Genomic DNA, 65,040 nt, shown 5'->3' on the forward strand with positions numbered 1-65,040 from the left:
AAATAATTTATTAATAAAACTTTATAACAAAGGTACATATTAATGAACCCAGAGAGGGAGTTGTTAATAGAATGGAACTAATTAAGGAATATATTTTTGTAAATGAATTGTCGGGGATATTTTTTTACCGTATATATATATATATATATATATATATATATATATATATATATATATATATATATATATATATATATATATATATATATTAGTTTTGTTGCAGGAGTCCATTAAATACTTTTTAATAAAATTTTGATGTTCACAATAATGATGATGCACACTTGTGGCAATGTTTGCAATTATTTTTGGCGCACTTAAGCCATTTGCACTTATGTCAGACAGTGCAACTGCATCGCACTTATACCAGTTGGCACTTGTGCCGATTTCTGCAAATTCTTATGGCGCACTTATGCTAGTTTGCAGTAATGATAGGTTTTGCAACTGCTTCAGATTTAGACCAGTTCGCACTTATTAAGCGTACCCATAAACAAATAACAGACAATGTCTGAGACATTGTTAAATAAACTTTGCAATGGTTTCAAAGTATTTGTTGAAAAGTAAACTATAAAATCTGATTGAAAGAGCAAACCTATTGGCAACACTTAAAAATAAAAATAAAATTCAACTTTAAACCAAATACTATGGCAAAATCTTTTATCTTGACTTTTAGTGATTAATTAGAGGCTGTGAGTTGCAGTAATGAAACTAAATAATAGTCATTTTTAACAATAGACACCAGCGGGAAGGTAAGTCAAGCTGTCCATCAACTTAAAAACATCACAACAATAACAACACAATGATTACTTCCAATAATACCACATAGCACCAGATATTTGACTTCCTCGTATAAATCTTGGATAAGCATCATAAAGATTTTGGATAAGTAAAAGTACAGAGAATTCGAGTGGATAGTTTCTGGGGATCTTAAATTATTTTCTATGATACTTGGACAGCAAGGTGGTTACACAAAATTTCCTTATTTTTTGTGTGAATATGATAGCCGTGATAAAGCTAAACATTGGAACCAGAAAGTGTGGCCAAAAAGAACATTGAATGTTGGAGAGAAAAACGTGCACTTTGAATTTTTGGTTGATCCTAAAAAGGTTCTTCTACCACCGCTCCATATCAAACTTGGCATGATGAAGCAGTTTGTGAAGATAGTAAGACATTAAAACACCTTTCAAGCAAATTTCCTGGTATGTCTGAAGCAAAGCTGAAGGAGAGAGTTTTTGTTGGTTCATTTGTAAGTTATTCGAGAGTTATTGTTGGTCAGTACATTCATTGGCTAATGGAAGATAACAACTTCAAAAACATGACGAACTATATTGAGAGGTCAGCATGGAATTCTTTTAAAGATGTAGTTACGAAGTTTACAGGGAATCAGAAGGACTTGGACTTTAAAAATATAGTAGAAAATATGTTGTGCAATTTAAAAAAATTTGGGATGCTCAATGAGTATAAAACTCCATTTTTTGAACTCCTATTTGGATTATATCCTGGAAAATCTTGGTGCAGTAAGTGAAGAGCAAGCTGGGAGGTTTCACCATGATATCAAAGAAATGGAGAGAAGGTATCAAGGTCTATTTGATACAAATATGATGGGCAACTACTAATGGATGCTGCATAAGAAAAATGTAAAGTCCCACAAGAGAAAAAGCACTTAACAAAGCTTCGAAACTAAAAAAAAAACAGATTTTATAAAGATTTATAGTTGTATATAATGTAAATAAAATATTTTATGACTTAAAATTAATTAAATTTGTATAATTTTATGATTTTTGCCGACCTGTGTAATCAAGAGTTCACTCATTCAAAAGTTAAATTTGCGCAATTACTATATTATTTCATTATATTACCTAATTTTTACTTTTGTTACTAATATTACTCAAAACAGTTAATTCCTAATTGTTATAAAAGTATGTACACAGGTGGGATTAACGATTATCTAAAATATTACATATCTGGCTATATCTAGATATTCGATGGCTATATATGTTGCATATCCGGTTATACTATGATTCCTGATACCGGATTATCCGGATATCATATCCGGTACACCCCTAATAAATAGCTACCACAAAAACAGCTATAGTTCCATTAATGCTTTCTAAAATGATAAATCCTCATTACAGAGGACATAAAGTGTTGCAAAATAAGGTTTTAAAGAGTTAAAAATGTATACAAAAAAGGAGAAGTCACCACTTATAAAAACTACAAATCAAATTACCTGCTTTGTTTGATACTGCAGTTGCTGATGTAGCAATCGTTGTTGGGGTTGTTGAATAACATTGTGTAGTTTTAAGTAAACAACATACATTGAAGATATTATAACTTCCGTTTTAGAAATCAGTTTGTAGTTTTCAATTCATAGATCTTTATGGTTTCCAATATTTTTAACATAATGCAATGTTGAATATTGGGAATAATAAAGATATAACAAACTTTAAGCCTTGTACTTCGTAATGATAAAAATGCAACTTTTATCTATGCCAGGCTAATTTGTAACTAAATTAAAGAAAATAGTTGATTTTACAAATCTTTACAACATTGATAAAACTAATAGTTACACATTACTTATTTCCATGAGGTATATTATCATGAGTTTTCCAATAAATAAAAACTAACAAGAAATCTCCAACATAAACTTCACGTTGATTGACTTTATGAAAAGGTATAAAATCAAAAACAACTAAATTAGCTGCACAGTTAAGAAATCACTTTACACAACAAACTTAAAAACTGTAATTCTTATAAGCGATACCATAATGTAACTGGATAGAGTGTGTCAAAGCACTTTACAAATTTAAAACTGAATGCAACAAACCATGAATGGAATGAGCTAAATCTTATCGAAAATAGGCTTATGAGAAGTTTAAATAAAAGTGAAAAATTATGTGCATATCACAAGTTCATCAATGGTATCGGGTGGAAACCGTCTAAAAAGTGTGGGCATCCTAATCAAAACAAACAAAAGCACCAACTACACGCTCAGTTCCCGTAACCTTGTTAACAACAGTATTTAAAATGTATAAAATAAATCTTCCCATTGGCACTGTTATGTGTCATTCTCATTTAAACAAAGTGCGAAATTACAACAAAGGCACTCCTAATCTACCAGAACATAACCAAGATTTTGATGATTTTGATCAGGACTATATCCCAGAAGAGATTGTTATTCATGAGAATTTTTTAAACCCAAGTAGTGAATCTAATGTGAAACTATCTAAATATTTGGATGTAAGCCCAGTACGATTTCAAATAAATAAAACATCAGTAGGTATGCTTAGTGAAGATACTAAGAAATACCTAAAGCAAAAACATCAACATATATACACTATTGTATATGTGTGTACTATACATAGTCTATGTACATAGACTATGTATAGTATACACATATACAATAGTGTATACTGTCATAGTATATACAGTATACACTATTGTATATACAGTACTGTACTGCAGTATATATATATATATATATATATATATATATATATATATATATATATATATATATATATATATATATATATATATATATATATATATATATATATATATATATATATATATATATATATATATATACAAATGAGTGTACACTCATATATATAAATAAAATATATATAAATACAATAGTATTGATAACACCAGTAATAATAAGGTAATCTGTGACGATTACTGTGACAGTACTGTATTGCAGTACACTCGAGTGTACTGCAATACAGTACTGTCACAGTAATCGTCACAGCTTACCTAATTATTACTGGTGTTGTCAATACTATAATTATTTTTTATTATTATTATTATATTGGGCTCACCTACAACCATATATAACATCAAGAGGAATACAACAAATCTGGGAACCTTCCTTTACTTTTTTATTGTTATGTTCAACTTTTTCTTTTGAATCAATTTTAACGGGGTGAAAATTTAGTCTACAATATTCATTAACAGACTTTTCTGCTTCATCAAAATCTTTATAATTCTTTATGAAAATATCCTCCATTTTTTAATCGTTTTAACTCTTATTAAAACTCTTAACCCTTCTTTCTACAAAAACTTTATTCTAAAATAAACTCGTTGTTTTAAGCATGCGCACTTAGCAAAATGAAAGTAAATTTTCAAAAATATTCTAAAAATAGATTTTCACTGTACCTATCAAAAAACGCATCCTTAGGTACAGTGAATTTTCACTGTACTTATAATTAACGAAACAGAATGGTTTCTGTTGGTGGAAGTTACTCGTAATAAACAAAATAGAGCGTGTGGTCACCATATATACATATAAATATACATATTTATATGTATATATAGTGTTAATACAATTTATTATTTTTAATTGGTATTTAGAATTAAATAAATTTGGTTAATAAGTTTGCTCATTTGTTTTTATAATTTTTTAAAAGGTACTTATTTTTATGTCTGCATTTTTAGAAATAAGTTCAGTTTTTTTTATTTAGTAAATTTTCTTGATCTAAATAAGTAATAATTTCAAACTTTTTTGTTAACAAAACATACATTTTTGAGATATGTTATTATAGGTAGGCGCAGTTTTTAGAATAGACCAGTTTAATTTAAAGTTAATATTTTTTCCTTTTAGTTGCCAAATATATTTTGACAGCATAGTCTCTTTTGAGAACTTTTTATGATTTTTTTTATTTTTTAATGTACTTGATGGAACTTCCTGGTCAGAGAAATCAATTACTATTTTACAATGCTTACTATATAACTAAAAAAAAAAATTATTTACAAGTATATTTTATAATTATATAGAAATGTGATTTATTTTACTATAGGAGGATGGATCCTGCTTAAATACAACACATTGAAATTTGACTGATAGCATGTTTAATTTGTATAGTAAAGATAAATAAAACTGGAGAAAATAAAGAAAAAGAAAATGTTTATTTGACAAGAATGAAAATATTGCGAGAAAGAAAAAGATCTAGATTGAAAATAAATAAATTAATAAAATCAGCAGTAGTCTTTAGTAGACTGTTGACACAATGAATTTAACTGATTTGTTTGGAAGAAATAGAAATCGATTTATTAAATTCTTTTGTAGTAAAATTGTTACTATTCGAAATACATTATAAATCAATGACAACAAATGCATGGTCATTAGTTGAATTAACAAGTAATTTACATAAATTTATTAAAAGCAGCTAAATAAGTTTAAATATTATGGCAATTGTGGAATGTTTATATACATCAAAATGAATTGGAAAAACCTTTGAGATTGGTTTTAAAAAACATCTTTTGTGATATTATTGGAGTAATAGTTTATATTCTAGTAATAAAGTTTTGTTAAATAGGATATGATTTGTATTGATTATCATTATTTAATTTATCATAATTTTTTAACAAATCAATTGACTGGATGATTATTGTTAAAACAAAATAATTTATTTTGTTTTAACAATAATCATCAAGTCAATTGATTTGTTAATTTTTTGTTTGTTTAGATATTATCTAGATTATCTAGATATTGTTTAGATATTATATATATATATATATATATATATATATATATATATATATATATATATATATATATATATATATATATATATATATATATATATATATATATATAATAGAAAATAGAAAGTGCTCAATATTCCTAAAGAACAAGAAAATAGAAAGACTTCTTGACGATTCTGAAAAAAGAGAAACTGGCAGCAAGTATATATGTATGTATGTATATATATACATACATATATACTTGCTGCCAGTTTCTCATTTTTCAGAATCGTCAAGAAGTCTTTCTATTTTCTTGTTCTTTAGGAATATTGAGCACTTTCTATTTTCTATGTTCTGTTTTGAACATTGAGCACTAATTTAGTAAAATACACTAACACAATTTACATCCAATTTAAAAAATCTATTGCAAATAATAAGTATTCAAGATTTGAATAATAAATAATGTGGTTTATTATAAATCATTATATTATATACTAATTCATAACATGTTATGAACTCATGATATATGCTCAAAAAATTAGAAAACTTTCTTGTCGGACTTTTTTAGTTACCGCTCTATTGTAAACGTTTAGAAAAGTCCCGCGGGATCTAAACGGCACAATTTTACGTCACCCTCAGATAAACGAAACAAACCCGAAATTTACGGAGACTGGCCTTAAACCACATGAGTGTTTGGTTTTTATTTACATTTGACTCTAATACGTTTGGCTTTTAAAATAAATGTAAATCTTAAAATGTATTTTAATAATAATAAATAAATAAACTTTTGGTGTAATAACAATTACAGTTATTATACTATTTTTCCAAAAGAAATACAACTAGGCATATAACATGAAAACTTCAAAGAAATCTCGTGCTGAAATTCAGAAAGCGTTTCATGTTCAGAGAATGTAACATTTGTTTTAAGTCTCGTGTTCAATTTCAAGCAAAAGGATTGCTAAAAGATGAAAGTATTATAGTTTGGTTCCAGTGGGAAAAAGAGAAACAGGAATATGAAAAGATGAGAGAAAAGAAAACAACAAGTGTTATCAGGAAAAGTGTGAAGCGTGGAACACTTAAAGATCTTAAATTAAAATTCTGTGAATCAATTCGAAACGAGCTATGCAAGCATGTTTTTATAATAAGACACCAGTTCAGAATGTACAAACAATTAAAAGAAACAGTAAATGTGAACGAAGCTGTTATACATATAGATTTTTCTGAGAACTATGTGTGCAAGAATTTTGCTGCAATTCAATCTTCACATTTTGGAGCAAGTAACAAGCAAGCTATATTGCATACAGGAGTAATTTATAAAATGGATGGACATCAGTCATTTACAACTATATCCGACTCTTTGAGGCACGATCCTCCTTCTATATGGGCACATCTGGAACCCGTGCTAATTGAACTCAAGATAGATAACCCAAAAATTACAGATCTTCATTTTTTTTCTGATGGACCAACCACACAATATAGGAATAAGCAAAACTTCTTCTTATTCTCTACATTGATATACGAATTAAAATTTAATTTAGCCAGTTGGAATTTTTTTGAAAGCGGGCATGGCAAGGGAGCACCAGATGCGATAGGAGGATCTGTGAAACGTCAGGCAGATCAATTGCTTAATATGGGTTGTGACCTTCCAGATGCAGAAAGTTTATATAATTTTCTTAACAATGGACATTCATTAATAAAGTTTTACTATATTGAGGGATCCAAAATTATTTCTTTTGACTCAAAATGTTCCAAAACATTAAAGGCTATTACAGGCACTATGAAATTGCATCAGCTGCACACAGACAGAAAATTTAATGTTTCGTATCGAGATTTAAGTTGCTTCTGTAAGAGGGCTACAGTTTGCACATGCTACAATTTAAAGCGATATATGTTTTCCAAAAACACTAGCACGGTAAAAAAGTATTTGTGTATTTTATTATTTTGCTTATTTATTTGCTTCTATAATAATTAAATTTATTTTAAGTACTTCCGTGAATTTCTTTTTAATATTTCAGAATTTTAACAGTGATGAAAGCATTACTTCGGCCGATGCAATGGATGTCAATGATGACCAATTTCAACATTTAAGCAACAATATCATTGATCTGGTTAATTTCGATGAAAATTTGAATATCTTGTTGATTGAAGCAAATGATGTTGTGAGCGACCACGACTTTCTTCACATTAATGATGTATGGTAATGATCCAGTAACGGAGCGAACAGTATTTGTACAATTTAAATCCAAAAAAGATTTTTGTCGAGTTAGTTTCTTTTTTTAAAGACGCTTTACCTTTTTTAAAAAGACAATGTACTGAATTTATTTGTATACTAAGATTTTCCCTTTAATTTAAAATGTAACTTACACTGTTTTGCTTTTAAATAATAAATAATTAGCAAATGTCAGTAACGGAGCAGACATTGTAACATTAATTAAATTTTTTATGTCATTAAATTTGGCTAATATACTTAACATGTAGGCTGTAGTTATAGTACCTAGTATATTTCATTACAAAAATAGAATTTGTTACAAAAATAATAATAATTCACAGATGTAGTTACATTTAAGTTACGGTAACGAAGTGGAAAAAATTATTGGGCCTCATTACTTGATGATATCCAAAAACAGTTAAAAAGCAGATTCGTGCAAAACCAAATCTATTTTGTACATCCCTAATGATAAAATTTACCATACTTGTTAAAATTTTATAGATAGTCCAAACTTTATTTTCATGCAACATTAGTTGCGACAAAACCGTCTTATGAGAAATTGACTCATATTCCGACTTCTACCGGTCAAATTTGTTTCACAAATTCTTCCTCAGTAAACCCATTATAACTATGCATTTACTGAAGCTTATGGTTGTAAAAGACAAAAAAATTAATCAAGAATAGCTCACAAATCTGAAAAAGGTTGATTTTAGCTATGAACTTTGCTTAATAAAAATTTAACTGTGTTTAAACTTTGACGTCTAAAACTTGGTTTTTGCTAAAAGGCTATGTATGGTTTACTAGAATGGATTAAGTGAAACAAATTTTCTTTGTTATGTTGAAATTGCTATGATATAGTTTAAAGGTCGAATAAGAGCTTTCCAGTGTTCTTTTCACCCTACTCTCAGATTATGCCTCCCACTTTAAGGCTTAAGTCAAAGAGTATTTCTTATTTTTGTCGGAAATATCGAACTTGCCTCGCTTTTTTTTCTTCTTGAATTTGTTGTTGTTTTTATTTCGCGAACGACCAAGTTATAAATTTTCTTATTTTCGATACCTGAATCGCATTTTGTCTAAAGGTATTATAACTAAAAGCATCTTAAAGTTCACAAAAAACTATTGATTTCAGAAGTTGGAAAGAAATACAAAGTATGTATTTGAAATGAGCATTTTTGATGAAACATTTTAAAACAGTCAGTCATGTAAAACTACTTTAACTTATAATGATCTTGTTATTTTTATTATTATTGTTGTTACTAATAGTAACAACATATGATAATAAAAATAATAAGACCATACCTTTCGTTGCATATTCTTGAGCCTTCTACAAGTGATGTACAACCTTATTTTTAACCTTTTATAGATATATCAAAAGAAGTAATCTTATATTCCTATCTAATATCTCATTACTGCATAAATAATGAGTCTTCATGAGGAATATTTAAAGTATTTATGTAGAAAGTGTGGCTGCATGATAAAACAGGATAGTCACTATTAATTAAAATCTGTTGTTATCTTTAAACAAGCAACTCTTAGTTTTTACAAGCTGGATATAACCTCAGACAATCAAAAAGTTCATCCTGAATATTTATGCAAATCATGTTATATGGTCTTATGCAGGTTAGATATAAAATCAAAAAAAGGCTTTAAATTGAGAGGAGTGATAAATTCTTCACTTTTTCTGAACACACAGAAACCTGTTATGTATGTAACACACTCACAAGAGTTGGAAGAAAAAAAAAGTACATGTGATAAGTATTCATCAACAGTTAAAAGCATTTGCATCAAAACATGGTTTTGACTATAAAAATAATCAAATAACAAAAATTATTTTGTAATAGTTAAAATCAATAGTTATCGCCAATCAAATGGCATGTGGAGACTAATTATTTTAAATCGTAAAGTGCAATTATTCATTAATATTATCAAATCTCTTCCAGATCTACTAAATCTTCAATCTGCTAATATTATATTTTCCAACATTTTATGCATAAACATCTGTAAAGGTAATAATGACTTCCGCTATCTTTTTTTCTAATCAGAAGTAAATTTTCTGATTTTCAAAATTTCTGAAGCACATCAAATAAGGATGTTGGAATAATTGAAACAAAAGAAGACAATACAGTTGAAAACTTTAAAGTTATTAGACATAAAGAATATTCATTATTATATTCAGAAGTCTGTTGTGATTTTAGTACCATATACCGTACCAACTTTCGTGTAATGGAATGCAGGTTAAAGAGTAAAGAAAGTCAATCATTTATTACCTTCAACTGGCCTCTTTTTTATCTGTGTAAATTTTCTTACACCAGTATATGAAATAAATGTAATAAAGACAATTTGCATTCTTCTATATGGAAGTTCAATAGTAGATTACAAAACTTACAGTTTTGAATAATTTCTAAAATCAAAAATAAGAATTATTACAATATTTTCATAATCTTAAAATATTTGCAAATATAAAATAGCACCAGTTTAGACATTAAATTCCACAACATGCGAGTATAAACACACTTTTAGTACCAATGTAACATTTCTTTTCATGCTTTTTAAAATTCGATTCTATAAGATATTTATTGTGACACTTCGGACAGGTAAATTTAGTTATTAACCGTTCTTCTGTTTTTTCCAGCTTTTTTTGTTTCTTCTTCTGCAATCGACTCAATAGAAACTGCTGATAAAGGGTCTGTGTAACGTTTCATTTCCGTATCGTTATCGTTATCGTTATCATACCGATATGATATCGGAAAAAAAAGTATTATCGGAATGATTACAATTTTATAAAAATTTTAACCGGTATTGTAGTTAGTTTAAATCTCGGTATATATCGGAACTCTCGTCACTCCGATGAAAAAAAATCCACCTTCCAGTTGTGCCTCATGTAATAGAAAAACTGAGCCTTTCAATAAAAATATTCCGTATTAAGGATACAAGGATGAAGTCTTGATAAAATTTTTATAATGATTTGATTTACTTTACTGATTTTTTCGAAACCAGAGTTTAGATCTCCGTTTTTTTGTGTAATTGTACTTTTAATCGTTTCATGCTAATCACACAATGGAATCGCACAATTGAAAATATAAAGAAAGATTATTGAAATTAATGTGATAGGATTTTATCGTTGAACTGAATTCAATGTTATGAATAAATATTTTCCTGTTGTCATAAGTTATTCAGAAAAAAAATCTTTTTACCAAAAGTTCAAAGTTAAGAGCAACTACGAAAAGTAACAGCTTTCCATGACTGGATACTTCATTTGGTTACATGTTTTAGCAGGTAATTAAGTACAAATTATAATTTATATGTCATAAGGTCAAAAGTGTTATCATTTTCTGACTTTTTTTAATTAAGTTAATACGGGGTTTAAGCTAATTTAAAATTTTTTACTTACCAATAATTTTTGTCTTCTTCTAAAACTTTATTTGTACTAATATTTGTTTTGAAGTTTTGATATAACTTCATTTGCATCCTGTGAAACCCTTCGATTGATCATTGTTTAAATGCACAAACCAATCAACTTTCATTATAAAGTTTTTTATTATAAAGTTTTTCATTATAAAGTTATTTACGTAGAATTGTTTTACAACAACGGAGTGTACTTAGCGCTTACATATATATATATATATATATATATATATATATATATATATATATATATATATATATATATATATATATATATATATATATATATATATATTAGGGCTTGCAAAGTAAACGCGTTAAAGCGCTAATAATTTAACGCAAGTTAAAAAAATTAACGCAGATGAAATTTTTTAACTCATAAATTTTCATAAAACCCTAACCCTAACCCTGACGATTAGATTAGATCATAAATTATTTTGGCGATGCTAATTTTGGTTAGCATCAAAAAATAATTTTTGAGCAATAAAGAAATTTTTATACCACTTTCTTATTTCTAATCAATGTTTACTCATTGATGATGCCATTTTGTATTATTTGTCTCAATTATGTCTCTCTTACCTTATAATTTTTGTTTTCGAAATTGTTTTGATCGCGTTGTTGTCTTGTTAATAAATTTATTAAATTTCCAAAATTTTAATATCTTATCCTGATGAACTTTATTTGTTAATAATTTAAATTATGGGTTCAAACGGCAATCAATCTATCCTCAACGGAGCCTTTATTTTTAAAGACGAATCAAAAAAATTGGTTATCTGTAAATATTGTTCCAAAGAATTTGCATATCACCGAAGTCTTACAACGCTTCAGTATCATTTGAACAGTAAACACGTGTTCTTCGCAACTACTAGTAAAAATCAAAACAAGATCGTGAGTTCCTCAAAACAACTTACAATTGAGGACAGTATTAAATCACAAAATGGCGTAAATAAACAAATTTCTGCAGATAAATCAAAGGAAATTACGGAAGCCATTGTTTGCTGGGTTGCCAGTAGCTGTCGACCACTCAACAGATCCAGGTTTGTTACAGATCCAGGTTTGACGAATGTCATTCGAACAGCAACGTCCGACTACAGTTACAATCTTCCCTGTCAAAACACAATTAAAATTAAAATGCAAACACTCTATGAAGATGAGAAGAAAAAAAAATAGACCTCGTAAACATGGCTACTAGTATAGCAATTACCTGTGATCATTGGTCTTCAATGGGTAATGTCAGTTACCTTGGTTTAACATGTCATTTGATAGATAACAACTGGATGTTGAACTCATTTGCCTTAGGTGTTCATCAAACATTGGACCGACACACCAGTGACAATGTTTCAACCCACATCAGAAATATTGCAGATGAATGGGGATTATTTGAAAAAATATTTTCTATTGGTACTGATAACGGTAGAAACATTGTAAAGGCTGTATCAAGTTTTCCCTTCAAACATCTTCAATGTTTCGCACATACCGTTCAGCTAATTATAAAATCTGCCATTGAAGAGACTGCATTTGACATAACACTAGCTAAATGTCACAGAATTGTTGGACATTTTAAACATAGTCCAGCAAATAATATGGAATTACATGAAAATCAGATTGACCTCGACCTGCCACAAGAAAATCTAATTCAGCATGTTGTTACAAGGTGGAATAGCATGTATGATATGCTGAGACGTATGTTGAAACATAAAAAAGCCATCACAGTAACACTTGATGAGCAAAACCATTACTTACAGACTTTGACAGAAAGAGAGTGGGAAAAAATGGAGAAAATTGCTGATGTTTTGCAACCATGCAAAGTGGCTTCAGAATTGTTAGGTGGTAATAAATACGTATCTAGTTCGGTGGTTTTACCAATTATATGCCACTTATCACGTGAAATGGTTATTCAAGATGATGATCCTCGTTACATCGCGCTATTTAAAGAAAAATTTGTAAATGAAATGGAGCGCAGATTTAATGATTTTTCAAATGATAGTTGGTTGCAAATCTCGTCAGCATTGGATTCAAGATTTAAAAATTTATCGTTTATAGCTTCAAATGAAAGATCAAATGTCTGGCAGAGATTATCGAAGCTTCTTGAATCTGTTCCAGACCTCAGACCAGTATCAATAGAACAAGAACCAAAAGAGGTGAGCATTTTGTAGTAATAAATTTGATATTGTTTTTTTATTGAATTATTCTAATGACATAATAATAGATTCAAAATTGCATTTATTAAAATAATCGTTTTAATGATAGATAAAACTCTATGAGTACTATAATATTAATTGAAATAGTTAGATAATATCTATATGCTTTATTTATGGTAATATTTGAATAATTATTTTGCAACAGCCATCAGCAAAAAATTTTAAAATGGCATTCAATCTACCAGATCTGGATGAAGTTGATTCCCCAAGTGAAGATGAAGTGAGTCGATATTGAAAAGAACCCTGCGCCAAAATGGATTCAGATCCTCTTCAGTGGTGGAAGCTACATCAAGGTTCATATCCTCGATTAGCAACAATCGCAAAGAAATATTTGTCAGTTCCAGCGACTACAGTTCCATGCGAAAGACTGTTTTCAACCGCTGGATTCATTGCAGACAAGCACAGATCATCTCTGCTGCCAGATTCATTGAACATGTTATTATGTTTAAAAGACTGGCTTTAAGAAATTTTTTGTTTCAAGTTTTTAAAATATTTTATTTTTATTGGTTGTATTAGAAACAATATAAACTATAATTAGAACTTTTTTATGATGTTTTATCATTTGCATGCAAATAGATCAAATGATTTAAAAAACTTTTCCTGTTTGTTTCCTTTATTTATTTAAATTATAATGTTCGATTAATCGCGCGATTAATTATGATCAAAAAATTTAATCGTGCGATTAATTGCGATTAAAAATTTTAATCGCATGCAAGCCCTAATATATATATATATATATATATATATATATATATATATATATATATATATATATATATATATATATACATATATATATGTTGTTTCTTTCAGTTTTAATTTATTCCAATAAATTGTTCTCTTCCCTGTCAATTCCAAACAAATAACAAGAATCTTCTTTGACGTTTTCAATTTTGGGTCTCAATCTATTTCCTGTCCTGGACCCTCAAAAAACAATCAGGTCGTACACAAAAGGCCAAATTTAAACTTCCTACTGTTTTCCCTTAAAGTATAATGGAGTCTGATATTTCTGATTCATGCGGACATTACGTCGCATGAATCTTTTTGTTGTTATTTCATGGTTCGTGAAAGCATCAGTGCATGTTTGACAAGGGCTGCGTTCAGAAACCTATAGCCATAAGTTAAACCGGTTGACGGAAAAACCGTTTAGAAACAGCACAGTTCCGAGCGAAAATAATTAGGTCAGCGTGAACCAGTTAGCTAAGTTGGCGTTTCTGAACGCGCCCACACAGTGTTGTTGGAGGACGGGATGCATCGCAGTACATACGGTACATCGGTTTTTAGTTGCAAGCTTCAACAATGGTGTATATTGTTTATTTTTTGTTTATTGACATTGATCGCATTTCGTCAGACTGCTGCCCAACTGTCATAGATCAATACGTAGGCGAATGACATACGGACAGTATTCTCGAGAATGACCGCGACGAGACGCCACCGTCGCGCATATGCCAACAGTCGTCGGCCACCTTCTGACGCTGCCGCCACCTCCTTCCATGGTCGCTAGGTGGCGCGCACCTGTCGCCGAGTGAATGAATCGGTTCGGTGGCTCAGGGCGAGCGGTGCATGCGACAGACTCGCGTCGTCCAAAGATCAGCACCAGTGGCGACGTAGTGCGACTGAAAATTGCACCTCGGCGTGTGTGCGTGTGAGTGAGTGCGTTTTCGTCGGTGCCCGCAGTTCGTGGGGACTGTAGTGACGGACGGACGGAGTGCTGCTGCCTCACAATACAGACGAGACACGAGTTGTTGAAACTAATAATGGTAACGGTATCGTATGTAGTGACTGTGTGTACGACGTGATGATGGGAGTCACGGGTTAATTTTTACGTTAACTTTGGCAGGTGATCGAGTTTGTTTCCTCCGTCGAATTATCAGTCAAATCTTCTCCGTTGCCGCTGGCGTCGTTGTGTTCGTAATTATAGGAAGGAAGGAGCATAGGCTTTATCTGATCTGTCTTGCTGAATGGATAACATTTGTCAGGCGGTGTTGAACGCCAACTAATTGCGGTGCGATCACAACGGCGACATCACAGTATACAAACACGGCTGGATGGACTCGTTCGATTGATAATGCAATAATGCATTATCATGGCATTATAAACGTAGAGGTCGATCATAATTAAGAGTCAATATAAAAAAACCGATATAAAAAAACATGTTTGAACTGCATCTTTATCACTCGATTTTGCCCATGCGTGTACTGGGATTCGAACTCATACACCTTCGACTTCCTTATACAAAATGTATAAAGCAAAGCACCCTACAATGTGAGCTATCGCAACTCATATCAGCAACGCGACGCTAAGCAGTATACTATCGGTTTCTGCCAGGTTAGTAAGATGACTGCATTTTGACAGTGCAGGGTAATTATTTTTCTACTTTATAGTTAAAACCAAACTGGAAGTTCGAAGTGACAAGTATATTGGCTCGAAAGCTGGACCGCCCCAACGCTTTTAGGCGCTACCGTTTGTGTGCAGTTTTAGCTTTCGCTGCGTCGCAAGGCGCGTCACCCCTGTTCTAGCTGTAAACTAAGCGCTGCGCTGCCGGTTTTGGAAAATCGCACAAAGTTTACAGAAATAACGGGCAGAAATAACATATTATTTTATACTATGACTCACTTAATCAATGTAAACTAAAAAATAGCGACATGGGCATTCCTTGAACATTTAAAGCCACTAAATCTTCAATCACAGCATGTCCGGCAGGACAATTTATGCAGTACAGTTAAGGATCGACGGGTTGGCTTTCAGTGCTAAACATAGCAACTTTGACCCCCTGTGGAATCTAAACTATTTAACCGATCGCCATGAAAAGTTACATGGGTGAATACGTCGATCAGATGAGTAACTATGCCAACTTTGGTTGTGATCGGCTCAGGGGTTAATGACTGGTAAGGCCTAGGCCTATACGGTTTTTTGGCTTGAAATTGTCTATTTGGCCCAAAATTGACCCATTTTTGAGCCCTCACGGCCCCACGAGTTTTTACTGGTTGATGTGACCCCCAAAATGCACCTTCTCGGGTGAAACAACGTTGTTGGAACCATTAAGCGCGATCGTAGGTGGTCTGGTGTGACCTGTAGCCGTGTCAAAGAAAAAAAAAAAAAATGGACATTTACAGAAAAAGTCCATGACTTTACCACCCCCCAGCTTGGACCCTTGTTAACGGATTCCAACTAATTTTTGTTTTTGAGCCCCTTTTGGGACCTAGACTATGGGTGCATAATATGATTGAAATCGGTCAACTGGTTTGGGATAATTGAATTTCCATTAAATTATCGTCATAAAAGTTACCTTTATTTCATCAATGCAGTTGTCATCAGTTATCGTTTTGCGTTCTGTATTTTTTTATGTCATCAGTTATCGTTTTAACGTTCCAATATTTAACAGGAATAACGCTGAACTCCGTCTAGTGGCCGAATGGTTACGGTCGCGCACTTCTGGCTACATGATTTACATACACCACGAGGCAGAGGGCCTTGGTTCGATCCTTGGGCAAACATGGGTAACCAGGAACAGAGCATGCGTAAGAACATAAGGCAGTGACGGGTTGTTAACAGCAATGACCAAATCCAACGAATGAAAATGACTTCATGTACTTAACAGTTCATAAGCGACACGAAACATCAAAATCAAAATCTTGCTGCAAATACTGTTGAAATAATGAAAATTAGCCTAATCAATAAAATGCAAGTGAGGTGACATATCAGGCTACATATTGGACGTTGGGTGTTGCTAACACTAACCTTGAATTTGCATGAAAAATATACTAATTATATATTTATTTTATCGTTTCGGAGGCTAATTTTCTAAATCTATTGAGTATTAGAAATATGGTTATTTAATGGTTTAACATAAAACATACTATAGCAAACAAAGCCTGGTTTTAGTTTTTTTACTCTGCAATAATAATCAATGTAAAAATGCTGCATGTGTGTAAAATGCAATATTACACTTCTTTCATAACTGTCCTATAGGTTTATTAAGTGAATATACTAGTATTGACTATTGTATCTTTGGTTAGGCTGTGCCTTCTGCTAATTTACATATGCACCATCATATTAAGTTGTCTGCACAGTTAAAAAAAAGGTAAGTTGTGATATATGTTTGATGCCAAACAACTTCGCATGTGTTTGACCATGTGTATGACCTGCTAAGTGTTTTTTTACGCCGATAGATGCTGTACGTTCTGGGACATCCGATAAATATAACTTCTGCTGAGGACGCTATTCGAAATGTAATTACAGAGCTAAAGGAATCCGTGCTTCAGAAAAATGCTATTAAAACAACAAAGGCTTTACTTTTGTTCCACCAGCTGGAGTACGCTCAGACAAAAGACAGTCACACGCCTCCAATTATTCTTGCCATCAAAGACGGCTGGTTCGAGGCGGCAGAAATGCTCATCAGTGCTGGTCTTGATGTCAATGCCGTGGATACAGAGGAATTAAGCTGCTCGGCTTTGCACTTCGCGATGGGTCGCCAGTGCCCACTTGGCCTCGTAAGCCTGCTGCTGGATAAGGGTGTTGATCCCAATCTACGAACTTTGTCAGGTAATCCACCTTTACACTACCTCTGCTGTAGCCAGTCGGACAAATACGATCTGCTCATCAGAAAAGCGGACCCGAATGCAGTAAAGGTGGCTGACGGCATCGGCTACACAGCACTACATTACACAGTCACTGAGGTATCGATTATTGACACTGATGCTGAGTATGAATCCGTCATTTATATAATTAATGACATGATTGAACGTGGTGCTGATATCAACGCAAAGAACAGACGTGGAGAAACGCCGCTGATGCTTGCCATGAGTAACAGCCGTTACCTCCCGAAGTTTGTCGATTTCTTGTTGCGTAGCAGAGCATGTGCACTGCAACGAGATCTATTTGGCAGAAACATTCTCTTCTATTACGCCATATACGGGGACGAGGCAAATTTCAAAACGCTGGAGATTCTGATAAGCACCGGCTGCAATTTGTCGGACAAGGATGACGCGGGCGATACTGTTTTTCACTACATGATCAAGTTTTACAATTCGTCAATCTTCGAACGACTACTGCATTGCGTCACCTTCGACATTGGTGCATGCCTCAACTTTCTGGGTCAGTCGCCGCTGCACGTTCTCTGCTTCACCGGTCCCGCGGTATGTCAAGGACCGTTGGACATTATCGAGAGGCGTTTGAAATGGTTTCAGCTGCTGCTGGATCGCGGATGCAGTCTCACCGAACCGGACAAACGAGGTTTCACTCCGCTTCATGGCGTCGCTGCTTTCGATGAAAGTTGCGACCTGCTTTTGAACCTTCTGACAATGCCCATAGACGTGAACGCTCAGGACAACAATGGTGTTACACCCCTCCATCTGTCGACGGCAAACTTAATGGTACCCCAGCTCGCAGAAACATTGCTGGGAAGCTCAAGGTGTGATGTAAATAAGCGTGACATTCACGGATCTACTGCTCTACACTTCGCAGTTTGGCATGGCAACTGCACTGCTGTGAAAGCTTTACTTTGTCATGGGATCAACTATGAAATAAAAGACAAACTGCAGTTGTCTGCCTATGACCTCGCGATCTTCCTTGGGAAAGAACAGGTAGCTCGGCTGATCAAAGACTTCTCCGAAAGCAATCTTTCTGCTGACTTTGAATGTTCGGAATTATTTGATGCTGAGGAGGAACTCTATGAAAATCCTGTTGACATTGATTCGCTACTTTATCAGCATGACTTCGATCGAAATCCAGACGATATTGTTGACATGATGAAGCCATTAAGAGATGACGGTATTGGTAGATGGTTGGAATTGTTGCACGGATCGTCGAAAGTGCCAGAATTTTTGATGTTGAAACTTGTTCGCAAATTGAAAATGTCTTCACCGTATCCCAGTGTGATGTTTCTGAACGAATTGAATATGTTGAACAAATCGATGAACGAGTTTATTAGGAACATAGGAGAGAAACTCGGCGAAATAAATCCGGTGTTCAAAAACATAACCATTTTATCGGGCAGTGTCAGTGAGGGAACTAAAGTTTATCCACCAAATGAATTTGATTATATATTCCTTTTGACAGAGTTCAGCAAAATAGTCAAAGTCATAGAGACAGATAATGAAACACCCTCCGGCTGTGCAAAACTGGGAATTGCGGACGATCAAGCGATGAAAAACTTCGCGGATTTCACTAACAGCAAAAACTTATTTCAGCCACGATATATCTTGCACAAATTTAAACAATCACTTTTGAAAGCCATTAGCCAAATAGACAACCTACAGTTTGAATCACTCTATTTCATGGAATATGCGGACAATTTCAGGCCGGAGCTTCATTTTTACTACATTGGAAAAACAGTCAAAGGACTGAAAATATCTGTCGACGTTATTCCTGCTGTACAGATAACCAATTGGCTCCCAAAAACCACGAAGCCCGTAATTCACGTGCACCATATTAATGCAGACATATCAAATGATTGCTTGTTCGTTATTGGACCCGAAGGACCACCAAACGTTCCTGATGTTTACTTTAGAATTTCGTTTTCCTTCGCAGAGACACGGGTCATCAATTTGCTGCCCCCCAGTGTGTTGTTGGGCTACAAAATATCAAAACTTATATCGTCACTTAAACCCGAACTATTCGATTATATGACGAACTCCCTTTCATCGCAAACGATGATATCTAGTTATCTGTTGAAAAACAGTCTTCTGTTTGCTTTCGAAGAAGATTTAAGAGATGGTGTGTCAACATTGTCAGAAGAAGACCACAGCGCCAGTTTGACATGCAATGCAAAGCTATTTTCTCAAGGTATTCAATGGGCTATTAAAACATACCGGAAGTTGGAAGAATTTCTTAAGAATGGCTCAGTCCCGTGCTATTTCCTGCCAGAATATAATGCAAACTGCAGGACACCGCTTGTCACAGTAGGCCAAACTGATCAAGCACTGCCAAGTGCTCGGATATGTGTCGGTATGCTGGAAGTTCTTCATCAGCGAAGGGCTGATTTGATTAATAATGTGGACATTATGGCAATAATTAACAATATGAGTTCGTTGTAATCCCACCAATACGTCATGTTCGTGATCATAAGCGAAGCATTCCTGGTTTACGCTTTAACAGTTGATTTCATAATTTATCCGTATTAAATACTACAATTAAAGTTCATATTAAAATGCTTTAAGTATAGCATAAATTGTATTTATGACTGAGTACGTTTATTTATTTATTTATTTATTAAAATTAACCATATATAGTATTAAAATAGTAAGTAATAAAAATACATAAATAAAGCAGATACATGTATAGGGGGACAAAGGGCAAAAGCCTCTTACAGGATGTTCCCCAAAATAGAAATACATTTGTTGCAATTAATACAATGAAGTGAACAATATTAAGTTACTGAAAGTTTAAAAATTGTGGAAAATCAACAGCTCTGATAGAACGTTTTGAAGCAGGAAGAGAAGGAGATAGATGCAGGTTGACAGGTCGATAGTTCCAACCATCGACATTGCGGTAGAACGTAGGCCTCGATGTGAGGAATTTGTTCGGACGCCTTTAAAGGTTTCTGTATTTATGGAGAAGTAGGGCCTAGAATATAAATTAGGATTTATGGTGCATGACAAATTTTGGTACATTGAGTTTTAGGGAACAAGTCTAGCTGTTTAACCCTGTAACGCACACCTGGGGTCCATTGGACCCCAGGGGTGATAAAAGCGTCTATATCTTGGCCGTAGTTTGTTTCTTGAAAGTAAAATTTTTCTAATTCCTTGACTACCCACCCCTCTACAAGTTTTGAGAAGTTGGATGGTTTTCTACTTCCGGTTTTTTTATAAAATATGAAAGAACACACTGACGTCATATTAAGTACACCTGGGGTCCATTGGACCCCAACGACAAACAACAGTTCTATGACAAATAGCAACAAAATTCCAAAGCCAAACCATATGTTTTCGGGGTCGGTCACTTCAAAGGAAACCAGTACTATATCGACCGACACGGGAAACAAGATGGCGGCCACTGTAAACCGGAAGTACCGATATTTCAGGTTCTATGATAGATAGGAACGCGGTTCCAACGGCTAAACCAATGTAAAACATGGCATTATGAGCGATTGTTGCCAAGAGGAGATCAGTTTATCTTTATGCTACTGTCTAAATTAAAAGCACAATTTGATACATGTGTAATAGAACATGAGATATCGTTACTTCCGGTTTACAGTGGCCGCCATCTTTTTTCCGGTGTTGGTTGATGTCGGCAGTTGTCGATGACTGGTCCATCTAGTTGGCCAACCCCGAAAACATGGGTTTAGTTGTTGGAACCGCTTTCCTATCTATCATAGCACCTGGGATATCGGTACTTCCGGTTTACAGTGGCCGCCATTTTTTTTCCGGTGTCAGACTATGTCGGTTGATCTAGTACTGGTTTCCTTTAAAGTGGCCGACCCCGAAAACTATCTATCATAGAACTGTTGTTAGTCGTTGGGGTCCAATGGACCCCAGGTGTGCTGAATGCGTTGCTTTTGAAGGTGTGCGTCACAGGGTTAAGCGACTGTGTGTGTTGAATAAATTGTTAACATTAGGAGCAGTCGCCATGCTGCCCACGCAACATAATCCTTTGTTCACTGATATGTTACTATGGTTGTGTATGGCCTATTTCTCGGTTCAATGGATGGATAATTAGAAAATTTATATAGTTCAGTCGTTTACAACTGGGTTACTGTCGAAGGCCAGATCTAAGTTAGCCTATCACATCAGCAAACCAATAACCCTATAGCCTATGCCTATATACTGTTAGCCAATGATGATAGTTCAATAGGGACCTTATACACCTATACGCTATCTGTATACTTCTTGTCTTCGTGACTTATTAAAAGGCAGTGAACGGAACTATAGCTGGTCGGCTGACTCTTGACAACAACTCACCAAGAGAGTGACAGGCGTCGTGAGTTAGATAATCATAACTATGGTGCTCGACGCAAATAGGGCCTAATTATGGCGGAATCGGAAAGAGCGACCAGATTCCCTATTAACTGTCAACTGTAATTTGTTTGCTATCTTTCGCCGTTTTTAATTTATTGAAATTTGAAAATTCTGTTTAAGCATGGAAATTGCCTATAGGCTACTTCGATGGAAATTTTGGGGTATTTTGGCATTTTGGTTTCAAAAACTGATGCAGGTCATCCAGACCCTCAAAAGTAACTTTATTGTGGTAGATAACGTCGTTTGAGCCATCAACGGTGAAAATCGGTCACTACATTAGACCTGATGGGCGCGTGCCTATAAGAAAATTGTACTAGGCCTAAAGCACGGAAACGATAATGTCACAATCGATTGGCGATGGTACTCAACCGTGTTGGTGATATCGCCAACTATAGTCAAATGGGTCCACTTTCAGTTTGATGGTGTTTTTAATTTCGGGGTATACCCCTGGTTCAAAATGGGGTTGCCCCATTGAAAGTCCACGACATTACCATGCACAATGCCGAGCTGCCATGTGGTGCTTTATATATACCTACACGCGAAATATTCAAGTGCCAAAACGAGCTCTGGAGCCGCCATTATTATGGCTCTATACAGCTCTAATGCAGCTCTAGAGCCAGAAAAATTATGGCTGTAGAGCTCGTTTTAGCACTTAACTTTTTGTTGTACGGATACCTGTGGATAATTTTTTAAAAAATTATTAAAACCCCTTTGCTAACAACGCCGAGAGCATGAGTAGGGTTACGTAAGGCTTTAATCTAAAATTCATCGTCGGCCAAGTTACCATTTTTTGTTATTCTCGTAGTGCGTATATATAAAGATGTTTCTGATGCATGCATGCTGCGCAGAAAGGTTTTTTTTCAAACGTCTTCTTGTCTGTCGCAATATGGCGATACGCCAAATCGATGATAGTAATGCAAGTTCATCACAATGACCTGTTTTCACCGAATATTGAAGAATATTTAATCACTGTACTTTTTTTCCCGGCCGCGACGAAGAAACAAGTTTAAACAACAAGCTGCGCGCCCGACACTCGACGCCGCCGGTTAGGCCAGCTTAGCCTTTTAAGAAGTCGGTATTTAATTAACTGGAAAATGACTCAGTAAAACAGAGACAGTCGAACGTGTCTTTCCAAGCAGTTATAGGCACGGTGAAATTTTGCCAAAATTTGAGGCAGTTTACACAGGCCTATTATTTTAATTTAATTTAGCTAAGTCAAGTTAATTTATGATAATAATGTAACCAAATAGCCTACAATATTAAGAAGTTTCTAGGCCACAAAAGTGAGAAAAAGAAATAGAACGACTTAGGCTTGTCTGATTTTTTTCATCGTGTTTTTTTCTGTGCTGTAATATAATTGTATTGCTCTGGTGCGTATAATGTTACTCATAAAATATTAAGAACGTCGGGAAGAACACTTAAGTGAATTGACCTGTTTTATCTGTGTGATCGATGTTTTAACGTCATCAAGCGTCTTTAAAATGAAAAGTTTAAACAACAGGTAGCCCGCTAATTCAATGAAAAACCTTTGAAAAGCAGTCTTCTTCCAGTGGTTGTTCTTTTTATACATCAGGCAATTGGACTTGCATCGAAATGTTGATTGACACACCTATTACATCAATTGACTAATGAGATTATCGCATACTAATGATGCGTCATCACGTGCCTTCTGCTCAGACCTATTGTTCACTGTCTGTTTCTCATTATCAAACCGAATCGACCAGGTTCGACTGGCGGTATTATTCGCGGGCCGTCCAACTCGATCGGACCGAATTTAAATAGTGATTAAAAGTGGACGCGTAGTTTCTGGTGTATGTGTAAACAATGCATGGCAGACGATTTTGATTTTATGTTGAAAATCGATGTTGTATTTACATGGCCTCACGATTATTTTTATTGTTAATTTGTTTTTTCCCAAAGTTTAAAGGAAAATAAAAGCATTTTAATTAGAGCCTTAATAGTTTGATGATGAATATGTTTCAATTGGGCGACTGGTGGCAGTGGCAGTGGAGCTCCAACCACTTTATAGCAATCGTTTACATTTATTTTGTTTACTAATAGTCGGACAGATTGGTGTCACGTGACGAGACCGGGCTGAACAGTCGGTATACAGCGGTTGAAAAATTGGATGAAGTTATTTTCGCTGGCATCAGCCTGCTTTAGCCTGTTAGTATTCTCTAATGCAGGAGCTGTGGGGCTTGCCCTCGGATGTTTCATATATTTCTTGCGCATCGTTTTATTGCGATTTGTCGATTCAGTGTGGTATCAGTGATTTAGTAGGCTATATCATAAACGTGATCGCAAAGTAGAAAAACTTGTCTACTTTGTCTGTGCGCAAATAAATATTATTGCTGACGTTTTAGTTTTATGTAGCCTTATATAGTATGCATAGTATACAGACGCATTAAAACCAATTGTTACGATCGTAGGCTACATTTAGTTTCACGATATTGTAATATACTTGTTGGCATATCAGACTCCTGCAAAGACCGCAGACTATAAATACACAATGCATCGTGAAGTAAAGATCCCAACAACCATGTCAAAACAAAATAATATACTAGAATATTATAGGGCCTGTAAGCGGAAGTATTTTGTTTATACTCCACGCTTTTTTATGTAAGATTTTACCATTTCCGGGCGATCTATAAATAGAATTCTATGCGTAAACAACTGAATTAAGTTGCAATAAATTAATGCAGTATTTCTTATGATTATTAGGTATTGCATGTAAGGTTAATATTATTGGTGCATTCTTATGCGATATGTTTCCTTTCTTAACTATAACCTATTATTTTAGTTTGACATATGTGCAATGTATACGTATACGGAGCTGCCGCCCGTTCGGTACTAAAAATAGCTTGGAGTTACTACACCGGAAATAAACGCTGACAGGCCCTATTAGCCGCACTGCATGTGTTACTTTCTCTAGACCCAACCACGTTCCATGCATTTTAAATGGAACATGGTCGGGTCTAGTGTTCTCATATTTGGTCAAAGTTCAGCTGCTGTGATGCATGATGGTTATAGATAAAGGCGGCCATTTCATTCACACAGGCCCGTCGAGAGCCGAAACGGGGCCCGGGGCAACAGTCATAGTGGGGCCCTCCCTTCCTCCCTTCCCCTCCCTTCCCCTCCCCTCACTTCATTCCCCTCCCGTCCCTCCTTCTCCTCCCCTCCTCTCCCTCCCCTTCCGTCCCTCCCCTCCTGTCCCCTCCCCTCCCATCTGTCCCATCCCTCCCCCTCCCCTCCCTTCCTTTCCCATCCCTCCTCTCCCCTCTTGGCGAGCGCCAGCGAGCCTAAAAAAATTTTTTGGGACTAAAGATGCTTGTAGGTGAGCTTTAGTGTATTTTAGACGACAAAATCAATACCGTTTTACCCCAGGTTTTATGCCTGACAACTTTGAAATTTTTTATTTAACACACAAAAATCAACTTTGAAATTTTGTATTTAACACACAAAATCAACAATATCAAACGAGAAGTTAATATGGATGATTGACATTTTTTATAATATGATTACGTCATGGGCTATAGGGACCGTGGAGAGGCAAACATGTAATATCTGTAACGAGAAAGTACAAATCGATAGATGCGCAACAGTCATAGTGGGGCCCCACTGTGATCTTTTGTCAGTTATTCAAACAATAGAAATGCAGGTTGTTGGGTTCATACAAAACCCTCTTATTTATTTCAACCTAAAAATTAACTGACTAGACAAAGACAGCTGAAATAAAGGAAAGATCTGAAAGTGTGAATTGAAAGATAATTCGGCCTAAGCTATCTATTAACCTTCAGTTAACAAAAAATGTTACCCGGACTAGATTCTTGCAGGAATTGACCTGAGTAAACTTGATACTATATACTCTATACAGTTATATAACTACTGCCTTATAGCTATACTATAGGCTATAGTGGCTAGTGACCAGAAGGGTTCGCGGTCCGTGTAATCTTGTACGGGTACCGTATGTTAAAGGTAATATGATAACCTAATGGAAAGTTATGGTTTAGTATGCCTACTGAAAAAATTACGGTTAAAAATTACAGAAAAATTTAAGCGGAAGTCATTGTATTTTCTAAATAAGTATGCCTATATTTGAACAAATGTGTCCTAATCATATCGTAATTACCTATTAAAATACATAAAATAATAGTATAATAAAGTTTTCTGAAAATAATAATGAGAGGAATTAAAAATGAAATGGTGCAAAAATAACATGATGATAAAAAACTGGATGAAAACGCCAAAACGACTGACTTGCGTAATATTGTCATAAAACAAATGCAATAAAAATTTGTACAGGGGCCCCCATACGCCCCTATAAGGCCCAAGTTGTCAAGTTCGTATTAGCGCCATCCATTATGCCATATGCGCTGTCAATAATTTACCTCATTATTAAACCAGCTAATCTATATAGTTTTGACTCCATATATGACCTAAGCCAACTTGCCTGCACTGGTTATTATTAACTCTGCAAGAATTTCTACAGCCAGTCAAAGGTTGGACAATTTTAAAGCAGTTTTAGTTAAAAAACTACAACTGCTTCAAAATTGTCCAACAAAATTGTCAACTCTTTCAAAACTTTTTTCAAAGTTCTTTTATGTTATTGGCATCATGACTAAGAAAAACGTAAAATTTATAATTTTCTTTAAGTTTAGAAGGTTACTGATTATATTTAAATGTTGTTTAATTGTTTTTAAAAACTAAATTTTTCGACATCTTCGGAAGTTGCACATACAGAATGCCTTAACATCAATAATAGTTTACTATACTTTTAGTATATTTTCAAACGCAATAAAGTGCAAAACTTTAAAAACCTTCACCAATAACCATTTATTTGTTATTTATCTCGGTAATAAATGCACGCTATGGAACGTGCACAAGGAAATGCTATACATGTGAACTTCTGGTTTTGAAGAAATATATTCTTTGTTAAAGTATATTAAACATAACTAAGTCAACTCTATGTAAAAATGAACAGTCGATTCACTTAATAGGAAATCATGAACAAAACTTTTCGAACTCAGAGAGCCTACGGAAGAATGAATGAATCTAATTGTTAAAAGATGACAAAATAAGTCGTGGTTAACTTGTTAATTTGAGGGTTAATTAAGAATTTTAAAATACTTAACATATAGGATTAATAAACTAATATATAAAACCAAATACTTTAAGGTGAGACATTCTTAATTGTATCTGAGATACAATTAAGGGGTCTCACCTCAAAGTATTTGGTTTTTTATTATTAGGATTGTTTCATCCCGTAAAAGAACTTGACTGCTTAAATCTAAGCAAACAAAAATGAAATTTTATAGAAAGCAAACTTTTTAATTAAATTAAATTGTGCCTATTCACAGTTCACTCTTTACTAAAAAAAATCCACCTTCCAGTTGTGCCTCATGTAATAGAAAAACTGAGCCTTTCAACAATAGTATTCGGTATTAAGGATACAAGGATGAAGTCTTGATAAAAACATTTATAATGATTTGATTCATTTTACTAATTTTTTCAAAGCTAGAGTTTAGATCTCCGTTATTTTGTGTAATTGTACTTTTAATCGTTTCATGCTAATCACACAATGGAATCGCACAATTGAAAATATAAAGAAAGATTATTGAAATTAATGTGATAGGATTTTATCGCTGAACTGAATTCAATGTTATGAATGAATATTTTCCTGTTGTCATAAGTTATTCAGAAAGAAAATCTTTGTACCAAAAGTTCGAAGTTAAGAGCAACTACGAAAAGTAACAGCTTTCCATGACTGGATACGTCTTTTGGTTGCTTGTTTTAGCAGGTAATTAAGTACAAATTATAATTTATATGTCATAAGGTCAAAAGTATTATCATTTTCTGACTTTTTTTAATTAAGTTAATACGGGGTTTAAGCTAATTTAAAATTTTTTACTTACCAATAATTCTCGTCTTCTTCTAAAACTTTATTTGTACTAATATTTGTTTTGAAGTTTTGATATAACTTCATTTGCATCCTGTGAAACCCTTCGATTGATCATTGTTTAAATGCACACACTGATCAACTTTCATTATAAAGTTATTTACGTAGAATTTTTTTACAACAAGGGAGTGTACTTAGCGCTTACATATATATATATATATATATATATATATATATATATATATATATATATATATATATATATATATATATATATATATGTAAGCGCTATATATATATATATATATATATATATATATATATATATATATATATATATATATATATATATGTAAGCGCTATATATATATATATATATATATATATATATATATATATATATATATATATATATATATATATATATATATATATGTATATATATATATATATATATATATGTTGTTTCTTTAAGTTTTAATTTATTCCAATAAATTGTTCTCTTCCTTGTCAATTCCAAACAAATAACAAGAATCTTCTTTGACGTTTTCAATTTTGGGTCTTAATCTATTTCCTGTCCTGGACCCTCAAAAAACTATTAGGTCGTGCACCAAAGGTCAAATTTATTTAAGTATAAAATACATTTTTTTCAAACTATTTGTAAAACACTGCCTGTGTATCAAGCAGTAAAATAGATAGAGGGGCTTATTGTTATTCATTCATATTATGTTTATTCAAAACTTTAAATAAAATTTTAAAAAAATGCAAACTCTGGGAACTTAAGAACGCAAGGCTCACCAAGACTTTTCTTCAAAAATTTTGAAATGTAGTCAGTGATCTTTGATCAGTGATCTTTCGAAAGCTAAAGTTGTTGGAAATGTTCTATATGAGCAAATTATTTCTAGACAGCATTTTTGTTCTATACCTGATTGCACCCATGGAGTTTCATCAGTTAATCGGTGTTGTAAACCATCTGTTTAAAACACTTCAAGGTATCTGACCGCAAGCAGATTGTTAGTCCGTTCAGTTTAACATTCAGCAAAGTCCATAAAAAGATTTGAAGGTAATGACTGCAGAAAGCTTCTCAACATGCTGATACACTTCAGCTTCTTGCAGAAAACAGTATAACTTTCCAGATCTTTGAAGTCATAAACACTATGAGAAAGTTCAATACAGTTTTTAAAGCATGCTTTAGCACAAAGCTGGATGCGTGATTTGCTAAAAAAATTTATAAATTCCAAAGATCATATTTAGCAATATCAAATGTAAGTGTCACTCCTAAAGTATATGCAAGGTTCCATCACATCGAAAACTTTATTTATCGCAAGAAATCTCGTCTAAGTGTTTATAGTGAACCGGCTGTGGTAACTGCATACCAAGACTTTAACCACCACATGTAGAGGTACAATAGAATTCTAAGCCATTCAGAATATGGGAACAGACTGTCTTGTTAACTGCTACAGTAACCATCTTTAAGAATTGTCATTGTGATTTTGAGAAGGATTTATTCCATAGAGTTTTTGATCTATATTTCTTATTTTATAAACCACATAATGGATTGTAATAAGTATATAAGTGGTAATAAATTAGAGTAAAAAATTTCTTTTTCCTCTAAATTGAAGTTTAGTCTTGTTAAGGTGGTCGTCTAGTAAAAAAATAAAAAATACAATTTGTTGGAAAGTTAATTTTATTTTTCAACATAAAGAAGTTATATTTGTATTTCGAAAAAAAAAAAATTAAAAATAAAAAATTATTTACGTTTTTTAATGCTGAATCAGCAAAAAAAAATGCTTAAAATATTATCTTCTTAAAAAAAAGCGTTCTATCAGTACATTCGTTTTGCATGAAGTTTGGTTTGCATGCAGGATATATATAAAATTAGTATGTGAACCAGTAAAAACTTACAATTTTTTTTAGATCAATAATGGCAGCTCAACGTATTTGGGGAAATTAAAAAAGGGGTAAAATTCAACAAAAACCATCCCATATTTTCTAAAATACTCAAAGAATAATTCAGATTCTGGTTCACATACTAACTTATATACAAATGAACAAACCCTGAAAATTTTTGTGTTTTAAGTCAATATCAATAAATCCTTTTCTTATAGCTCTTAACTTTTTTCTTTTGTTCTTTACAGTAATCGTCGATTTTTTTTGTATATTTTTTACTCTTTTACTATCAAATACTAAAGCACGATTAATAAAATATTTCCCTGGTACTAAATGAAGATTCTTTAAGACATTAGCTGGAGCTAAAAATCCGTCATTAAAGCTTACTACTGATGAAAATGAACCCATTTCTAGTTCATTTTTTGAAACAAAAGTGTTTTTTGGGCATTTCCGCCAGAGAATCTGATTAAATGCTTCGTCAGCATTTTGATTCGTGCATTCTAAGCATCGCGACAAAAGCTCATTGCTACTCAAATCAATAAAATCGTTAGGGTAAGTAATTTTTGAGGTGCAATCTGGGGCCAATGCTATAAACAATTCGAAGTTTTTTTCGAGAAAAAAAATCTTTCGTAAAAACGAAATTTTTCACGTACGAAAAAAAGTTCGTAATCTCGAAGAATTTATCGCTGTTTGTATTTTTTTCGCCCATTGCTATAAAGCATAAAACGCATACGTCACTAAAATTCACGAACTTTTTTTATCCGCAATATATTGTGGTAATATAATAGTAATTTTTATTGTAAATTTTATTTAGTAGGCCTACTTAATAAATTTTATTAGTCATTAAGTATGCTGTGCTGTCTATTCTATTTATATGAATATTTTTACATTCTAGTATTTGGTGTTTAAAAAAATTGTTTAAAATTAAAGTAGAAACATGGATTTAATTTTTTCGGATGAAGACTTACATTTCGAAGTTGATGAAAATGAGCTTCGCCACCGATTGCCTCGAGAGGTTGGTGTTTAAAACATTACTTAAAATTAATAAATTTTGATGTTTTTTTTTAATGATTTTTTATCGAACAAAATCAGAAATCATACTAAATATGCGCAGAAATTATATTTTTGTTTTGTTTTTCAATTTCATTTTAGTTTAATGGTCGCTTTTTTAACGAAGATGTTTCTGACAACGTTTTTCGAGAACAGTATCGAGTACCAAGAGCTGTATTAGATTTTTTAGAAACTAGGCTTAAAGATGATTTGCAACATTATACTAAGCGAAATAAAAGCATTTCAGTACGTTTCCAGATAATGGTATTTCTTCATTTTATTGGCACAAATGTTTTTTTTCATGTTCTCAGAGACTGTCATGGAATCTCTACCAACACAATTTATCGTATTATACACAGTGTAGGAGAAGCTATTTTCAATGTTAGTGTATTAAGTTAATAAAACTATTGAAAGTTTTACAATGTCATATAAAGTTGCTTATTATTTTTATTTTAGTGTGAAAATTAAAAACTAAGTTTAGTAAAGAGAAAAATTGTTATCTTATAAGATTAGATTCGACAAGAGATCATAAAATGGCCGAATGATTGCTCCACTCTTCCACAAAAGTTTATGGAAATCGGAGGTTTTCCGTGCGTATGTGGTGTTCTGGATGGGTCTCATATACTCCTTTCTAACCCTCCTCAAGCAGATGAAGATTCTCTAATCAATCGCCATCATGTCCATAGCATAAATGCAATGGCAGTATGTGGACCCGACACGTCCATATTTTATGCATCGACCAACAGTCCAGGAAGGTGGCATGATGCACATGTAAGCCTGTCACTAAGTTATATTTTACAACTGTTAGTTCACTAATGCTGGGTATTCAACTAGTACGTGACATTCTTCGGTATGTTCATATTGAACATACTATTTGAACTATTATGATTGCTAATTAAAATGTAACTTAGACTAACTAATATAATGTATTATAATGTAACTTACAGTAAATTTAAATATTGTGATTTTACTACTATTAGGTTCTAAGAAATTGTAACCTATGGAACAAGTTTGAAATTGGAGAGCTTCCATTTAATGGAGCTGTAATTTTGGCTGACTCTGCGTACCCATGTCGAGAATGGTTAATTCCACCTTTTCCTGGTGATCCAGACGGAGCTCAAAAACGTTTCAACAAAGCACAGAGAAAAACTAGAAACATAATTGAGCGATGTTTTGGCATTGTCAAAAACAGGTTTTATGCTTTGAAAACTGGAATTCGTTTGCATAAGGTCGAAGATGCCTCTAAGCTTATCATGTGTGGATTTGTTATCCATAACTTGTGTATTCAACATGGAGACAACGGTAATGACTTTGAAGAACGCGAAGAAGAACAAGCTGATGAAAATCTAGCTCAAGAAAATCAGAATGATGGAGCTTTGAATAGACGATTACAGCTACTTAACTACTTTACTTAAAAGTATTGTTTAAAAATTCATATACAATTTGCTCTAGAGCATAGGATCTATCAAAATAGTTTGGACATGGATCATAGATTTGTGCCTAAATTAGTTGAATTAAAATTGGAAAAAAATTCACACAATGACTTTTTAATAAATGCAAGAAATTTTTATAAAATATTAGACCATAAAAATATATGTTTATATCTGTTTTTATATAGTATGTGTATTTTGTTTTTTTATAGAACACGCTTAAAAAAAAATTAGGAGATTTGTTAGCTTTTGTTGTTAGGAGCAATTCTTATTAAGAGTATTTTAAAAAGGTAAAAAATGCTTAATAGCATAAAATTAAGATATGATCGTATTAATATTAAACTAGATTACAAAATAAATTTAAAATATGAAAGATATTGTTTTGTTTAAATTTTAAAATCAACCACTAGCCAATGCAATACCTTATATATAGTTATATATAGTTGTGATGCTTGTATCTATTTCACATCGCAACAGCATTGGTCTTAATGTTTGTGTGAAGTTTTACAGAACTTATTACTGTAAGGTAATGGTGATAAAAAAAAATGAAATAACAAGAACAATTTCAGGTTGAAGTTATATTTTTATTGTTACTAAAAAATGTAATTGGTCATGGCTTTACAGTTAAATACCTTCAAGGTGAATGTTTAAATATAGTTATACAAATTTTTCCAAATTTAACATAAAATTATGATGTAGCTCTTCTCTTAATGCTCAAGAATTTCCTCCTAAAACAAAAAAAAATTGTTAATGATAAAGTTATACTAAATACAAGCTACAAGTTATACTAAATACAAAAAATTTGTTAATGATAAAGTCATACTAAATATTATTACAAATTAATTTTAAAATACCGTTTCTGTATTTACAAAATGTTGCTGGTTTGAAGGTTGCAATTTCTCATTCATTAGCTTTGTTGCTGTTGTGTAATATATTGTTAAAGCCTTTTCTTTTCGAATTTGCTGTTGTCTGAGAGCAACGTCCAATTTCAGAAGTTTTACTCTTAATTCTTGTTCTTTTTTTAATCTTTCTTTTTCTAACCGTAAAACACTTACTTTCAATTTTTTAAAACTTCCATCTACCAGGAGACTTTCTCTAGCTTGTTTTCTTTTTAATTTTTTTAATGCCCCCCTTGATGGTTTATTTTGAATTGAATCTAAAATTTAATTCTAGGTGTCAAAACAAGATCAGTTAACTAAAATAATAAGAAAGGTGGTTTAGATTCCTTTAAAAATAAGAAGTTTTTAATGGTTTTGGAAATACTAGTTGTGTAAAAATTAAGCACAAATTGATGTTGTCTGTTATATAATTATAAGTCTAAAACCTACAATTAACTAAATTAAACAACTGAGATTTAAAAAAAATTAATTTATAAATTGCATTACCTTGAAGTATCTGACAACTGTCACTAACAAAAGTGGTATTGTCTAAATTAGGGGAGGACATACAATCAAATCTTGCATCTAATATAAACAATCAATTAACTCTATAAACTATAGAAATATATATATATATATATATATATATATATATATATATATATATATATATATATATATATATATATATATATATATATATATATATATATATATATGTGTGTGTGTATTTTATAACACAACTAGTCTTAACCAACAAAGAAAAATATACCAGACATAGACGAAATAAAAGAAGCTGTATCAGAAGATTGTTTCAAAGTAAAGTTTACTTCTTTACTTGATGAAGAAAGGGTGGCAGTGGGAGTGGAAAGTTGGTTGGGAGTGGATGACAATGCATCATCTGTTGTACAAAAAGAGATATTAAAATCAGGAACATCGATTCCAGATACATTTATTGACTTCCTGTCAATAATGTCTAAAACAACATTATCTAATTCTGTTAGTTGTCTCCCTGCAGCACCTTAAAAAAAAAAAATTATATATATATATTTGTATATATAATATATATATACAAAAATATTTAATTATATATATATATATATATATATATATATATATATATATATATATATATATATATATATATATATATATATATATATATATACATATACACACACAGACATATATAAATATATATATATATAACAAAACTATACCTGTTTTTAGACTCTTAGCAAAATTTTGCATTGTAGCTCTTTGCAAATAATCCCACTCTCTACTATGTAGCTGATTGATATCTTCAATTTTTGCCCCTAAACTATTTAAATGTGACATTATGTCTTCCCAAATTCTATTTCTATGCCTCATAGTAATAGATGGACCTAAAAGTAGATGAAATAAATAATCAATATATAGTATAATATAGTCTTATATAGTAAAATACTAAATATTCTATAATAATATATTATTTTATAATAGGAATCATACCTAAAAAAGCTTACCTATATATACATATATATATATATATATATATATATATATATATATATATATATATATATATATATATATATATATATATATATATATATATATATATATATATAAAATATAATGCAATTATACATATTTTTATTTAAATAGTTTGCTAATTAAAACATACCAAGCTTCCCAAGAAGAACCTCTTTGTTTTCTCTAATCTTTATTGCTAGTATCATTTTAAGTTCTTTAGACAGCATTTTATTTTGTTGTGTATTTGTGTATTATTTTTTTGTGTATTTGTGTATTATATGGCATATTTGTTGACTATTTATACTTTTCTTTAGTCAAACATTATGAAAAATTTGTTTAACCAAAATTACTATCGAAAACCTAACAAGGAAAAACAACAAGGAACTGAATAATCGATTAAATGCAGATTTTAAGTAATTAGTTTATTATGGAGTTACCAAAATCCTTTTCAGTTTTATCTATAAAATATCTACATAAAAACACAAACAAAGAATGTTCAATGATTTTGAAACGCTAACGTTGTTCCAGCAATGGCCGCCAAAAATCACGAAGAAAATATCTAAAATTGAGATCAAAAATCTATCTGAAGTTTTTTTTCGAAAAAACGCATTTTTTATCTGAAAAGGCGATTCCCTTGTTCGTTTATAGCATTGGATTTAAAAACGAAGTTTTTATCTTAAAAACGGAATTTTTTGAATGTTTATAGCAATGGACTTTTTTTTTCTTCGCTTTTTACGGTAAAAACTTCGTGTTTTACGGAAAAAACTTCGTTTTTTATGTTTATAGCATTGGCCCCAGGACAAATACCGTTTTTAATATTGATTTTTTATATAAGGAAAAAATGGGTTGTTTTTTTCATCCTCGAGACTTTTTTTGTCCAGAAACTCTATTTTTCTATTAGTATGTTGGTTCCCACTAAATTTTCTTTTTAATTTCTTTCTTTGTTTATTATTTTTATTAGCCATCTAAAAAAAGTTCATTAACCCCTTCGTACACAATGTGTACAAACGTACACACTTCATCATGTTTATTTTTTACTATAAAGCTTAAGCAAAATAATAATTGAAACACGATGCATACATTAGTGCACACCAGTCCTACCTTCGTGTAGTTTGTCTTCTTTAAGTAAGATTTCTGTATCTAGATATTTCAACATGGCGTTGCAAGGCAAAAAAATACTTCGTGGTAAGTTTTTTCTTTATTATAGTTTGAGAATTATAAATTATCTCAAGTCAAATTTTGTATCAGATGTATTTAATAATATGTTTATAATTGCATACACATAAGTTAAAAATATAACAGGTGACTATTCTTTGCTGAAAAATTTTTTTTATAATACTGTGTACATTTGTACACACTGTGTGTTAATTGCAATGAGAAGAGAGAATAGTAAAACTAGTAAGGTGAAACTCAACATTGAATTTCTTTTTGTGTGATTGTCGTGAGTTAATAATTGCATGTGTGTATATATATTTCTTTAAATCTCAGATACAAAATGTGTTTTGTTTAATAGTTTAGCTGTTCATTTAACACCAAAAGGTTGTATTAGAATCATTAAAAATGAAATATTTTATTTATTTAAGTCTACCTACTGAAGCTAATGCCCCTGCCTTTGTGTTTGTATAATCAAACATTTGTTTTAAGCCTGTCATTTTTATTTTGTTACTAAGTTTTATCAAATTGATTTTATAATCAAAGATAAATAAGTATAATATGTTAAATATATTTTCAGATAATCCACGAAGGCGGTTTACAGTTGAAGATATGTTGCAGCATCTTGATGACTCGGAATTTGAATTATCAGATTCTGATGACTCAGGGGATGAGACCTTTAACCCTTCTGCTGCTGATATGCTGACTGATAAAATTGAGGATCAAATTGAAAAACCAGATGAAGATGATCAGCCTGGCACATCTGTGAACAGTGAGAACAAAAGAGAAAAAAAGACTCAGATCAAGTGGCAGTCTCTTCGAGGTGCATTTGAAAGCAGCTCAGAATGGCTGGACAATTTGAACTTGGGAGATGGCTTACTTTCGCCATCCTCATATTTTTTTAATTACTTTAAACCATAAATATTTGAAACATTTGCTGAACAAACAAATATTTATCATCTACGCCAAACTGGTAAAACTCTAAATACTACAACAGCTGAAATTCAGAAATTTTTTGGTATCACAATAGTAATGGCAAACTTAGGTTTTCCCAGAATAAGGATGTACTGGTAAAGAGCAACTAGAGTAAATGCAGTGGCAGATGTAATGCCTATAAACCGGTATTTACAGCTGCGAAACAGCATTCATATCAATGCCGATCCTAATCCAGAACAAGGAACAAATAAATTCTGGAAAGTTCAGCCTCTGATAAACACAGCACGTTCTCGCTGTCTCAAGATACCAAGAGAAGAGTACAACTCTGTGGATGAGCAGATGATCCCTTTCACTGGTAGAATACCTGCTAAACAGTACATCAAAGGAAAGTCGAATCCAGTAGGGGTAAAAAACTTTGTTGTCTGTGGCACCTCTGGTAGGGCAGTTGGTTTGGAACTATATCAGGGTGCAGGTACAGGCATATCAGAAGAGTACAAACACCTGGGACTTGATGCTTCTATTGTCCTAAGATTGTCAGAAACTATTCCAAAACATAAAAACTACAAGCTCTGTTTTGATAATTACTTTACTGGCATGATCCTAATTAGACAGCTAAAAATGTTAGGGATTCAGTTCCTAGGTGTTGTTAAATCCAACAGATTAATGGGGTGTCCGTTAAAATCTGAAAAAGAAATGAAGAAGGGTGGACGTGGATTAAGCGACTGCAAAGTCTCATGAAATTATTCGTTGGTAAAAAACTGAAAAACATTTTGTTCTTTTTCTGTATTGATTTGGTAATGTTGTGAGGTAACTACATGACATAAATATTTTTATATCTTTAAAAGAAAGGTTAAAAAATGAATTATTAATTTGTTTCAGCTTTTTGAGTTTTTTTGTAAGGATTTCTTTTGATATAATATTGTCTACAAAAACCTTTACAGCAAGATTGATACACGCTGTGTACAAATGTACACATGCCCTATTTTGAATAATTGATGAAATATTTTAACAAAACTTTATATACCCCATAAGGAGGCCTAGTACATTATTTTTATTTCAAAAAAAAATTTTTTAAACACATTCCATGTGCCCGTGTACGAAGGGGTTAATAAAATGTCACATAAAGGTTTTAGATAAAACTAAACACACCATGCTTTACTAACAAAACAAATAGTTTGGTTAGATGTTAATATTGAAGTTCCGTATATTTTAAGGCTCAGTTTACACTATAACAGAGCTTAAGTTTCTGCTTTCTTAAGAAAGTTTTTATTATAAATTTTGGTTAATAATTTTGGCCCCAAACAACCAAAAACATTGTTGCTAAGGGCGTTGCTGAGGGAAAAATTTTACGCATGTCTTTAAAATAAGTAAATTTTAAAAAAATTTAATTAAAAAATATGTGAAAAAGTATATATTTTCAGAAAGAGCACAAATTTCTCTTTTAAACCAAAAACAAAAGTTTGTTTTTTTAATATTTTTTTGCGAGACGACCACCTTAAAATTAAATATTTATAATGTGGTTGGTATAAATGTTCAAAAATTACAAATTGAACAACCATTTTTTTAAATTATTTTTGTAAATTTGAAGTTTAATTTTTATTTTTTCATAATTATCAAGAAAATGATTATCATTTATTGTTTTTTTCTTCTTAATATGGTTTAATCACTTGTTTCCTTTTGACTGAAGAAGACATAAAATATGAATCATAGGCAACTTGTCATTTGTTAGGCTGTAATTTAGTCTTTTCTTAATGTTAAACATACAATGCTCTGGTATACCTATTTGAGAAGATTTGTTTTTTTGTTTTTTTTTGCCATTTGGTTTGTGAACCTTTATTCTACATGTTGAGAAATTTTCTATAAAATAATAATGAAATTTTCTATAAAATAAAAATAAAATTTTTCTATAAAATAAAAAAAATTTGATATGCTTATGAGTCCTTTGAAAAGCAAAAATAAAAAACAAAAAGTCATTTTTTTCCGTCGGATATTTTAACTAGATTTTACAATTGAATCGATGTAAACAAAAACGTTCTAAGTCATAAAAACTACTTAATGACTTAGAACTAGTGAACGGAAACTTTCGGCTTCGGCCGAAGCCGAAACCGAAATTTCTGCGACAGCAATTTTTTACTTTTCCTGTTTCGGCCGAAATTTCGGTTCAAACCACAACCGAAATGAACCGAAACTTTTATAAGATTTTTTTTATAGTCTAGATAACTTTTTTTTAATTTAGAGTGGGATCATGACGATTTCCTAATTTTAATCGTTTGTTAGTAAATCAATTTTTAACTATAACAATTGTAGAAATTTTAATTGAAGTCACGTTACATAATTGATTCAAGTTACTATTCTCAAATCATTCTTTAAATAAGTTAACATTTAAGTTAAGTAACCAAAATCAATAATTTAATCAAAGTTTCTCAGTGCTAAATTTTACAATGGAAAATAATCGAAAGAAAAGCTATTTGTGGAATCATTTTACCGTAACAGCCAGTGATTCCAAATACGCAACTTGCAATATCTGGAATTTGAAAATATCTCGTGGATCCCACAATCCAAAACTTCAATCACTTAGCGGACTTTCATCACATTTAAGAAGTCGGCATCCACAGCTTACTCTAAAAAATCTCCTAACTGAAAAAGCAATACTCACAACTACCGACAATCCTGAAAATATACCAACTTCAGATCAGCTTGAGCCTCTTACAATTAAAAAAAGAACAATACCTTTATTTGACATCAGATCAAAACGCCAGAGGACTGAAATGCTGCAATTTACAATGCCTGGCTGGGTTGACAATATCTCAAAAATTGATTCAAATTCCGAAGAAGGTCTTAAGTTTCATAGATCTATATTTGAAATGATTATCCTCGACTTACAGCCTTGGTCAATTGTGAATAATCCGGGATTTTTACGCCATCATGCACTTTTTACACCACACTTTGACATTGGAAGTGAGAAATACTACCGAAGCATGCTCAATCCAGCCTATGAAAAGATTAAGCTTGCAACGAAAGTTATGCTTAACGAAAAAAATGCTGAAACTATCTCCATCTCTCTGGACGCTTGGTCATCCTTTCATCATAAGTACTTGGGCATGATGGCACACTTCATTTCAGACAAATGGGAGCGGATCAAATTCTGCCTGTCATGTTCCAAGTTTGATGAAAAACATACTGCTTCAAACATTTTTCAAAGACTTGAGAATGTTGTGAAAGAGTGGGAGCTAAAGGACAAGATCACATTCTGCTTAAGAGACAATGCTGCAAATATAAAAGCAGCTTTCAAAGAACCACAGTGTGTTTACAAGTCTGCTGGGTGTCTAAATCATTCACTTCAACTAGTGATTAAAAAAGAACTTTTTTCACTCCAGAGTGCTGTAAACTTGATAGAAAAATGTCGAAAGCTTTGCACTCATGCTTCTTTTTCAAATTCCTTCTTTGCTGAGCTTTACAAACAACAAGAGGTTCAAATGAACAATTTTGACAGGCTCGGACTCAAAAATGATGTCCCAACACGCTGGAATTCAACATATTACATGCTTGAAAGAATTCTGTACTTGAAATCAGCAATTGCTACCACGCTGCTAATCCGTCCTTCCAGCGGCATTGAGTTCACTGTACAGGATTGGAACCTGTGTGAAAAGCTGGTACACATTTTAGCGATTTTCGAAGAAGCCACCAAATTGCTCTCTGGAAAGGATGCTTGCATCAGTGCATGTATTCCAATTGTGACAACTATCCTGAAATCATTCGAAGTTCCCTCTGATGACGAAGAAGTGATTGGCATGAAAAATGCTTTAAAGAAAGCAATGGAGGCACGTTTTTTTGATTTAGAAACCATTGATCATTTTGCAATAGCAACACTTCTTGATCCCAGATACAAGCACCACTTCTTTAGATCCCAGCCTTTCAAGCTGCAAAAAAACAAGTTCTTTTGGAATTAGGCAGTTCCATTTTGAGCCAAAATGAAACTACTCCTGTGATGAAAACTAAGTCTATTGAGAACACTGGGTTTTCTTCAATGATGCAAAATATAATTGCACAGTCACAAAATACAAGGTCCAAAAATCCAACTTCCAAATTAGCAAAGGAAGTTTTAAACGACTACTTAGAAAGCCCAACATCTTCATGCTGTTTAGAGTTTTGGAAAGAGTATGAAGAAAAAACAACATTAAAAGCAAAGTTTGGTTTGGCAAAAATGGCAAAGAGATTCCTTACACCTCCACCAACATCTACCGAAGTTGAAAGGTTGTTTTCAACTGCAAAAGTCTGTTTCTTTCAAATGAAAGAAACAGACTTTTGCCAGAAAACATGGAAAAAATTTTATTCTGTAGAGAAAATATTTCAATTGTTAACTTTAATTATTAAAATGTCTTGACATATTCTACTTTTTTTTTTTGACATATTATAGTTTTTATCAAATTATGTTACATGGTGATTGCTTAGATATACGTAAAATAGTTTTTTTGCTTTAATTTGGTGATCATAAAAGGTTTAGGGATTTTTAACTTTTTTTTTCAAATTTCGGCTGTTTCGGTTTCGGCTTCGGCCGAAATTTCAATTTCGGCTTCGGCTACGGCTTTACTGAACTGAAATTTCGGTACTTTCGGTTTCGGCTCAAATTTCGGTTTCGGTCGATCACTACTTAGAACGCTTTTGTTTACATCGATTCAATTTATACATGGGCGCCGCACAGTGGGCCAGTAGGTGGACAAAATGGGAAAAATTTTAGTTGTCTAATCTTGAAAACCTATTTAATTTTAGTATCTACATATATTAGGAGAAATCTATTGATAATTTATTTATATTAAATCCCTTAGTTACCAGGACTCTAAGCATTTGAATATTGAGATAAAAAAAAAAAAAAAAAATTATAAATAAGTAATTAACGGTGACATCAACGTTGTGTTATATTTCAATTACATCTACGTTTTTGAAACGAAAAAATAGTACATGTTATTCTAGAGTATTTAGAGATAAGAAAAACCAATTTGTGAAATAAATTTGTCATAGCATGTTATCTCAGTTATACTTTGAAAATCACAGATTAAAAAAAAAAATTTCTTAAGAAACTTATTTTTTGCCGCACAATAACTAATAATTACCACAATTTGCCATGTGTTGTCTTATATTTATTTGAGCTATATGATGCTTCAATCGAGTTTTAATTGATTGCTCGTCCCCTTAAATCCCCGTTCAGATTTTATGTATGTCTTAACTTGGTTGCTATGGTACTAAATTTTGCATAGCAACAACTCATTTTTACATTAACGTTGTTTTAACAGTATTTTACTTGCGCTAAATACACAATATTGGGGGTTTGTATTAAAATGAGATTCACAATTCTTATGAGGTTAACTTTTTTTGGTTAATATGGATACCTTACTTTGCATAACATAGCAACAACATATTTTCGGTAGTTGTTAGTAATTTAATTACTAACACTGACAGTAATTTAATTACTTTTAATTTTAATTACTAACACTTGTAGTAACTTAATTACTAACAAGTATTAGTAGTCCAGGCGGCATATATATTATAACATTTTACTTTTAGATACAAAATACTTGTTACAATAATTATTTAGATATGGTTTTGTTAAACTTAGACATTCATAATTTTCTCCAAAAAAACAATCTTAGTATTTCAAAACAAAATATTACTGAAGATATATTAAAATTTATTCAGCCAAAATTTGATGATTTTAAAGACGTTGATTTTAGACATGCTGTTCAACGATTTGTTTACTTGTATAAAAAAAAGTGGAAATCTGCAAACTATACTGTGAAAAATTTTGAAAAGAAGTTTGTGAACTGGCTTAATGAATATTTAATTGTCAGAAAAAAAGACAATGAACCAACTGCAAGTAGACGTGGTCGAAAACCAGTTGCATTTGATAATAGTTCTAATAAAACTAAAAAACGGCGTGTATCTTGTTTAATTGAATCTCATTCATCCAATGAATTATTTTTTGCTGCTAATAAAAAATTTAGAGATGAATCTGTTGTTATTGCTGCCAAGAATGTTTTAAATATATCAAATACAGATAAAGCAACTAAATATTCAGCAGACGAAGCACTGGCTTTAATAATTGATGCAAGTCTGACAAAAGCTTCCTATCAATTGATTAGAAGCGAAGCCTTGGAGAAAGAATATAACATCTACCCCGCTTACAATGATGTCAGAGATGCAAAATTGAAATGTTATCCTGCAAACATAACAGTGGAGGACTATTCAGCTTCAGTTCCTTTAAAAGATTTAATGACTCATACTTTGCAAAGAATCTGTGCAGTTCAGGAACCTGTGCTAAGGCACTTGATATTGAACGACAAAGCAATAAAAACAATGACACTAACGTGTAAGGCTGGTTTTGATGGTGCTACTGGCCAAAGCATTTATAAACAAGTTTTATCAGAACCCGACATTAACAGAGATTTAAAGCGTGAAGAATCATTATTTATTACTTGTCTTGTCCCATTGGATTTGACTGGATTTAACAACAGCAACGAAAAGGTGCCTATTTGGAGAAATCAAAAGTCGTCCTCCACAGCCTATTCTAGACCCATAAGATTTGCATACAAAATGTAATCCAAGGAATCTGAGATTGAAGAAGATCAGTACATTAAAAGTGAGATAGAAAGCTTGGGTATGATTTTATTAGAGGTTTGCGGATCTTCTATTGAAGTGAATTGTATTATTGAACTTACAATGATTGATGGGAAGGTTCAAACAATATTATCTGAAAAAAATAACTCATACCAATGCTGTTCAGTGTGTGGTGTCTCTCCAAAAAATATGAATAGTCTTGATATCCTTAATATAGATTATACTAACAGAGAGTTCAAATATGGTCTTTCCAGTCTTCATGCATGGATTCGATTTTTTGAGATGTTATTGCACATTGCATATAAAAAAGAAACAAGAAAGTGGCAAGCAAGATCTAAAGAACACAAAGAAAAGGCATCTGTAGCTAAACAAAAGATTCAGACTGATTTTATGAACAAAATGGGACTTGTTGTTGATTTCCCTAAAAGTGGTGGTTCTGGAACAAGTAATGATGGCAATACCTCAAGGCGTGCTTTTGCAGCATATGAACAAACAGCTGAAATTCTAGGTATTGACCAAAACCTTATATTCAGATTTTACATTATCTTGGTAACGCTCTCTTCAGGATATGAAATAGACTGCTTAAAGTTCAAGGATTATTGTTTTGACACTTTTAGACTATATGTGTCCCTTTATCCATGGTATTACATGGCTCAATCAGTTCACAAAGTATTGATACATGGACATGACATAATTAAAAGCCTTACATTACCCATCGGACTTATGTCAGAGGAAGCTCAAGAGGCTAGAAATAAAGACTTTAAATCTTATCGCGAAAATTTCAGCCGAAAAACATCCAGAAAAGCAACAAATACTGATCTTATCAATAGACTCCTAGTTTCCAGTGATCCTGTTATTTCATCATTGCGTAAATCAACATCACACCAAACAAATCATAAAGCATTTCCTTCAGATGTTTTACAATTACTTAAACAATCTTCAAACGATATTATTGTTTTATAATTTTTTGATGTAATTTAAAATTGATAACGTTTTCTTGCACTATTTTTTGCTTTTATTATTCCTAAAACATTATTTACCTAAATACTCAATTTTTATTCAATATAGGTGGGTCAAAAATCCGATAAGATATTCAAATATCAATTTACCACTTTGTAACTAAGGAAAGTATCCGATAACTAAGCAATATAAGTATCCATAACAACTAAATTTAAAAAATTATCACTTTTGTAAGAAGTGTGATCTCATATTGGTACTCATGCCAAATTTAGTGAATATAGCACTTATAAAATATATGCAGATAACAAAAGTAGGTTGTTGCTAAGCAAAATAAAGGTATCCATAGCAACGAAATAAAAAAATATTACCTTCATAAAAAGCGCAGACATCATATTAGTACTCATACTAATTTTAGTGAATATAGCTCTAATATTAAATTAGTTATGAATTTTGTCCAGTTAAAGTGCATTCTGGCCCACTGTGCGCCGGCAGAATATTTTCAAGGAGGGGGGGGGGGGCAAAATAAAATTCAACAGTGATATTTCAAAAACTACATAAATGCATCAATTAGTCAAGTCATTTTATTAGACCAGTGACAACTGAAAATTAAAAAAAATGTAAAAATAAAAACACAAGAACTAAATCATTGTTATTCAGTAAATAGAAATTGTAGTCGTCTGCGTTCACTGCCAAACTTATTTACAATTTGTTCCATAAACTTTGTTCCATTCAGATTTTCTGGAGCGTATTTTTTCATGATGCACGCTCAGCATGCAAAGCCCAAACAAACGCTCATTGGACATGGTTGATCGTAGCCAAGTCTTCACGCGCCGCAATGTACTAAATGATCTTTCTACAGTACATGTTGTTGTTGGCAGTGTTATTAAAATGAGCAAAGCTTCACGAACTGCAGCGTAGAAAATAGTCCTTGGTAGTAAATCTGTGAATTTGTTTATTGTGTTTTTTGAAAAGATTGAATGGCCCAAAAATCAAACCAAATTACACAATCGAGTTTAAAGTTATCAATTTTGTATACTTCATTGGCAGTTGACATTTTCTCAATGAATTTTTCACGAGTTAAAGTTCTTATCTTTGCAGGATGAAGTAAACAAAGGTTAAATTGAGCAATTTTATCTTCTGGGAACCGCCTTTGAAGCGAATCGATTAATGAATCGAGATAAGGGATATACATAGCCTGGTGAAAGTATTCCTCTACATTTGTATCTGTTACTCCACAATTGTTTCGGTATAACTGCCTTGAACATTGCCTTGGTGGTGTTAGTTGAACGTTCAACTTTCCAGACAACTGATCACTCTGAATGTTCAACTTTCCAGGATCACTCTCTTGTAGACATCTGCACTGAAATGTATATCTGCCTTGTTACGGTGTAAATTTATAACCAAGAGCAATTTGTGAATGTGCCTCTTTACTTGGGAAGGTCTAGTTGAATGGCTTGAAGTACTTGAGTACAGGGTTCCAGGAGAGCTGAGTAAAATGAAGTGATAATTAGTCCAAACAAAAAAGTTGTTGAGTTGGATGCTAACAACAACTGATGTGTCGATTGACTTGTGTTTTTTGTTTGCTTCGTTAGATAAAACATCCAACTGGGTAAATATTTGATCAAAATTATCACAAAACACTTGTATGCTCTTATACTTTGCAGTCCATCAAGTCTCGCAGAGAAGAGGAACGTTGGGTATCATTGACCTTCTCTTAGGACTTTCACGGAAAAATGCAATAATTGACTTGATAGTACCAACTGTACTGCGAATTTGCGGAAGTGCACTCAGATCATTTACACTCAAGTTCAGTCTGTGATGATCTAAATTGAGACCTAATGATAAACACTTGCTTAATATGGCGCTGGAAATTAAAGCAGCAGACATGTCGTTCAGTGGAACAAATCCAAGGAATTCTTCCTGAATCATTTGCTCTTCCCTGAAATATCGGCTGTTTCATCAGCTAATACTGAGAACCCAATGGAGTTATTTGAAGCTGACACAATATCATTTACCAGAATCTGTTCAGATACTTTGATCAATTCTTTTTTGGTTTGATGTGATTTATATTTTGTATTCTTTGCAGCAGTATCAAGGTGATTTTTTATAATCTTATCACCAGCCTCAATTTAAAAGTTCAATAGCTGATGCATATTTTCTTTACTTCCTTCCTTCCCTCGCAGAGCCAAATCATTTGTTCCACACAACAAAATTGTTGAAAGGATAGAAAAGAGCTTCTTCAATAATGCGTTTTATAGAATCATCAAGCTGACATACAATTTCCTTGTTTGGATTTCTTCTCACTGCCATGAAGCTTTCAGCATCTTGTTGAGAACACATATGCCATGACGATGACATGTGATTTCGAGCACAAGGCTGTAGTAATAAATGCACCTTGAAAACCTCGATGTATTTTTTGTCGGAAAAGAATGCAATATATACAAACAGCACCTTTTAGTTTTGAAGAGTACGCCAACCAAGGAGCATATTGAACCAACCATGCATGTCTAAACCGTCGCTTTCCAGCTTCATGTTCTGGCACATCTTTTTTGAAAACACAAGTTTCATGGGGCTTGAATGGTTCGGTTAGTATATGATACTTGAGATCATCATTTATTCTAGCTGTTGCCTGAATATAAAGTCCAACATCGAAAACTGAGTTATCGTTATCATTTTTACATTCTGATGATTTATCTGCAATCATAACTTGACGTTTTCTGCATGTTTCCGTTTCATGCATCAACATCTTGTTGCTGTTTTTCATCACAATGGCTTTCACTTGGTGCCACTACTGGTCGAGGAAGAGTAATGTGTTCCTGTGATTTTTTTGAATCATCTGTAGTTGCAACACATTTAAAATTGAAGTAATCCAAAATATTACTACTTTGTTGTTTTTTAGATATTTTTTTCAGTATTCTGAAGAAAAAAAATATCGTAAAAACCTAAATTTAAAATAGTCCACAAAATTAAATAAATTGAAGAAACTTTTTTTCAAAAATTTTTTCAAAAAGATTTTACATCCATGTTTGTTTACAATTAGTTAAAAAACTAATGTGAAGTAAACACCTAATAATGCTAAATTATATAATAATATAATGATTAGTTAAAAAACATTAAATGATTTATTAAATATAAATTAGACATATTTCAAAAAAAATTAAATATTTATAATTAAATATATATAATTATACATTTAGCTAGCAAAAAACAAAACAAAAAATAAAATACAGCAGGTTAATGCAAGTTAATCAAATTAAATATAATTAAATAACTATAATAAATTAAATATAATAAAACAAATTAAAAAACTATAATAATCAACATTTAGCTAGCAAAAAACACAAGGTAATAGTATTATTAAAATGAATATAACACAATAAATTGGAAAAAAATAAATAAAAATACAATACAAACAAGAAACATTTTGCCAACAAACAAAAAAACAACAGCATAAAAAAGTAAATAAAACTGACACATTAAAAAATAATTTAAATAATTTGATCACTGTATCCTATCTTTCTTTGTTAGTTCGAAGTTTATTTGTTTGCGTAAGAACTTTGTTATTGTAATTCGATTTCTTTTTTTTTATTATTTTTATTATTTCCTTTATTTTCCTTTTTTTTCTTCCTCTCTTCTTTTTGGCTTCTATACTTCTCCTTTATCTATTGTTTTTTTCTATTAACTCCTTTTTTATTTTTCTATGATCTATTTCTATCATATTTTTTTTTAAACTTTCATTCAAGCATCTTTTTTTTAAAATATAAAATATGCCTTTACAAAAAAGCTTCCGTCATTGTGGAAGTCATTGCATTTGATAGTAATATTTCATTTAAACTGTAGTCATTTACTTTACGGTGAGTAAACTAGGTGGGCAGACGATCCCATGGCTCAGAATCAGGTCAAGTTTTTTGTTTGCCGTAATTTGCGTATCAACACAAAATTTAATGCAATTGAATAAAAATGGCCGTCCGTTCATGCTTATTACACTTACAATAACCAAAGTTGTAAACAAAAACAAGTAATAATTTGTTTGTTTACCTTAATCAATCTTACAATAATAAATAAAAATTGTATAGATTTAAATAAATATATTTATAAATATTTAACTTATTTTTCATAGTTAACAAAGTGTTTTAGATAGGATAGTTTACAAAGTGTCTTATTTTGATAGCATTCCGCTAGCTTTGACGTTTTTTAAAAGTAGTTTGACTAATTTTTTGAACGTAGCCGTTCAAGCACCCATGTAAGTTCATAATTAAGTTTTTATTGAATTTTTTAATAAATTTGATTAAAATAAAAAGATATTATTTTGCTGACTAGTATCACCAAAATGTTATGTTTTGCAAAATTTTATACAAATATTTAGATTATTTTTATAATTATATAACTATATTATTTGTGTAAACATTTCAAAGTAGTGTAAAATAGACTTTTCTTTGTTTATATAAATTAGGAAAACGAGGTAGATACCTATCACCAGTAAATATAAACTTAATGTTGGATGAAGTAGTACTAACTGACTTTTATAAAATCTTATTTTTGTCAAAGTTAATTTAAGTAAATATTTTATACCGTCAGTAGTAATATTTGGTTTTTTTCAAGCAACTTTGAGACGCATTTTAAACAATATTCTTTCAGTTACAGGTTTTTGGTATATTTTGATTTGTTATGTTACTTTAATATTATAGTGTAAACTGTTTTGTTAGTCAATATACAATAGACAGAAGCATAAATATAATGTAAAATCTAAGATTTCGAATAGGTCTTAATAATAGCCACTTGTTTGAGCCATGGCTCCTATTTGTAACCGATGTGGATATTATTAGGACAATTTAATTTATTCTGTATACAGACTATATTATAAACTATGTTATAGTTTATATATAAACTATGTGTATATATACACAATGTATATATGTATAGACTATATGTATGTATATAGACTATATTATAAACTATATTATAGTTTATACACAATAAATTAAACTATTATCCCAATATTACCTATAATTTTATTTACTTTACTGCGTATAATTACTAAGTATAATTAGTTTTTACTTTACAGTGTTTATTATAAGAGTTTATTATGTTTGTAATGTTTGTAATTACGTAATTTCATTAGTTTCATTATTTTCAATTTTATAGTATATATATTTATAGTAATATTTAGAATAATAACAGTTTATAACCACAATTTATAAACAAACAATAACATAAATGGTTTTAAATTTTTTTACAATTTCAAACATAATTATGTTCCTTTTTTTTTTAGTTTTCTTTGTCATGATTTGATTAGTTTGCTTTCTGTTGAGTTGAGATTTATGTGTTCTTCACTTAACTTGTGTCCCATTGTCAACCCCACTGCATCTCTCTCTATTCCAAGATCCCAGTCATACAAGCTGATTATTTGATCCCAAACAAGCTGCTGACCATCAATCTGAAACAAACAAAAAAGTGTTACATATATCTGTAAACCAGATACCTACGATCATAGTTACAATACTAATGTATATGTATGTGTTAAAATAAAGCATGTGATAATATTCTTCACAAAAAATATATACATACCATAAGATTTCTACTTAAAGAGGTTCCATGTGAATTTTCGAGGTTGTTTCTAGTGGTTTTCATTAAATGAGGTACATCACAAATGAAAAATAGCTTTCGGTCTAAAGAATAAAAACATGAAGTCTCAAAAATATTTTAAAAGATGACTTTTTTGAACAATTTAATGTTGTGCCTCATTTTACTGGTGCTTATTGAAAACTAACATCTTTAAAGTCATAACTGCCCATGAATTCAGTGTAACTATATTTTTAAAATTTTTTATAATTGTAATGCAATATACAATTATTTATACATACCAGGACAAAACTCATTCCAAGTCCAGTAAATTACACCATCTTTGGTATTTTCTTCAGAATTCCAAGCATGGAGACGCATAAAACTTCTATTTGGAGATGCACCATCAGCTACAATTGCCATCATCTTTAGACCAATAGACTCTAATTGCCTTACACCATCCCATATGGTAAAGTACAGTTGGCTGCTTGAAAGACCCCCAGCAGAAGCAAAATGGCCAAATACATATTTTAGAGAAGATGTGATGCCCCTCACCATTAACACAGTTACATATGATGCCAATGGTATGGCTGTTGGATCTTCCAAGTTGCTGTTTTCTTTATTTTCTGCATGTTTATTTTCAAACTTCAAGAGCAGCTCATTAATTGACCCAGTTTCTGAAAAACCAACCAACTTTCCAGTTGATGAGCTAAAAGCAAGACCACTTTTTATTTTCATTTCATCAACAATTATTGAAACATATCTTTGGTGCTCTTTTATATTTGGTAAATCAATTTTTCTAGTCAAGTTGTATATCACATCTTTGTTAAAACCACAGCCTGGGTCAGTGAAGTTGATATATTTCTGAACAGTATTTTTACAAGGTAGATTTAAAAATGGTGTTGAACAAATATGACGATAGGCACTTGGAGATTTCAAATATAAACTGATGCACCACCTTATAATTAAAGGATGTTACTTCATAGACCTTCTGTCTTTAAGTCCAGCCTGGATTTTTTGTTGCTGCCACAACAGTGCTTGAGGTGAGTCCTCAGTAAATGGGTTTTCTTCTCCATATTTTTCATATGTTTCCTCAATAATTGTCTGTTCCTCCTCTTGAAGAACAACGCCTTCTTCTATTATAGATTTTTCAAGTTTCTTTTGCATTCGTTGTTGTTTTGCAAGATTTTCTTTTCTTTCATTCTCTAAAAGTTTAATTTTTGTTAATAGTTCTGATTTAGAAAAGTAGCGGTCATTCTTTTTACTATTAGATGTAATAGATGATTGACTTTCCTTACTCTTTAACCTGGATTCCATTACACGCAAGTTAGTACGGTAGATGGTACAAGAATTACAACAGACTTCTGAGCATATTAATGAACAATTTTTATGTCTAATAATTTTAAAGTTTTCAACTGTATTGCCTTCTTCCGTCTCAATTGTTCCAACATCCTCATTTGATGTACTTTGAAAATTTTTAAAATCAGAAAATTTATCTCTGATTAAATAGTGGAAGTCATTATTACCTTTACAGATATTTATACATGAAATAATGGAGAATATAATATTAGCAGATTGAAGATTTAGTTGATCTGGAAGAGATTTAATAATACTATTTGATAATGGCACTTCACGTTTTAAAACTAATAATCTCCACATACCATTTGATTCTAGTGACAAAGTTTTGTTAACAGCTTGGCGATAACTATTGATTTCAACTTTTACAAAATAATTTTTGTTATTTTTATTATAACCGTCAAAACCATGTTTTGATGCAATTGCTTTTAACTGTTGATGTATATTTTTCACATTTACTTTTTATTTATAACAACTCTTGTGAGTGTGTCACATACATAACAAGTTTCTGTGTGTTCAGAAAAAGTGAAGAATTTATCGCTCCTTTCAACTTCAGAGCCTTTTTTGAATTTTAAATCTAACCTGTATAAAACCATATAACATGTTTTGCATAAGTATTCAGGATGTACTTTTTGATCGTCTGAAGTTATATCCAGCTTGTAAAAACTCAGAATTGCTTGTTTATAGATAATAACAGGTTTTAACTGATAGTGACTATCCTGCTTTATTATGCAGCCACACTTTCTACATAAATGTTTTAAATATTCCTCATGAAGACTCATTATTTATCCTGTAATGAGATAATAAATATGAATATAAGATTATTATTTTTATTATTTTTGATATAATATTTAGAAAAGGTTAAAAATAAGGTTGTACTTCATTTGTAAAAGGCTCAAGAATATGCAACTAAAAGTATGATCTTATCATTTTTATTTTGATATAATATTTAGAAAAGGTTAAAAATAAGGTTGTACTTCATTTGTAAAAGGCTCAAGAATATGCAACTAAAAGTATGATCTTATCATTTTTATTATTTTTGTTGTTACTATTAGTAACAACAGTAATAATAAAAATAATAAGATCATTATAACTTAAAGTAGCTCTACATGACAGTTTAAAAATGCTTAAACAAAAATGCTCATTAAAAATACATACTTTATATATCTTTCCAACTCCTGAAACGAATAGTATTTTATGAACTTTAAGCTGCTTTTAGTTATAATACCTTTAGACAAAATGCAATTTAGGTATCGAAAGTAAGAAACTTTTTAACTAGGTCGTTCGCGAAAAAAAAAAATCACAAATTCAAGAGAAAAAAAAAGCGAGGCAAATAAGTTCGACATTTCCGACAAAAATAAGAAATACTCTCTGATTTGAACCTTAAAGTGGGAAGCATAATCTGAGAGTGGGGTGAAAAGAACACTAAAAATATCTTTTTCGACCTTTAAACTATATCATAGCAGCTTCAATTTAACTAGGAAAATTTATTTCACTTTACTCTATCCATTCTAGTAAACCAAACATAGCCTTTTTGCAAAAGCCTAGTTTTAGACGTCAAAGTTTAAACACAGCTAAATTTTTATTAAGCAAAGTTCATAGCTCAAATCAATCTTTTTCAGATTTGTGAACTATTCTTGATTAATTTTTTTGTCTTTTATAACCATAAGCTTCAGTAAATGCATAATTATAATGGGTTTACTGAGGGAGGTTTTTTGACGGAAATTTGACGGGTAGAAGTCGGAGTATCTGTATCATGAATTTTGAAAAATGACGGTAATACGCATAGTTTTTGGCTAATTGGCGGCACCTTTGATCTATAACAATGCGTTGAACGTCCATCTATTAATACGTCCTTGGTTGGTTGCAGTTTTCTTAAGCATTCCTTATAATGAATTTTTGTCTTTTAAATGGGCATAACTTTTAGTAGGATCATTAGTTTTTTATGAAATTTTCACCATTGTAATACTGATTTAAAGCTCTTTACAATGATATATAATAATTAAATATTTGAATAGTTTAAAAATTTTGCACACGTACCTATATAAATGAGTTAAATTGATGAGATATTGAAATCAAATCTTTTAACAGTTAAAAGAAATTTTGTAAATATTAAAATTTATTTTGCTTTTCCAGGGGGGGGAGGGGAGGGCAACTGACTCTCCCCTTTTGTTCTTGCCTGGCGGCGACTATTAATTTATACTATTGGACTCTGAGGAGTGTGTACTCTCATTCCATATAGGTTGTGTTCTCGGGTTCTAAGATTTTTGCTATTGTTGATAACAGTTTTTAAGGCTTAAATGAAGAACGTTAAGATACCGTGTTCTCTCGAGTATTGTCGTTAAGATACCGTGTTCTTTCGAGAACTGTCGTTTTTTTCAAGCTTCTACTTAGCTTTTAAAATTTTATCCCACCTCACTAAAAGTTTGCACAAATTAATTGAAGACCTTGGAATGAAAACCTCAAATGTCACAAACGATCTTTTTTTCAGGAGAGCATTTAAACTGAATTTCATGGTTCCACTAATATATATGACTATCTTTTATATGTCAAATCATAGAACCACATTTTGCGCACTGAATAAGTATAACTAATATTATTATTTAAGTATGCATAATTAAATATTGATTAAAAAGTTAATGTGACATTTGAGGTTTTTCCAAAAGATTTGGACTTTTGCTGTTTTTGCTTCAAAATACAGAGAAATTTCACTATAAAAGGAGAAATAAAAACAACAAAATTGATCTTTTTTTTTTCTTTTAGCTTATAAAGTGGAAGAAAAAGATCTTATGAATATTTTTTACTTTTTTAAGTAACAAAAAAAAAATAAAAATAATTAAAAGATAAAAGCATGAAATGCAAAACATTATAACTAAACTGAAATATTTTATCGAAAAAACTCTCAATTAAATATGAATTTTAATCTATATCAGTTAATCCCTCGCTATCTTCCTCGTCAGCATCTACCATATCGTTGTCACAAGGCAAATTTTCATAAAAGTTGGCATTTTGAGGATTTTGTAAATATTTACATAGTTTTATAACATCCTTTTTTTTGGCTCCCTTTAATGGAATCAAACCATTATAGGATAGTTTGTAGGAAATTGTTGTAGGTATACTGTTTTTTTTTTAGTATTTTAAATCTTTCCCAAGATCCAAAGAAACTATTTTGTTTAGCTATAACTTCGCCAACATTATCTCTGTCTATTTTATACATTCTGACTTGTCTTAGTTTTAAGTTTTTTCCATAATTTGCCCTAAAGTAAGGCTTAAGCATGTCTTTTATATTAAAAAAGTCTTCCTGTTTTGGTTTTTCAAGAATGAAAGGTTTTGGTGTTTTCCTTACTTCAAGACTTACCTTATCCCAATCCTCAGGGATATCTGCCAAGATTGTTTTTCATTTGGCAAAAAGGAGTGACCTCTTATAGGAAAAATATTACACAATCAATTTTTTTAAGTACATGTACTACCATTTACCAAAACCAAATCATGACAAAATTCTTATTTTGTCCAGAACACCCGTCACTCAAAATATATAAAGTTTTTGTACCCTGTGGTAAATGCTTATTTAACCAGTGGAGCAACATTGATGTTACATAATTTTGCCCACGTTTTGCCACTCCTTCATAATAAGAATACATGAATACATCATTTCGAGCTAATCATGTATCCCAAATACATAATACCACAACTGCCTAGAATAGAATACAGCATTTGTAGCCATATTTGGCAAAGGCAAATTTTGCATGAAGTCAAATGATATGACAGTAATATCAGTAGAAGAGCTCGCTAGTAGTTTTAAACGTCGCTTTTTATTTGTAAACTCTTGCGCTCTTGCCAAATAAAGCTTGTGTTCTATCTTCAGTTTTTGTTTGTCTTCTTCAGAAAAATCAAAAACTTGAAGTTTTGTTTTAACTTAATCACAGTATGAACATAAATCGCTGCGAGGAGATCCAAAGGATAGATTGTATTTGGTTGTAAAAATTCTGTAGTATGTATCATATTTTAGTTGGGTTTTGTAAAATTGTAAGAAGAGTTCATGTATTTTTTTTATGCTTAATGTCTCTGGAAGGTACCTTACATTTTTATTTTTGGTAAAAGAATAATGGCTTTGACGGCCTTTGAAGGATTGAATATGAGAATGAATAAGCTGTATTATTTGATCAGGTACAGCATGTGGGCAATTTTTATGTTTTCCTCTTTTATCTTTTGGGGCTAATCCTGTACTTGTGATATGATTTTGAATTTCTTTTTATATTTATCACTTCAATAAAACCATATAAATAAACATCTTGTTTATTTTTAGTTTCCATTTTGTAAAACATATCGAATACTTCCATTCTGATATCTGCATTTACTCTTTCAAAACAGTGTAATTTCTTGCACCTAAATTAACCAAGTATACACAATCAAAAAGAAGTTTAATTTTTTATTTTGAATAAGTTTCTCAAGTAAAACTTGTTCAACAAAAGTTATTAATCAACAAACTAATGGATGAAAAACATGGGATGTGAGGAATGGTGCATGCTTATTAATAACTGTTGATTGATGGTGGTGGTGATGATGATGATGATGATGATGATGATGATGATGATGATGATGATGATGATGATGATGATGATGATGATGATGATGATGATGATGATATCATCAATAAAATTTTTATAAAAATTTTATTTATATAAAATTTATCACCATATATATATATATATGTATATATATATATATATATATATATATATATATATATATATATATATATATATATATATATATATATATATATATATATTAGGGTGACACAAAATGTGTAAAAAAAAAAAAAAAATACCGCAGTACATTTTTCGGTTTTTTGTAGAGTCTCTATAGAGACTCTACAAAAAATGTTTCAGATTCCTAAGTGATCAGGAAGAGCTACATGTAAATTTGAAAATTTTACGTTCCAAGCATTTTTTATTTCTTCACTTTATTATCTTCAGATCATTCAGAAAGTTTTGAAAACATGCGTCAAAAACTTAAGATGTTTCTAAAACATTTGTGGTTATTTACAATTATTTAAAAAATAAAGTTTAATTCCAGCATAAATTGTGTGGTTTGCATTTTAATCACTTGGCAACTTTTGATTTATTAATTACCTTGCTTTAAACTTTGATTTATATACTATTTACATATCCGTACAAAATGTTGAAAATCAAAGAGAGAAAAACAAAAGAAATTAGCTATAACGCTCGTAGGTCTGTTTACCTGCTTAACTCGCCTTTAAGCTATTTACCTACAAACCAACTTCCATCGAATCGAAGTGTTCTTCGATATTACTTGTTCCTAACTTCAGCTAGAGATAAGCAATTCAAACCTATTAAAACAAACTTTTCATGTTCTCGAGCAAGAGAGGATGTTATATGCAAAGGGAAAGACGAGTTTTGTAACTCAAATACCGAAAAATACTGTTTACTTCGACAAATTGTAAATATTTGGAAGTCTGCAGGTTTCAAAAATTATTTGATTTCTGAGAGACGCATAGTAGAAAAGTTTAAATCTCTATATAGCAAATACAAAATTTTGTGCAACAGTAAAAGTTTTCAAATCAAAAAGGAAATTTCCGACAGCCACACAAATGAATTTTACAATATGATAGAGGAATTGTTTGACATCAGTGCGAAAGACTTTGAGAAGAAGTTGAGACACGATGAATCAATGCCTCGTGATATTTCTGCTATAAAAGAAGATTTGGCCTTATTAGATGATCAAAGGTATTTTTTTTCTAAATTTTAAAGATTTCACAAACTGAGATTAGTTGTAAAAAAACATATGTACTTATTTTTCATAAACATAAAGAATAATTTTTTGGAGAAATTTGTTTTTTTTATTTTAATTTTGCACAGAACTAACAGAAATATGATCATATCTTCTAAAATTGACAACGAGCTTGAAGCAAGGTTTCAGAGAAAGATCGATAAATGCAAGAGAAAAGAAGAATACAAAGATCGAGTACAGAAGAACAAAGAGGAAATTGGTGAAAAAAGGCAATTGAACCATAATTTTTTTTTTAACAATGATATAGATTTCAATTTAGCAGATGAGGAACCTACAGAACCTAAAAAAACAAGAGCTGAATCACAATTAGGTAATATCAAAGTATACTTTGATTAACACTTACAAATATTCATTTCAAATACTGATTAAATCATAAGGGAGAATATAAACAATTTTTTCTTATAAAGCACGGGCATTTTAAGTAAAATCATTCAGTTTTTGAAGTAAATGTATAACTGAGTTGAAAATCTTTATATTAATTTAGATGCTGGAAGTGTAATTGTTGAGTCGGAAGTTTTTATCCCAAATAAAAATATTAACTTTCACGAAGCAAGCTCAAAAAGTAGGCATCAGTTTAGACCAGCATACTTCAGAGTAGAAAAGGAGATTACCAGTGAGGGTCTCATTGCAGCAACAACTTCCACCAGTATAAGAGCCGGTCTCAGCGTTCGAGATCAAACCCTTCTTATTGCAAGTGTAGTAAACTATTTAGGAGGAGATGTTAAACAATTAAAGTTAAGCAGAGAATCTGTCAGAAGGCAACGTTACAGATTTTTAGAAGAGGAAGGAGGCCATATACGTAATGAATATATTGATTTAATGGCTAATAAGATGTTAGTTTTACATTTTGATGGTAAAATGTTAAAGCATATTGAGGAGAACACAGGCCACTACTAAAGATAGACTATCGGTATCTGTAACTAGCCCAAAGTTTGAAACCAAAGATGATCTTTTACTTGGTGTTGTGCCAACTGAGAGTGGTAAGGGAACTGATATGGCTATAAGTATTATGAATCTCCTAGAATATTTTGAAATTTGTGACTATATTATAGGATTCTGTTCTGACACCACAGTAAGTAACACTGGATGGAAATCAGGTGCAATAACTATTATGGCAAGATTTCTTGGTAAACCATTTCTTTGGTTATTGTGTAGACACCATATTGCCAAGATAATTATTACTTGGGTTTTTAATGCAATTTCAAAGAAAACATCTAAAGCCCCTGCAAATAAGTTGCTAAAAGATTTTCAGCAGAAATGGATAACAAAGTTTTATCCAAAAGTTTCAGCCAGTAGTGCTGTAGAAAAGTTCAAACGATTTCCTGAGCAAGACCTAATTGTTGGCAGTGACCTCTGCAAACTCTATTTGAAGGCTAAAAAGTTTGTAACTAAAGCACTAGAATATGAAATTTTCCCCAGGTATGTAACAATAATATTAAATGTAACAGTTTTTCCATGCATACATTTTTTTTAAAGGATATTAAATAAAAATAACAATGTTTTAGGAATGATTATAAACAGCTTGTTGAATATTTGGCGTATTACATGAACGTTAAATCTGAGAAATTAAATAATTTTCACATCTATCAGCCTGGCGCGTGTCACAATGCAAGGTTTATGGCCTATGCAATATACTTTTTAATGCTTGATATGACATCCAGAGTTGTTGAATATCTGACTCCTGAAAAGAAACATATGGTTGCAAGGGTAGCATTTATTGTTGCTATTTATTATGGACCTGCCTTTCTTAAATCAGGCAAAGCAGAGGATGCCGTTCTAAATGATTTTAATGCATTTAAAATTGCTGAAACAATTAAAACAGAATGGGATAATGAAGTTGGAAACTCACTTCATAAAAGCATGAGTAACCACACATGGTATTTGTCTCCTAAAGTTGTCTATCGCTAGGTGATCCTCATATGAAAGCAGATGCTAAGCGTTTATTCATTGAGAAGCTTTTAAAGTTTCCAGTTCCTAAGATATCAGAGATTTCTGTAGAAGCTCCATCGGCTGTTATTGTTACCAGTGATAGTAGATTAGAGGACTTAATTACGAAGGAGAGTTGGCTTTTTTTTATACTCACAGGTCACACCGAATCTGTTCGAGAGTGGCATACTTCAAGCGATTTCTTAGCGCTAGATTCATACAAACATTTCACTCAGTTAGTTTGCAATCTCAGTGTGACTAACGACTGCGCAGAAAGAAATATTAGCTTAATTGAAAATTTTGTTCACACTTCCCACAATGAGGATCAGAGACAGAACATTCTTTTGGTAGTAAGGGAACATAGAAAACTAATTACAAAAGATATGTCGCTTAAGGAACTGGTAAACTTGAAACCTAGAGTTGAAAAATTAATGTAAAATAATATCTATAAACATACTATAAACAGTGTTTTATTTTTTCTTAGATCAAACAAAACTATAGTTATAAACATATTTTGACCTTAATTTCTTATAAAAATTGTCATCTTCTTAAAAAAAAAGTCTTTATTTTCAAATTTGGGTGTGGGGGCGTGTGCCCCCCTAAAATTATTAAATCACATTTTACATTATTTTTTTAACTCTCAGGGCCGACAACACCTGTTCTACAACATTCAGTTAGTCTAAATTTTGTATTTAGACTAACTGAATGTTGTAGAACAGGTTAAGCAACTGCGGTTTTTGACTTTCTAAAAATTTCATTTTTCGACCCTAATTTGTGTCACCCTAATATATATATATATATATATATATATATATATATATATATATATATATATATATATATATATATATATATGATATATGGGGCGCTACTCGACTTTCTCCCCCCCCCCCCCCCTAATTTTATGATTGATTCTGATAGAGAATTTTATGCTGATTAAGAATCGCATAAAAACATGGGTCTCAAAATTAATGGAAAGTGCTCTAATTCGAAGTCAAAGTTATAAAAAATCCCACTAAAAACCCTAATATTCGCCATTTTTTTTCAAAACGCTTTCATTTTTAACGAAAATTAGTTACCGTTACATTGCGCAATAAACAGACCTGGTTTCCATAAGCCTTAGCATTATTATTTTAAAGTATTGTAACGAAAGTGTTATAACGAAATGAAATTAATATAAGATTTCAAATAAAGGTTGAACGTAGAATATAAGAATGTAGAAAAATTGATGAATAATTATTATTGTATCGTACGCTGGTTTTTTTTATTAAAAAAAAACGGTTTGAAGGTTACATTTTCTAAATTTTACATGTGATAGAACAACTATGAACTAAGTTTCAAAAGTTCTTCTTCTAAGAAAAAAAACTTTTGAATTCTTTTTTAAAATTTATTACAAAAATACATTACTTGCAATATAGTTTATTCTCTAATAAATCAAAAAACGGCTATTTTCATTGCCACAAAAAATTGCGCAAGATACATACTTTAACGATTTTTTTTAACGTAAAAACCATGCTATAAATGTTTTGCTTTTGTCAGCTAAAAGATCATTAACTTAGTATTTTCAAAATGGCGAATATTAGGGTTTTTAGTGGGATTTTTTACAACTTTGACTTCGAATTAGAGCACTTTCGATTGATTTTGAGACCCATATTTTTATACGATTCTTAATCAGCATAAAATTCTCTATCAGAATCAATCATAAAATTAGGGGGGGGGGGGGGAGAAAGTCGAGTAGCGCCGATATATGGTATATATTAGTTAATAGTATTATAATTCAATGCTTTATTTTATACCTGCAATCTTTGCCAACAGTTTTAGCAGGAAGATACTTTCCTACATGATTAACATGACCAGCTCCCTTTACTTTTGCAATTTTAATTAAGTTCTGCTTGCTGTGTTTAATTTTCCTTTTCCTGGGTTTTTCAGACAATTGTATATTAGAACTTTCCATAATAAACCCTGCAAAAACTTATAAATAAACAGAAGACGACACAAGAAGCACTATTCATTAATGTCAAAATACAAGTGATTTATACCGCCGTGCATTGGTAAAAATGCGGACATTAGCTGTTTTTAAACAAACCGGTTGTGATGATTGATGTTTTTAAAAAAATACCTTTTTTTTGACAGTCAATTTGAAGGACATATCATTTTAAAATAAATATTTAACAAGATTCATTACATGGACTCATATATAGGCAACCTAAAAATAACATAAACCCAATTTGCATAAAAGTGGACATTTGAGGTTTTCATTCCAAGGTCTTCAATTTTGAAAGTAATAATTTAGGTATTTTCACTGTTTTATGTATTTGATGACAGAAGGAAAAACTTAACTAAGAAGACATTGCTTTTTATTCCTGTGAAGTACAAAAATGAATGAACATTTTAAAATAAAATGGTGGACAAGATTCCAACTATTTTAGTAGTATAATTAAAAATTTGTCTACAAAACCGCATACGTCACATCTCCAATTCATCCGGGCATACGTGTGTTTTTGCGCTCTGCCTGCAAAAAAAGAAGTTCCACTGATACAAAATTGATGTTCAATTATTCAAAAGTTAAATGTATGTTTAGAAGAAAGATTTTTTAAAAAAAAAGTATTTTTAACTCCTTTCTTTTGAAGAATGTACAATTTATGTTAGATCAAGCTGTTGTGTTCAAAAAAGAAACGTTGAGTTTTCTAAATTTACGTGTGAGAAATTACGAGTGAGAAAAACATCGCCAATAGAAATATGTTAGAATGAGCGCTTCCAAATCTTGACATAGCATATCGTATTGTTTAATACTTCAAATTACTAATTGCAAGACATATGGAGTGATTTAAAAAACAGTTTTAGAAAATGATCTTTGATGTTAAATGTTAAACAGTCGTTCAAAAGCACTTCGTTTTATGACATTTTAAAGAACTCTCTTACAAGACTTAAAAACTATTATATATACATTTTGATACATATAGGTAGGTGCCATAAAGATGTATATGAAATGGTTAGTTAGAGTTATTTTAAATGATTATATTGAATTTTTAAGTTACTTTATTCTCTATCATTTACAATTCAAAACCTTATTACAAAACCTTAATATATTGTAGTAAGAATGTCTGAAATACCAATCTTTAAGAACCCTCAAAGTTTATGCAACCAAGTCATAAAGTTTGAAATTTAAAGATACAAAAATTTCTACACTTAGCTACTTTTTTGGAAAGTATCAGTGATGCTTTCATTTTTTGATTATGTTAAGTATATTAAAAACATTATTTTTGAGAAAGGATAAAGAAGCAAAGAAGCATTGCAAATGTGTTACTACTTTTGTCTGTAATTGTTCAAAAAATTCTTCAACTGAAACAACTTCAAGAAAATGATGCATAAACTATGTTGCTCTGCCTGCAAAATGTTGTAGTGTTGCTGTAAATGCATGTAATTGGCTTTTTGGAACTTTATTTGCACCTTCTGACTGCAGTCATCAGATCTTCATACACTGTTAACATTTAAGGTAGAAATAAAACAATCTCAAATAAAATTCTGTAGTGGTGCTTGGTGGTGTAATGATTTATAGGTATGATACACTTATTACTAAACTGTGGCTAATTTAAAGTTGGCTCAGGGCCATGAGGATGCATGACTGTAATGACAATGTTTTCCTCTTCTTCATTTGACTTTTAATAGCTTTTATTAAATTTATGAAACTCTGAAGCATTAGCAGATCAATATGTATGCAAATTTTTAAAAATTATGTTGCAATAAAGTTAAGCATAATATATTTTTTTAATATATATTTATTAAATACATAAATTAAAAAACAGATTAAATACACACTAAAAGTCATCTCTGAAAACAATTACATATACAAATAATATGTTTGTAATATATTTCATGCAAATTGAAGGTAATATATCTATACTTTGTAAACATGTTTTTCAATTTTTTTTTTTTTTTCAATGCAACTGAAAAATTTCACTACCACTTTATTTTTAAGAATTTCTTATAAGCAATCAAAGAATTTAATAAACAAAGACAATTTAGTATTGACAATTTAAACAGTTTAAAAAAAATATCATCTAAAGCTACAGTGATTAAAAGATTCAAATCAATTGTGTGTTTAGAAAAGTAAAACTTAAGTGGAATCAAAATAATTTGCTTGGAACTGATAGAACTGGCAAAAATTTTAATTAAACTTAATGAAAGTAGTCTGTTCATCATAAAACAGGAAATCTTTTAACAGATTATGATAAATATTTAAGAAAACCAAAAAAATCTGTTAAATTTTTTTTTCTCAATTCTTTGTTATTACTGATTTGAAGGGTATGTGGCTAACAAGTGAAGACTTAAAATTTTATAATATGCAGATAGAAACACAAGGAAGAGGAGGTTATTGTTCTAACAGGTAGCTGACCTAAAAAAAAATTCATTAAAGAGAATCAGAAATTCCCAAAATGAAAACTTGAATGACTCACCAATGGAAGATACTGATACTAATACTGATTCTGATACTTTGACAATAGAGTGGGAATGAATGCTTCAACACAATATCTGGTACTAACTCCAGAAAGAAAGGTATTGTAAAACATCAACAGTTGTAAAACTATCAACAGCTGTAAAGTTATCATCAAAAAAAGTTGCTGCAGTGTGTATTTTTTAAAAAGATGTTTGATTAAATGTGGATACACCTAGTCAGTCATCAATATACAAAGCAACTATGAGAGAAGCGAAAAACTTGATAATATCATATCAAAAAAATTTATAGAATGAAAATTGGTGTCTCCATTTTGATGGAAAATATTTTAACCATAATGAACGCCAAGTAGTAGTTCTAAAAAAAACTACAAAAGAAATGAAATTAGTTGTTCTTTTCTTAAAAGATGGTAAAGCAGAAACTATTTTTCATGGGTTGTTGAAAATTATTGACCTTTTTGATTTATGGAAATGCATAAAAGTGAATATAACAGATACAACTGCAGTTGATGGTGGTTAAAAAAATGATGTAGTAACTAGACTACACCATTTTTTTAACCAATATTAAAATAATTTGGTGACTTGGGTTGGATAATCCACAGTTGTTTTATGTCAACATCTTGTTCTGTACAACATTATGTTCTGGAGTTTTGAATTTGGTCATTGATTCTGTATGTCTAGAAGAGTCTACCTCACCTGACTTGCATTACTCTTTTGTTAAATTCATACTGGAAATTTACAAAAATCTTATATTAACATTTGACAACAATGGTCCTTCTTTAAACTTTTGGGATGGAGAGATGAAATGAAACTGTTCTACAATATATGAAAAACATGTCTTTTTTATAAGGGAAATGAATATATTCCTAAAATTAATTTTCCTAATACTTTACCATCACTTCATTGTGCAAGATGGAATTCAAGAGCAATTTATGCCTTTTTAAGTTATTTTCTTGTTAACTCATCTTGTTAACTCATCTAGAGAACACCTAGAAGAAGTTTGTAATTTTGTTTGTGGTAATTGGCGCAAATATAACTTGGGAAACATTTTTAATAAAAATGATTTTGTTGGTGTTGAAGAAGATATCAAGAAAGTTGGTAACTGCCAGAAAGCTCATACTTGTCTGAAGACACATTGGACTAAAGAACCATCAATTATTGCAAACATCCAGTGCAGCAATATATCTGCTGAAAGTGCAGTAAATGTTGCTGAAGACTTGCCTCAATGTATAAAGTGAGACAAAACTAAGAAACTTAATTTAAAACTTTTTTTTGTCTGATATTAAAATGTAAAAAAAAAATTAAATTAATTACAAATTGCAATTACAAATACAATATTGTTTTCAAGGTTACTAATATTTAAAAAAAAT

The 65,040-nt window shown here is 31.2% G+C and overlaps 7 protein-coding genes, 1 long non-coding RNA gene and 1 pseudogene across 15 annotated transcripts; 6 read left to right on the forward strand and 3 right to left on the reverse strand.

Moving 5' to 3' along the window:
- Positions 1-222: 222 nt before the first annotated feature.
- On the reverse strand, positions 223-4,146 carry LOC149881686 (uncharacterized). The gene is made up of 2 exons (XR_016444734.1): positions 3,822-4,146; positions 223-2,505 (listed from the first exon to the last, which is right to left on the reverse strand). It is a non-coding gene; the product is annotated as an uncharacterized LOC149881686 (long non-coding RNA).
- Positions 4,147-10,810: 6,664 nt separating this feature from the next.
- LOC149881687 (uncharacterized) lies at positions 10,811-20,499 on the forward strand. Of its 2 annotated transcripts, XM_090067466.1 has the most exons (3): positions 10,811-10,951; positions 17,301-17,365; positions 17,454-20,499. In XM_090067466.1, exon 3 carries the CDS (start codon positions 17,454-17,456, stop codon positions 20,316-20,318), a length of 2,865 nt encoding a protein of 954 aa, XP_089923592.1. In that variant the 5' UTR covers positions 10,811-10,951; positions 17,301-17,365; the 3' UTR covers positions 20,319-20,499. The 2 variants fall into 2 exon arrangements, with proteins under 2 accessions (XP_089923592.1, XP_089923593.1); XM_090067467.1 differs by lacking the exon at positions 17,301-17,365.
- LOC149881688 (E3 SUMO-protein ligase ZBED1-like) lies at positions 12,180-14,000 on the forward strand. Of its 2 annotated transcripts, none has more exons than XM_090067619.1 (2): positions 12,180-13,221; positions 13,427-14,000. In XM_090067619.1, exons 1-2 carry the CDS (start codon positions 12,262-12,264, stop codon positions 13,514-13,516), a joined length of 1,050 nt encoding a protein of 349 aa, XP_089923745.1. In that variant the 5' UTR covers positions 12,180-12,261; the 3' UTR covers positions 13,517-14,000. The 2 variants fall into 2 exon arrangements, with proteins under 2 accessions (XP_089923745.1, XP_089923746.1); XM_090067620.1 differs by having other exon boundaries at positions 13,467-14,000.
- A 12,568-nt stretch (positions 20,500-33,067) lies between the features above and the next one.
- Positions 33,068-35,526, reverse strand: LOC149881689 (uncharacterized). Of its 6 annotated transcripts, none has more exons than XR_016445218.1 (6): positions 35,049-35,526; positions 34,603-34,767; positions 34,213-34,403; positions 33,890-33,931; positions 33,359-33,660; positions 33,068-33,232 (listed from the first exon to the last, which is right to left on the reverse strand). XR_016445218.1 is itself a non-coding variant. In XM_090067534.1 (6 exons), exons 1-6 carry the CDS (start codon positions 35,122-35,124, stop codon positions 33,212-33,214), a joined length of 891 nt encoding a protein of 296 aa, XP_089923660.1. In that variant the 5' UTR covers positions 35,125-35,521; the 3' UTR covers positions 33,068-33,211. The 6 variants fall into 6 exon arrangements, 4 of the variants coding, with proteins under 4 accessions (XP_089923660.1, XP_089923661.1, XP_089923662.1 ...); XM_090067534.1 differs by having other exon boundaries at positions 33,890-33,967; positions 34,155-34,403; positions 35,049-35,521; XM_090067535.1 differs by having other exon boundaries at positions 34,155-34,403; positions 35,049-35,498.
- Positions 35,527-35,870: 344 nt separating this feature from the next.
- Positions 35,871-36,975, forward strand: LOC149881690 (uncharacterized). The gene is made up of 2 exons (XM_090067538.1): positions 35,871-36,082; positions 36,630-36,975. The coding sequence occupies exons 1-2, from the start codon at positions 36,052-36,054 to the stop codon at positions 36,968-36,970; spliced, it is 372 nt and encodes a 123-aa protein (XP_089923664.1). The 5' UTR covers positions 35,871-36,051; the 3' UTR covers positions 36,971-36,975.
- Positions 36,976-39,426: 2,451 nt separating this feature from the next.
- LOC149881691 (zinc finger BED domain-containing protein 4-like) lies at positions 39,427-41,466 on the forward strand. The gene is made up of 3 exons (XM_090065832.1): positions 39,427-40,806; positions 40,890-41,239; positions 41,403-41,466. The coding sequence occupies exons 1-3, from the start codon at positions 39,427-39,429 to the stop codon at positions 41,464-41,466; spliced, it is 1,794 nt and encodes a 597-aa protein (XP_089921958.1).
- Positions 41,467-42,523: 1,057 nt separating this feature from the next.
- On the forward strand, positions 42,524-43,579 carry LOC149881692 (uncharacterized). The gene has a single exon (XM_090067532.1). It carries the CDS (start codon positions 42,581-42,583, stop codon positions 43,577-43,579), a length of 999 nt encoding a protein of 332 aa, XP_089923658.1. The 5' UTR covers positions 42,524-42,580.
- A 6,259-nt stretch (positions 43,580-49,838) lies between these two features.
- Positions 49,839-52,292, reverse strand: LOC149881693 (uncharacterized). The gene is made up of 3 exons (XM_090065834.1): positions 50,422-52,292; positions 50,126-50,226; positions 49,839-49,994 (listed from the first exon to the last, which is right to left on the reverse strand). The coding sequence occupies exons 1-3, from the start codon at positions 50,855-50,857 to the stop codon at positions 49,839-49,841; spliced, it is 693 nt and encodes a 230-aa protein (XP_089921960.1). The 5' UTR covers positions 50,858-52,292.
- A 4,266-nt stretch (positions 52,293-56,558) lies between these two features.
- LOC149881694 (uncharacterized) lies at positions 56,559-59,652 on the forward strand (annotated as a pseudogene).
- Positions 59,653-65,040: the final 5,388 nt, after the last annotated feature.

This window comes from Hydra viridissima, unplaced genomic scaffold (genome assembly GCF_058129835.1).
Source record: "Hydra viridissima isolate aposymbiotic clone 2 unplaced genomic scaffold, HvirCarnegie_v1 scaffold_11, whole genome shotgun sequence".
NCBI lineage: Eukaryota > Metazoa > Cnidaria > Hydrozoa > Anthoathecata > Hydridae > Hydra > Hydra viridissima.

Excerpts from the sequence above, each read along its gene's own strand:
- LOC149881688 (XM_090067619.1), top strand. The coding sequence starts at position 12,262 with ATGGCTACTAGTATAGCAATTACCTGTGATCATTGGTCTTCAATGGGT. Across the intron at positions 13,222-13,426 it reads TAGAACAAGAACCAAAAGAG|CCATCAGCAAAAAATTTTAA; the intron begins GTGAGCATTTTG and ends ATTTTGCAACAG.
- LOC149881687 (XM_090067466.1), top strand. The coding sequence starts at position 17,454 with ATGCTGTACGTTCTGGGACATCCGATAAATATAACTTCTGCTGAGGAC.
- LOC149881689 (XM_090067534.1), bottom strand. The coding sequence starts at position 35,124 with ATGCTGTCTAAAGAACTTAAAATGATACTAGCAATAAAGATTAGAGAA. Across the intron at positions 34,404-34,602 it reads TGCTAAGAGTCTAAAAACAG|GTGCTGCAGGGAGACAACTA; the intron begins GTATAGTTTTGT and ends TTTTTTTTTAAG. Across the intron at positions 33,233-33,358 it reads ATTTTGTAAATACAGAAACG|GAGGAAATTCTTGAGCATTA; the intron begins GTATTTTAAAAT and ends TTTTTGTTTTAG.
- LOC149881690 (XM_090067538.1), top strand. The coding sequence starts at position 36,052 with ATGGCGTTGCAAGGCAAAAAAATACTTCGTG. Across the intron at positions 36,083-36,629 it reads AGGCAAAAAAATACTTCGTG|ATAATCCACGAAGGCGGTTT; the intron begins GTAAGTTTTTTC and ends ATATATTTTCAG.
- LOC149881691 (XM_090065832.1), top strand. The coding sequence starts at position 39,427 with ATGGAAAATAATCGAAAGAAAAGCTATTTGTGGAATCATTTTACCGTA. Across the intron at positions 40,807-40,889 it reads CTTTAAAGAAAGCAATGGAG|ATCCCAGCCTTTCAAGCTGC; the intron begins GCACGTTTTTTT and ends CCACTTCTTTAG. Across the intron at positions 41,240-41,402 it reads ACATCTACCGAAGTTGAAAG|TTTTTATCAAATTATGTTAC; the intron begins GTTGTTTTCAAC and ends GACATATTATAG.
- LOC149881692 (XM_090067532.1), top strand. The coding sequence starts at position 42,581 with ATGGTTTTGTTAAACTTAGACATTCATAATTTTCTCCAAAAAAACAAT.
- LOC149881693 (XM_090065834.1), bottom strand. The coding sequence starts at position 50,857 with ATGAAAATAAAAAGTGGTCTTGCTTTTAGCTCATCAACTGGAAAGTTG. Across the intron at positions 50,227-50,421 it reads TTGGAATGAGTTTTGTCCTG|ACCGAAAGCTATTTTTCATT; the intron begins GTATGTATAAAT and ends TTTATTCTTTAG. Across the intron at positions 49,995-50,125 it reads CTTTAAGTAGAAATCTTATG|ATTGATGGTCAGCAGCTTGT; the intron begins GTATGTATATAT and ends TGTTTGTTTCAG.